This window comes from Pantherophis guttatus, chromosome 1, assembly GCF_059756535.1.
Source record: "Pantherophis guttatus breed Tessera chromosome 1, ASM5975653v1, whole genome shotgun sequence".
In the NCBI taxonomy this organism is placed as follows: Eukaryota; Metazoa; Chordata; class Lepidosauria; order Squamata; family Colubridae; genus Pantherophis; species Pantherophis guttatus.
In genome coordinates, this window is record NC_142063.1 from 108,447,901 (window position 1) to 108,519,989 (window position 72,089).

Below are 72,089 nucleotides of genomic sequence, written 5' to 3' on the forward strand. Positions count from 1 at the left end.
AGTTGTAGGTGCTTCATCCCTGGAGGTTTTTAAGAAGAGACTGGACAGCTACCTGCCTCAAATTGTATAGGGTCTCCTGCTTGAGCAGTGGGTTAGACTAGAAGACCTCCAAGGTCCCTTCCAGCTCTATTCTGCACAATTCTGATTGTGATTGTGTAATCATTGAACTTGGAAGAACTGCCCACTAAGCAGATGGCCAGTGATGGCAGCAATAATCCGCCCTGCAAGGCAAATCAAACTGACAAATGCTTTCAGCAAATGATAGCAGTAAATAAGTCATAAATAAGTGAATCAATAAACTGGGATGCAAAGGTTAAACTACTGTGTCAGTTCACAGTAATTTGCAACATTATTTCCTCCTTGAACAGTGAAAGGAAGATGCATCGCGACAACACATGAAGAAAACTGGATGGACTGTTTTCCCGTAATTCTTGGATTTGTCTCTTGTCTGCTTGATGGCTTTTCTCAGGCCGTTTTGTTCTTGTGTGCTCTTCCTCTTGCTATCAGTAACACAGGTTGAGACCCAGAATGCAAGTAAGTTGCTAGGGATGGGCAAAACTTTCTCTATAGGATCAGATGTTTAAATGTGGTGATTGGGAATTGCTTACGTTAAGTTATTCCAGCACACACATAAAATAATTGAGACTCTTAATGTACAAATCTGAATGTGATATATAACAAGCACAAACATATTCACACGTGCACACATCTGGATTTATTTAAAAGAAATGCTGATCATGTTCATAAGAGTTTACTGTCTTGAAAAATAGCATAAAGACAGTGCTTTGTCAAGGGAGATATATGTGTGTGTATATATGTGTGTATAAGTATATATATTATATATATATATAATTTCTAATATTGTAAATATTTTACCAGACATGTTAACTGGTTAGATTAATAGTTTAAACTTTAATAAAAGTTTTCAAGAGTCTAGACAAACATTTTAAAACAACACCTCAATTTCAAAGGTGACTATGTTTCATGTTTACTTAATGAGTTATATAAACAATTAATTTAAAATAATTACATGAAAAAGATGAAAGGATGTCCATACTGCTTATTTCCTTAGATTTAGATTGTCTACGTTGCAAGCTAGTAGATGATTTCAGAAGGAAGTTGACAAGCTAATTGTCCTCTGACACTACATAGGCTTTGACATGCATGTACTTGGATATCATGTTGGATAAAATGATTATTAGACAAGTATTTACCAACTTTCCCATTGCAGTGAGATTTGGCATAAACTCATCTCAAATGATATATATTGGAATGGAATAAAATTAGGGCTTCCAGAGCAAGGCTCTAAAATCCACTAGATATAACATTATTTTTGCTGCCATCTTCATCTAATAGCCCTAATAAAATAGAAGCTACATTCAAAGTGTGAATTCTTATGACTCTGTTTATATAAATTAATGCTTCTGCCTATATAATCTATTTTCTTCTGTTTTATCAGTATGTTCGGCAGACAACACTTTTGTGGACATAATGGAGAATAATAATCCAGGGTTGGTGGTGACTAACATTCATGCTGATCCTGGCATTATAGTCACAATTAAACCTTCTACAGAAGCAACTTCTCCCTCTGAATGGTTTGAAATAAAGGACTCACAACTCATCCTGAAAAAGTCTGTGGATTATGAGGTAATAGAATTGGGGGGGCTGAATGCCTTAAATCCAGCAGGAAATGGATGTCAGGGAAGCCTTTCCAACCTAGCCCTCCCCAGATGCACTGGATCTTTAATCCCCTTTTGGGAACTGTGGTCCAACTTTTATAGGGAATGCAAGCAGAGGTGGTATTCAGCAGGTTCTGACCAGTTCTGGAGAACCGGTAGTGGAAATTTTGAGTAGTTCGGAGAACCAGTAAATACCACCTGTGGCTGGCCCCATCTATTCTCTGCCTCCCGAGTCCCAGTTGACCGGAAGGAAATGGAGATTTTACAGTGTCTTTCCCCTGGAGTGGGGTGGGAATGAAGATTTTATAGTATCCTTCCCCTGCTATGCCCACCAAGCCAAGCCCACAGAACCAGTAGTAAAAAACTTTGAATCCCACCACTGAATGCAAGCTTGGGAAAGGTTGATCTATGATTGGTTGGTCAGTCAATCCCATGATGGTATTGGGGTGTATATGTATAAAGACTGTGTAAAATGCAAGTGAATTGACACAAGGGACACACAGTAAAACTCTTCAATAGTAAGACGTAATTAATACGTAGGTATTAGTAAGTACAGTATAGCACATGCTTTGTGCTTATCTGTTGTCCCAAAGTTATTTTTTCTAGCCCAAAGATTGTAGATAAGTGTCAATGCATCTTGGTAAAGTTAGTTGAAAACTCCCAGTGTTTCCTCCTCTCTGTACAGTAGGGGGGGGGTTCCTACTTACCTTTACTACCAGTTCGCAGCGGGGCCGTGCTTGTGTGCTTGTTTCTCTAGCGCACTCTTCTACACATGCGCAGAAGCGTTTTGATGACGTTGGGATTGGTGGGCGGAGCCTCCCACCAGCTTTACTACCGGTTCTATAGAACCGTTGTGAACCGGGGGCAACCCACCACTGCTGTACAGGTGTACAATCTACCAAGTTTAAAGAAAGTGGAGAGGCCCAAGGAAGAATTTAGCTCTTCTGGAAGGCATATGGCAGTACCAAGCCTCACCTGCCTATAATGTGAGGACGCCTCTGCCTTCCTAAATGACTCCAATGACTATCTGCAAGGAAATCCCTCCCAACTGAGGTGATTCCAATATTGTAAAGCAGGGGCAATGTGGATAACCTAATACCTTTAGCCAGGATGGTTAAAAATCTAGAGAGGCTCCATTTTTACAGCATGCTAAATTTGGTTAAGGTTAATTCTGGCTGAGCTTTTTGACTCCAACCCATCTATCACTTTTTGTGAGCTCAGAAGATGAATTAATTCAGTTAATGGTTTTAGTATGCTCTATGAACACAATCTATCAGTGGAAAGGATTCAATATGGGTAATCCTCCACTTACAACAACTCATTTAGTGACAGTTTGAAGTTTCAACGGCAGTAAAAAAAAAAGTGACTTATGACAATTTTTTACCCTTATGACTGTTGCAGCATCCCTATGGTCACATGATCAAAATTTAGATGCTTGGCAACTAAGTCATATTTATGACAGTTGCAGTGTCCAGGGATCATGTGATCCCCTTTTGTGACCTTCTGATAAACAAAGACAATGGGGAAGCCAGAATCCCTTAACAACCATGTTACTAATTTAACAACTGCAGTGATTCACTTAACAGCTGTAGGAAGAAAGGTCGCAAAATGGGGCAAATTCACTTAACAACTGTCTCACTTACTAACAGAAATTTTGGGCTCACTGGTGGCCATAAGTCGAGGATTGCCTGTTCTTCAAGTGGAAGATCTCAAAGGTGCTCAGTACCTCTCGTTCTTTTTGCTGTCTGAGTCCAATGAAAACGACTTTGCATACCAAGAGTGTCCCATGTGCTTTTTAGGTATATATAAGGCCACTGAATTTCCCTAGAAGTGTACTGTATGAAAATTTGAAACTAAGCGGCATGAAAGCTCTTTATCCTCTCTCAGAGTTAAACATTATCCACCCTTGATATTGTAAGTCTCGAGCCTGCTTATTTTTGTACTGAGCAGTGCCCCCAGTGTGCTGGGCGGTCCAAATGGAAATATTTTTCCCTTTCATCAATAGTCCCTGCTTTCCACTCTTGAAGGTTTCAAATAGAGGCACAGAATAGGAACAGAGATTCAGAGACCCGGAAACCTGGAGTAATTGCTAGATGGACTGCATTCTTCTATGAAAGAGTATAAATCTGTAAAGACCAGTACAGAAATAGAGAAACTTAAGATATTTTCCTCGCTGCGATACCATTAGAATGCATTCTTTTTTATTTCATTTACTGTTGAAAAGGGAATTCAAATTAAACTCAGAAAAAAGAAATAGGGAGAAAGAATAAAAAGTACAAAGAAAGAAAAAAAGAAAAAAGTAAGGCAAAGGAAAAGAAAAGAAATATGTAAAAATTGACTTCCAATCTTCATCATAACAAGTAAAAACACATTTGATAAGTCTTCACCCAACCCCCGATAAGACTGCAAACAAATATCTCTTCTTCCTATAACCCATCCTTTCTATATGCAAAATCATAAATCATCAACTTTTCAGTCCTGCTGTCAGCAAAAAGTCTATAAAGGACTACCAGAGTTTTATAAATCATGTTTTATTTTAACATTCAACTTTATATTCTTTTACTTCTGTCCATCTTGATTTTTAATAAATTCAGATGTTGTTGTAGGATTTGGCCTCTTTTCAATTTTTCTTTTTCCCATCACAGAACCTTCTTTAAAGTTTTAGCAAACCTCCTGTAAAAAATTATACAGATCATTGTCTTGGTTTATCATTTGTATTTTCACATTGATTTTCAAAGCTTTAACCAGCCTTTTTTAACTATCCAATAAAAAAATCCTTATCAGGGTCATTCTCTTAGCTTGCCATTTGTAATTCCACTTTAATTGCCTTCTCCAATGTGTAATTCACACTTTTTTTGTATTTCAACCTGGATTTTCAAAACTTTAACAAACTTATTTTGTGTATCCAGTAAAAGGTCCCTTATCAGAGTTATTCTCTTCATTTATTATTTGTAATTCCCCTTTAACTGCCTTCCCTATCTTCTTTCCAAATTATTTTATTAAACATGTTGGATAAAGCTATAAAAGATAATATAGACTAAAAAAGAGAACAAAAACAAATACAAAAAAAAAGAAATATATAAAGAAAATATCTATCCTCCCTCCTCCCCACAAGAAAAAGACTTCCTGTTTATTCTCTTCATGGCAGACTTACATAAATAAGTCTGTATTATCTTCACCTCCCCTTAGCTAACCAATATAAACTCTTCATTGCATAAATAACCATCTCTTAACAACAGGCAAATCAAATAAGTAACATTTTCTTCAATCCAGTAATCAGGAAAACGTCCAAACAGAGCTTTTAACATTAATTAATATGTATAAAACTCATCATTCCATATCTTGCCTCTTAACTATAACAAAATCCCATTTAAAAGTCCTGAAATGATGCTAATATCCTACTGTAAACAAAATTTTAAAAAATTCTTTAGCGCTTTAAATAGTCTCTCTTATAAATCCACCACAGGGAAATGATCCCCGTTATTCTTGGGGATTTTTTTCCCTTCTTAATTTTCAGAACCTCATCCAGTGTATCTGGTAACACATTTTTATTTAAAGTCTTGTTCATATCTTCCTGAAATAAATTTTGCTGCCTACCTCGTTTGGTAACATCTTCATTTTGGAACAAGTTGTTCTCTAGCAGACACAACTTAATTGTCATTTCTTGACACAAAACTCTACGCAATTCTTCAAAGATATCTCTAAAACATCATTATAGACTGCTTGTTTTATAATTCCAATTTCAAAAAGAATTTTTCTTTTCCACAAGCATAGTTTTTTAATATAGTTTCAAAATTTTAATATTTAAGGTCCAAAACTCTTAACATTTTCTGAGTCCTTAAAACTTTCTGTTGCCAAAACTTTGTTTACATTTTGCTGTCTGTTTTAAGTTAATATTTATTCTGAAAGTAGATCTTTATATTCTTATATTGAGGATTGAAGATTCACTCACCTGATGTTTCCAGCTTTGTTACTCTGCACTACTATTAATCTTCTCATCGTTCCTATCACTCATGTCCTCCCACTTATGACTGTATGACTGTAGCACAACTTAGTGTCCTTTGCAAGGTTCCATTTGCAGCTGAAGCAAAATGGCAAATTCCCCCATCTCTCAATCCCCCCCCCCCTTCACATACAGGAGATCACTGTCTTGCATTCACTTGTGAGAAAAAGGAACGTTCATCAGGAGAAAGGTGATGAGACCGCCTACTACCACCAATAGCCTCCCACCGGCCGGTACGCTCCCATAGAGAGGGGCTCCTCTGGGTGCCGTCGGCCAAACAATGCCGACTGGTGGCCCCCAGGGGGAGAGCCTTCTCTGTGGGGGCACCTACTATCTGGAACGAGCTCCCCCCAGAGATACGGAGGATCCCGGATCTGCGCACCTTCCGCCGCGCTTTAAAGACCTTATTATTTCACCAGGCGGGCCTGGCCTAATTTTCTCCCTCTTTTATAGAAGATTTTTAATTTTTAAATATCTTTTAGTATTTTATATATTCAATTTTAAAATTGGTTTTAAATAGTTTGGGGTTTTAAATTTGTCAGGGCCAAAATTATTTAATTTGATTTTATTCTACTTTTAAATTTTGTATGTATGTGTTTTATTGTTTGGCTGTGCACCGCCCTGAGTCCTTCGGGAGTAGGGCGGTATAGAAATCAAATAAAAGATAAAGATAAAGATAAAGATAAAGAAACAGTTTGTGCAATCTTGTGTCACTCTTTGATCCACAGATGGCAGCTCAGCTTGTTGGCAATGCTGTAGTCAATCTGCCATCTTTCCCATGAAGCCCTGCCTTCTCTAATCCATGCCTTTTTATTATCCAATATTTTCTAATTCTAGTATTTCTGCATCAGATTTAATATCTTCTGGACATACAGTAGTATATCCATAGAAGCAGACATCATTGCTGACAATTCTGATTCTGTAAATACTAATGTTTGGCCCCATTCTTCAAAATCTCTTCAAGTATTTCTAATGTTATAGGATCTTGTGTTATTTTGTAAATACCCACACTAATAAAAAAAAAATTGAAGGCATTTATGAGCATGAGCTGTGGTGACGCAGTGATTAGAATGCAGTATTGAAAGCTAACTCTGTCCATAGCCAGGAGTTTGATTCTGATCAGTTTGAGATTGACTCGGCCTTCCATCCTTCCAGGATCAGTAAAATTAGGACCCAGATTGTTGGTGGCAATACACTGACATTTGTAAAAAAATCTTTAAATTCTTAAACTTACAGTTAATTTTTCTTTTATTAAAGAAGGAAAGTAAACTCTCCAGATAGCTTTTCAAAACTGTTGTTCCAAAGATTTATAATAGAGTATTGAATAAAAAACTTTTGATTAGAAAGTGAGGTTAGTGGACTCAATGTCCTTTGAAGGGTTCTGCTGCGATTGAGAGCATAACTGGTCCCTTCATCTGGTTCTCAGACCCACAGCATCCTCATAAGAAGCAACTCTCCAGAGCACATGTGGGTGATATCCCATCCTCTTCTTTTTTTTCTTTTTTCTTTTGGATTTTTATTGAATAACATAATAGTACAATTCAATATTTTCGGTTTGGCTACGTTCAACCATGCTATATACTTATATAAATAGTATCTAATAGATTACATAAATATTTTAAGATTAAGATATGAATTACTTATAAGTTATTACTATGTAAATTATGATGTAGATTATTGCTTAAGATACATAGATTACATAAATGGTTTGATACTATCCCCCTTAGTTCAAATTAACATTTACATTTATTTTCCAACCACCTATACCACATTTCCCATACCGTGTAGAATTCCGAGTTCTCGTTCTCATTTAACACATGTGTTAGCCTGCACATTTCTGCGCATTCTAATATTTTACTGATTATCTGCTCTTCTGATGGGCGTCCTTTCTCTTTCCATTGCTTTGCATATATTAATCTAGCGGCTGTGATGATGTGCGTGATTAAATATTTCTTTTTCTTCCCATATACCCTTTTTGGTACTCCCAGGAGAAAAGTCTCTGGCGCCAAATTAATGTTTTCCTCTATTACTTCTTGAATCCATCTTTGTATTGTTCTCCAAAATTTTGTCGCTTCAGGACATGTCCACCACATATGGTAGAAGGTACCTTGACAGTGGCCACACTTCCAGCACTTTGGGCTTGCGTTCGGGTATATTTTTGCTATCCTGGATGGCGCTAAGAGCCACCTATACAGCATTTTATATTGGTTCTCCTTATATGTTACTGCTCTTGTCAATTTGAGGTTACTATTCCAGATTGCTTCCCAATCGTCTAAATTTATGTTATATCCGATATTTTTCCCCCAGGCAATCATCTGATCTTTAACTATTTCTCCTTCCCTATCATATTCAAGCAAATAAGAATATAGTTTGGCTAGTAATTTATTATCTACTCCCATCCATATCTTGTCAAATCCATTAATCCCCATTTCTAAACCACATTCCTCCTTATCCGTTTTGTATTGTGATTTAATTTGTAGATAGGGCCACCAGTCAATATAGACCCCTTGCTCCTTCAAGGCCTCATTCGTTTTAAGATTGCCACTATCATCTAAGATACCTTGATATCTAAACATTTTCTCCATGCCTAGCATATTCGGATAGATCATTGCCTCCATTGTGGAGGTCCATTTCGGAATTTTTGTGTAGTGTGCATGTCTAATTTCCTTTCAGGTCTGCATTAATACATCTCTGATTTTGTGCCTATGGAAGTACGTCCCTGCCCCTTTTTCTTTGTCATCCTCTTCTTATCCAGAGAGGTTCTGAAGAGTTAATCTATTTACAGCATTTTTTGCTGCAGTCATCATATTTCCTCTGTCAGAGATGTGTTTAAGTTCCCATATCTCTATTGGAAATCCACTTGTTTTCCATTACAGTAAGACTACAGTTAAAACAATTGATGCAAAATATAGTTTTTCAAAGCCTCAGCTAAAATGATTTATATTTTAACCAGCTAAAAGTCTAATTTTAAATATGGAAGGATTGCTGTTTGTTGATTCTTTAAAAATGGCTGAAGGTAGAGCAATTTAAGAGTAGAAGTTCTGTAGTGTATATCTCTCTCTTATATCCAGATCTTTGAATGGAGAATTATTGTTCTTCTCCCTTATTGCCTATCACACAGGAGTAACAGAGATCATGAACACAAATACATATACAAATGCCTGTAAAAATAATACTTGGTGAAGCTGCTAGTTTGAATGGAAGAGTAGAAATCGGCTTCTTACCCTTTAATCGCTTTAATCTCAAATGCTCAACTCAGGATCACCTGTGAATGGATCATCTCTTCCCTGAGATATCCAGATGCATGTTCAATTGTTAAGCAACCTCTCCACTTCTGTTGCACTGAAAAAACAACCAGTTTCTCCTAGGAGATAGCTTTTACTTATCTTCACAAAAACTAGGGGAGAGAGAGATTGAAACTGCTGGATCTTATGTATGTTTTACAAAACAGGGCGGGAGATATTTTCCCAAGATCAAGGACAGCAGTTTCTCATTGAAAGCTGTTTCGGGGGGGGGGGTGAGCAGATGACAGAAAGGTATTCAATGCTGAACAAAATGCATGGCATGTTGGCTCTCAGGGACCTCCATTTGACTTCAAGGGGACAATAGATTTTTGGAATACCAAGATGTGGTGCTCTTTAGAGTGCCAGGATGCTGGATATTAACAAGCATTTTCTCTCACTATGGCTATGCAGCTTTTATTTATTCTGAGCCCTGGTGAAATGGCTGTGTAGATGTAAAGAATAGTGATTCTATCACAAGGCCCAGGGAAACCAGCATTTGCAAGGAATTATATGTGTAAAAAATAGTTGTGCTACAAAGGGTTGCTTTAAATTAAAATATTTATTTTTAATGCAGACTATAACGTTACTTCAGCTGGAACTGATATGCTGGAAAGCAGATTTGCAAGTGAGTCATATTTCAAATTTCCCTTTGTATTATTAGTCCTGCCAAAATATAATATATTGGAGGAAACGTCTTTACATGGTTGATAGTGGTCCTATCGATAGAACAACCTTCTTCATCTTTCTTCCCGGTAGGCTGGACTTCATCTCCTCTAGTCCCTCAGCCAGGATGACTCACAGTTTCCAACAGTTATACTGGCTGAGAATTGTGGGAGTTGAAGTCTAGCACATACAAAAGACAAATTGAAGAAGGTTTTGTATCAAGAGTTACATATACAGCAAAACATATCTTACTGTGTCAAGAAGTTTATTATAAATTTATTTTCTCTTCTATGCTTTGTATTATTGGCATTGGATGGTAGAATTTTGTACAACATTAATGCTGCCCACAAAGAAAAGATCCTCCTCCAGTTTTCTGAAGAATTAGAAATGGTTCAAGAGCCAGAGCTGATATAGATGGACTAAGAGTTGGACTCACTTGGATCAATCCTGATTCCATCGAGTAACAGAAGTTTTCTGAGTTTCAAGCAGAGGTTTTTTTTTTAGCCCTAAATGGACAGTGAAATAAAGCATCTCTTCTACCACTAAAGCATAATCCTTTTTAATAGAATTGCTTGTTTCTTAGTCCCCTTTTTTTTAGAAAGGGGGGGGATGGATTGTGAGGAAACATAATATGCAAGAAGTGTAGATAAATGATAGTTTGGAGAAATAATGGGTGTTTGCCTTTGTGAGTTCCTTTCCCTAACACCTCTCTGCTGGAGTCTTTGTCAAAAAAAAAAAGTGAATATAGATGTTAAATCAGAATTCAGAGTGCAAAAAAGGGGGGGAAATAGAGTATATGATGATGAAATCATCATTTTCAAGCTTTTGAATGAAAAATGTATATTAGAATGTGACGCTGTGCCTCTTTTGGGTCACAAAATACCTTTTTCAGAGACACATCTGGCCAAAGTAATTTTGACCCAATTTAGAAGGAATAGATTCCAAAAGAGAGTTTCTTCTGACTGTGAAAGAGAAGGACGCAGGAATTCAGTCAAGACCTTAGCAGGGGCAGAGGCAAACTTTTGAAGAAGCAAAGGGGGGAGGGGGAAAGGCTAACCAGTCTGCTCTTGCTTTTCAGTGTTTTTGAGCTTGAAATCGACCGATAACCTTCTTCTACTTTATTTGCCCCTAGGTAAAAAGTATCATTGTTTTAATTTCAATTCAAAATGAAAATGATAATGAACCGGTGTTCAAGCAAACTAACATCACCGTTCACGTTCCTGAGGTAAACCATTGCATTCGTATGTCCCCTGAGGATGTAGTAATAAGGACATAATTATAGTTCCGATGAGCCAATGACATTGAGAGAATAATAATTTTGTACAAGCAATAAATACATGTATCTATGTATCTTTACTAATGTAAAGAAAGGTGCAAAATTACATTCACAAAATTACAGTCACCAAATGTATAAAGCTTTTTTTTCTGCCAAGAAAGATTATCGTATGTGCATTGCTACTAGGTGTTGCAGCATCACAGCAAATTAGAGCAATAATTTGGGGAAAAAACATTCAAGACACTATATACATTTATATCCCACATCTTCACCATCTAATTAGTTGTAACACAATTCAAATTTCTAGGCAGCTGTGATTCTTTCTAAGGATTTTATGCATCTCTTTATTTTAGTATGCCTACTTCCTTTTATTTAGCAGCATTTCCAAAAGAATAACATCACAACATTGTATGCTATTATTTGTAAAATATATATCTTTTGCTGATAAATTTTTGTCTCTGTAAAATATCAGGTTCCATCCCTTTAATATGTAATCCTCAAGTTATAATCATTCATTTAACAATGGTTCAAAATATTACAATGGCCTCAGCAAATGTGATTTATAGCTTTTTACCACCTAATCTTTTGCTCAGACCACTTCCTGGATATTTTGTTCTGAATTCATTGCTCTTTTTTATTTTTCTGGGCGGCATTTTTGGATTTGGAGCTCCTGGGTGTTTAGATAACATTGTGCATGTGTATGTGTATTTCTGTGGATCAATGAAATAAACCTCTAAAGATACATTTTCCCTTTTCAGGATACAAAAGTGAACACAACTGTCGTACCTCTGGCAAACGTAACTGCTTCTGATGCTGATCTTAATACAGTGTACTACAGCCTTGAAGGAAGTACATCAGTTAGTATATAGTTTAACTGAACTCTTGAGATGTAAAATATAAATTCAGTTAGATCAAAGGCTAAACTTCTTGACAATCAGTCTTCCAAAACAGGACACAAATGATTGCCTCTTTTTCTACTTAGACAGGAGAAGTGAGGGATCAGTACTGAAAAATTGTCTCATGCCAAATGGCTTAGTAATTCCATTATCAGATAGCACAGTACCACACGTGCGTGTTTCTTTTCTCCACGAAGTGGACGTGAAAAGAAGCATTTTTCAAATGGAAACAGGCTTAATCTACAGAAAGGTCATGTTAGATAAATCATGGAATGTATCAATAAGAGCATTCAGCCACGAAATAAGGTTTTGGGGTTTTTTTTGGAAGAGAGTAGGTTATTTTCCCCTGATAAATTAAGAAAAGTCCAACTGTAAAATGAATTTACATTGGGAGAGTTTCTCCCTCCAATATATTCCCTGCGCTGTATTATTTTGCTAATCAATATAATTAATACCTCTCAGCAGAAGAAATGTCCTAAAAAGATTTTAAAAATCCATCAATATATGGACAGTTATATTTATTCTGTAGAAGGGAAGAAAAACAGTATAGAATCTCTGTGATTCACTTTTAATGAGGTTGGAAATAAGACGACAAACATATACTTAGCTCAGAATTGTATGTGTCATGTATTATTTCCTGTAATACCTGGAATTAAACTTGGCATTCTCTCTTTCTTGTTAACTGATAGGAAGCAATGGACTATTTCAATATACAAGGAATTAACAACCCACAAATTTACTTGCGTAAAGCCCTGGATTATGAAGCAATTAATTTTATGAGATTTACTTTAAGGGCCATGGTGAGTTTTATTGTAAACAAAATATTTGCACGTTCTATCATCTGCTTAATTTTAATTCTGAAGCTGAAACTGCTAATCATGATATCTGCCAGTTCTGAGACGTTTAGCTTAAGTGTTGAAACAGGAAACATTTCCGCATTGAAAGATGGTTATTGCAGAATTGTGCATCCACACCATGGATCATATGAGGCTCTTCATCATTCAATGTTGGCTTTTACAGAATAGGGGATATAAACCATGCCATTTCTTGGATCATCATCTATCCAGACGGCTTTTGCAAATGCATTAGAAGGGATTGATCTAATTCTTCAAGATACTTTTTAGCCGATGAACCTTCTCCAATTTGTTCTCCTTTATTTTTCTGTTGTGTAGGATGGAAGTGCTGATGAGGCAGGGACACACACAGCCACAGCCACAATATCCATATGGATTGTACAATCTGATCTCAAACCTCCCTGGTTTCAGCCATGTACTGCCATTGGAGGCGGCAAAGTGTGTATCAGTCTTGGCTACACCAGCAAAGTCAATCTTTCAGAAGAAGTGGTATGTTAACAAGATGCTTAGACTGGTTGCCTACCTAAAGTTGCCTTGTTTAATATGGGTTTGTTTCTCCTTGGGCTTGTGTTGCTTTTTTCATTTAAGCTCCGAGGATTCAAGTTATAACAATGCTGTGTCTTGGACACAGGTACTCAGTCTGCTTGGTTGAACCCAGAGTCCAAAAAGGGCAACAGCCAGAAAGATATGTACTACCTTTAGTAAGAGAAGTATTTGATGTAGTTAAATTTTGTGAACACAGAATGTTTCCATGATTTACAATTCAACCATCTGAGTCCTGATTACTTTTGTTGTTGTTGTTCTCCTTCTTGCCAGATTAGTTCATCAGGAGACCAAGATGAATTTTTGCTTGGGTGCCCATAACTTCATTATGATTTGTTGTAGCATTCAAACCAGCAGGTTTAGGGCAGGGCACATATCTGATGATGTCCCTTTGACAAGTCAGAAAGCTAGAGGTGAATGGACTGGAAGGTGGCAGAGAAAGTTGACATGAAAGAACAGAGGCTGAACGTAGAATCCTCAAAGGCTATGTGTTCCTAAAGAGTCAAGAAATACAATCTCACTGTGAAATTATGAAATTGGGCTGTCTTATTTCATGAATCACTCTATGGGTTCCAATAGACCTGAGTTTGAGACCAAATCTATAATGCATCATTAAATCCCTTCCCCACCTGGTCAGGCAAGGAGGGTATTCTGAAGCATTTTAACTGGTGGGGTTCCAGGAAGAGAGTCTTCTCTACTGTTGCCCCTGTCCTTTGTAACATTCTCTCTCCAAAGGCAAGGCAGGGCCTCAGTCTCCTGGCCTTTCAGAAATATGTGGGTCTGCTCTCTTGCTTGGGGCTCACAGAGGAACACAACAGCCATGGGGCTGGTTAGCATCCTAAAGATTCTCCCTCTGCCTTTTAATTAAATTTTAACATTGGCTTTTAATCTCCTTTGCCTCCTCTATACATTTTATAAACAGTTTTGATGTTTTAATATTTTACTTGTATACTGTCTATGAAGAGAAGGGCAAGGACTAAATTTGATAAATAAATTTAAAAAATGAACAAATTACTGGAATTGTAAGGAAATTATTTACTTTTATTGTCATTGCAGAGTGGGCCACTGATCTTGGAGCCAGGACCCCTCTATGCTATTGATGGGGATAAAAGTTTGAATGAGAAAGTAATATATGAAATTGCTGCTGGTGAGTAGATTAAAATCCCCCCTTTTAATCTAAATTTAAAAGTAATTTAAAAATCAGGTACTGATTTTCTAGACTTGTTACTTTCAAATATAATCCAGATTCAGGGACAATGAAGAAATTATTTAATAATAGTGCCGTATTTCTACATATATTCTCCAGACAGCTAAACTATATGGAGTTTCTCAAGTATAAAATAGAGAAAATTTGTAATCCAACTTCTTGGAGTCAGACTATCCTCATGAAAACTCTTAAATCCTCTCCTCTAAATGTCTCCAAATCAAGCTGTTGAACTTTATTAACCAAATGACTGAATCCCACAGTGTGATTTCAGGATATTTTTAGAAGGATTTGGGCTTTAGAGATTGAAAATAAACCCCATTCCCACTCTTATTCTTAATCAACTGCTCCCCTTCCCAAACACCCAAACTGACAAATCCATTTTGGCACCCAGTTTCAGCAGTACCTTCTCTGCAGATGAAGTGAGGGGGGCAAGTGTGATCCATGGTTTGCCATACCCTGTAATATACCACATATTACACATATAGTTTGCACAATCCATGACGTATTTAACCTGGTTTGTTCTCACAACATGCTATTAATATCTCCTGTTTTTCAACTACAATGACTAGGGCCACACATATACTAAGACAAATCAAAAACATTACATTATAGCTGGGAGTGTGATGTTGGAAGTGAACCACATAGCTATGGATAGTTGTGTTTCATTTGGTTCAAGTATCTTCTACATTACATTTACTTCAATCTGTACTTGGAAGCAATTCAGCAAAAGATGTTGGAAATAATATTAATACATTGGATAATATCTCAAACCCAACAAAGCAACAAGTAAAGCAAGCATTTATTCAACTTCTAGATTTTAGGTACATCTAGGGTTTTTTTTCTTCCATTTGCATTTATTACTGAACAAACACCAGCAGAATGATACCAATGTGGATTTTCCTAGGACTTAAACACACAAAGACATAAAATGGCAGGCAGAATCTGTGTAATTATTTTTAGGGTCCATATATATAATTGGTGCCAGTTTGATGCCCTTGAAGTGATATCCCGGTGCCTGGAGGCCGTACGGATCTGGATGGGGAGGAACAGGCTCAGGCTCAACCCATCCAAGACCGAGTGGCTGTGGTTTCCGACGTCCCGATATAGTCAGTTGATGCCATCACTGACTATTGGGGGCGAATCATTGGCCCCCACGGAGAGGGCTCGCAACTTGGGCGTCCTCCTGGATTCACGGCTGTCTTTAGAAGAGCACTTGACGGCCGTGACCAGGAGGATTTTTCATCAGGTTCGCCTAATTCGCCAGTTGCGTCCCTTTCTGGATCGGGACTCGTTACGCACGGTCACTCATGCCCTCGTCACCTCCCGCCTGGACTATTGTAATGCTCTCTACATGGGGCTCCCCTTGAGGAGCACCCGGAGGCTCCAACTGGCGCAGAGTGCGGCCGCGCGGGTGGTAATGGGAGCGACATGGCGCTCCCATGTGACACCTCTCCTGCGCGAGCTGCACTGGCTCCCGGTGGTCTTCCGGGTGCGCTTCAAGGTTTTGGTTACCACCTTTAAAGCGCTCCATGGCTTAGGACCTGGTTATCTACGGGACCGCCTACTACCACCAATAGCCTCCCACCGGCCAGTACGCTCTCATAGAGAGGGACTCCTCCGGGTGCCGTCAGCCAAACAATGTCGGCTGGCGACCCCTAGGGGGACAGCCTTCTCTGTGGGGGCACCTACCATCTGGAATGAGCTCCCCCCAGAGATACGGAGGATCCCGGATCTGCGCACCTTCCGCCACGCTGTGAAGACCTTTTTATTCCATCAGGCGGGCTTGGCCTAATCTCTTCCCTTTTTAAACATGTAAATTTTAATCTGTTTTTAAATTATTGGGGTGTTTTAAATTTGTCTGGGCCAAAATGATTTAATTTGATTTTATCTGGTTTTTTAAATTTTTTGTATCTATGTTATTTTATTGTTTGGCTGTTCACCGCCCTGAGTCCTTCGGGAGTAGGGCGGTATACAAATCAAATAAAAGATAAAGAAAGATAAAGATGTAGTGATAAAGGCACCAGGCTAGAATGTGGGAACTGGTGAGTTCAAGGTCCACCTTAAGCACAGGTCACCATAGGTCTGCATTTGGGGGAAAGTAACAGTAGACTTACTTGCCCCTAAATGGAGCCATTGATGTGATAGCATCTGAGTCATCTCATTTTTAACAAGGCTGCCCCAATCATTTACAAAGAGAGAAATTAATGGTCCTGTTAAAAATATATCCTAGTAGAGTCACATATTTTTCCAAGCCAGGTTTCAGTAGAAGTAAGACAGGCTTTGAGAAAAAGAAATAAATGAAGGAATAAATAATTGGCCATTCTGTAATATTAGGTTCTTTGAGTACATCACAATAAAGATAAAACTAAAATACCTACCAAATAAAATATAAAACTAACATGAAAAACCAGGATTCTTTGCCTGTCTTGGAACTGCACTGGATTTAATGCTAACAAGCATGGGTATCTAATGTACAATTTCACAATCTTGTGCATGACACAGTTCAAGAAGCTTCATCCTACTCTTTTTGTACTAATCATGCATGCCAAATATTTTCTTTTTCCAATTGTGTTTAGGAAATGATAATAACACATTCAAAATAAACAGAGATTCTGGAAACATAACCATGACTCAGCCTGCAAACACCCTGAAGACATTCATGTTGTATATTGTGGTAAGTCTCCTGATAATGTTAGTATGTTGTTAATAAAATGTGACTCTTCAATATTTGTTTGCCAGGAGGACATACCGGTAATTAGGAAGGCCAGAATTCCCAATATGTTGCCACAGGTTTTCTTGGTTAGGAACAGAGACAGTTAAAATCCAACACATCTAGAGGGCACTTGATTGGGCAAGGCTAAGCTAGGTAGTGAGAAATAGATGTAATGCCTATTAACTATATCCAAGATAAATAAAATTTAGAACTTTCTGTTTCCTGAACATCTTGTCAGCTCTGAGTTCTTGCCATATCCTGCTATAACACACAATGAAACAAATTAATGATGATCTAATTAAGGCCAAAACCTACCCAGATATCTCTGATGGTTTTTATAATGGGCTAATTACCAATTAAATATTGTTGTTGTTGTTAATCATTGCACAGTCAGCCAGATGTTCAAACTGGGTCTGGCATTTTTGTCTATGTACAATATTGAGTCCTTACCAAGGACCTGGGATAAGCAGATTTGGATGGTGTTACAGATATCGTCATAGGATGGAAGCTGTTCCAAGTAAAGCCGCCTTCAAACAGCTTTATTATTATTATCTCTTTTATTCATTAAACATGAAACAGTCAACTGAGTTTTTTATTATTATTATTATTATTATTATTATTATTATTATTATTATTATTATTATTATTATTATTATTATTATTGAGAGTTCTGATGATATGATGAGTGGGCTCCTCTGGTTCTCTGAATTGGGGGTTCCTAAGAACTTCCTCACAGTCCCTTCTGCTGTTCCTTCCCTTTTGGGAGGATCCTTTTGATATGCTACCTTCACCCATCTTTGTTCCAGAGAACCTCTTCATTTACCTCACATTAAAATTTTACATTTTAGCCCTTAAGAAGATCTGAGTTCTCACTCTCTCTTTCTCCAGGCTTCCCAAGAAAACAATGCATTCAGATACTCTCAGACCACGGTGAAAATTGATGTTGTACGGAAAAATGATAATCGACCCTACTTTGAGGAAGCCGTTTATCTGGGAAGAATGTCTGAGGCCCAGCCTGCAAAGTCATTGATCATGAAAGCCAACACATCGTCAGAACCCCTGCAGATCTTTGCAGCAGATGATGACTTCTTGCCAGATGTTAGTCATTTCAGGATCTGTTGAATATCACAGGGAGCAAACGCTGTTAAGATAGCAGTTATGAAGTCAGTTTCTGTATGAGATTGATGTGAGAAACCTATATTGGGGTAGAGTGTTGTACCTATTTTCAGATCCCTTCCGATGCATTTTTGTTCTGGTACCTGTCAAACCTTCTTATCTCTACAGCAGTTTTCTGCTGCCTTTTGAATTTGTCACTTACAAAGAGGAAAAAGATAGGAAGGACATCCTGGTCAGAAATGTGGGCACAGGAAAAAAATGGCAGCAGTGGTCAGCCTCACTATTTTCTCACTGTTTTTGCTTTATGATGGGTGAGAGCAGGGGTGAAATCCAGTGGGTTCTGACAGGTTCTGGAGAACCGGTAGGGGACATTTTGAGCAGTTCAGAGAACTGGCAAATACCACCTCTGGCTGGCCTCAGAGTAGGGTGGGAATGGGGATTTTGCAGTATCCTTCCCCTGGAGTGGGGAGGGAATGGAGATTTTGCAGTATCTTCCCCTGTTATACACACCAAGCCATGCCCACCAAGCCAAGCCTACAGAACCGGTAGTAAAAAAATTTGGATTTCACCACTGGGTGAGAGAAAAAAATGAACCTTGCTAACTGAACCAGGGGAACACATATGTTGTTCCACCAAAATGTACTTCAAGAAGAGAGAGTTGGTGAAAAAGCACTAAGGCCCTTTCAAGAGAGATGGAAGAATTTTAGGAGCCAAAGGGTAGAACAAAGCAGACATTCCTACAATGTAAAATATATCCCCTGGAGCAGGAGCTGAGCTAATCATGAGTTAATCATCTCAGCTTCTCAAGCAAACTACACTACACTGATAGGGTCCCAGGAGCAAGTATTACTAATCATAGTTCCACTGGAACAGCCAGGGGTGGGCTCTATCTACCTTTACTACTGGTTTGCAGTGGGGCAGCGCGTAAGCGCAGAAGCATTTTGATGACGTTGGGGTCGGTGGGTGGAGCCTCCCGCTGGTTTTACTACCGGTTCTATAGAACCGGTGCGAACCGGGGGCAACCCACCACTGGGAACAGCCTTTTGTGAAAGGGGTAACATGATAGCAGTGTTCCAATATCTCAGGAGCTGCCACAAAGAAGAGGGAGTCAAGCTATTCTCCAAAGCACCCAAAGGCAGGACAAGAAGCAATGGTGGAAACTAATCAAGGAGAGAAGCAACCTAGAACTTAGGAGAAATTTTCTGACAGTTAGAACAATGAATTAGTGAAACGTCTTGCCTCCAGAAGTTGTAAATGCTCCAACACTGGAAGTTTTAAAGAAGAGATTGGACAACCATTTCTCTGAAATGGTGTAAGGTTTCTTGCCTGAGCAAGGGGTTGGACTAGAAAACCTCCAAGGTCCTTTACAATTCTGTTGCCCTGTTATTCAGTTGTCAGATAATCAAAAAGGTGGCAATTATCTAATCAAGCTGGTGAATGCTGCCTGGGGGATTATGGGAACCAAACTTCTTTACTACTGGGGAAACCAGGTTGCAGGAAAGTCAGAAAACTAATCCAGATCATATATAGGATATTACTTAGGATGCTCACTACATAATCAATTCTTTTAAACAGAATTTACTTAGTGAAGCCATTTGTTTGATTAAGTCCTGATGTAGATTTTTGTTCACCGCTTTTAGAAAATCAATCCTGATATCAAATACAGAATACAAAACAGTTCAGATTTCAGAGTTACTGCAGAAGGATTTATCCAAACCACTAAGATTCTGAATGTATCATCTCATATTAACCTTTGGGTAAGTAATTTTTCCTAAAATTATTGTACATTTCTGTTTAGTTTGAAGCTTCCACATGACACTGTTGTCTTGAGTTGCTGTCTTTACTGTCTCTCTCATTATCATCTGTCATTTCAAAATAATTGATTTAAAATAGAGGAAAGACTAACTTGACAGAGGAAAATAATTTGACAGCCGTTAACACAATGCACTAAATCAAAGCCAAACAAGCTACTTTAAAGTGTAGTGCAATTTATACACTAGGTAGTTTTATTTATTTTTCAACAATCTAATGATCTAACATTGATCAATGTAGATTTTCAGAGTGAAATTAAACTTTGACCACATTATGGGTAAATAATATGATTCTATTGTATGCAGATGTGTGCAAATATTTGAAATAACAAAGACTCTGCAGGAAACATTAATGTCTGTCATTATTCTATCATTGAGTTTTTTACTCCAATGTTAATCATTAGCTGTTAAAAGGTTTTTCAAAAATCCCTATATTATTGATTAAAAAACATACATGGTACAATTCTAAAGAATTCAGTAAGGATTTAAATGCTGTTAAGTAGTCAATTAAAACAAAACAGAGCACAAAAAGACTTTTATCAGATGTATTTCTAAGAACAATGAAACTATACTGGCAAAAACTGCAGTGAAGATTTCTATTTCTCATTTCATTTTGCAGAATACAATCAAGTTTTATTTTAGTTGCCTTGGCTTTATACCGCGTTTCCCCCAAAATAAGACCCTGTCTTATATTTTTTTGAACCCCGAAATAAGTGCTTGGCCTTATTTTGGGGGATGTCTTATTATTTTGGGGCACATGGAGCAAGACGGGGCTCCTCTTGCCGTCTTACCTGATTTCCAGCTCTGTCTCCCTAACCCTAAACAAAGGAAATGGCGGGGACCGGCTGGGCATGCGGTTAAATATTTTCGGGGAGGGCTTATTTTTGGGGAGGGCTTATTTTCCAGGGGGGGCTTATTTTAGCGCATGCACTCAAAAACCCAATTGGGCTTATTATCAGGGGATGTCTTATTTTAGGGGAAACAGGATAGTAAATAGGAAGGAAATTTGAATAATCTCTAATTCAATTTGACAATTCAGAAATCTATTTGATTTGATCTGACACTTCAGTCATATCAATTTAGTTTTCTGAACTAATTTGAAAGGAGAAGCACTGGTTTGTGTTCAGACTGAGGCTCCAAATTAAAGCTTTGCATTGTTCTAATAAATAGAGCCATTACCGAGTTCAAAGAACATTGTAAAAAATATGTCATTGTAAAAAAAAAAACCCCAGAACTATTTTTTCAACCTTTTATTGAACCACCTTTGGTTTTAAATATTTACCGTATCTTCTCCAGAGATTGAATCGTGAAATGAACATTATGGTACTCCCACTGCATGCAGTAGAATCACATCACTGCGTAGGTTGTGCAAAACAGAGATAAACAAGAGAAGCATTGGTCTCCATATTCATAAACATGATTTCAGCAAGTCTCCTTTGTAATGCCCAGGTCTTGCATATAAATGGGGTGGGGAAGGGGGCAGTATTACCACCATCTCTGCCAGATGTAACTAGATCCAAATGAATATGTTGCCTTTTTTAATGGACTGATAAAATTGGCACATGTGTGTGCAAGGCTAAAACCTCCTTTCCTGTTTGCACAGGCCATTGCTACCGACATCAGTACTCTGGAAGAAGCAAGCACCCTGATCTCAATAGATGTCACACCTTTGGCAAGTATGTTGGGAATGCTCTCTTTATGCAGATAAAATTTAGAGATGTAGGAACCACAGAGATTGCTGAAGCACATTAAACAAAAAGTCCACCCCTCTAACTTCAGCACAACCATGTGCTATGTCTTCAAGATATTTTCTCTCTCATATCCTAACTACACTTGAGGCAGCTGGTAGTTACATATAGCTATTCCCATTTCAAAGCGATATTTTCTCCCTGTTCCTAATATAATTTTTGCCATGGATGAGATCTACTAAGCTTCATTGAAACAATAATTGGAAACTAATCAAAGTGAGAAGCAACCTGGAATTAAGGAGAAACTTCCTAACAGTGAGGATGATTACAGTAACCAGTGGAACAGCTTGCCTTCAGAAATCATGGGCGCTCTATCACTGGAGGTTTTTAAGAAGAGACTAGACAGTCACTTATCTGAAATATTATAGGTTCTCCTGCTTCAGCACTGGACTAGAAGACCTCCGAGTTCTATTCTAATCTGTATCAATGCTTGGAGAGGCTCCGTTTCTATACTTTGAAGCATTATCACCAGCCCCCACCCCACCCGCAGGGGTGAAATCCATCAGGTTCTGACAGGTTCTGGAGAACCGGTAGCGGAAATTTTGAGTAGTTTGGAGAACCGGCAAATGCCACCTCTGGCTGGCCCCAGTGAGGTAACCACACCTACCAAGCCATGCCAACAGAACTGGTAGTAAAAAAAATTGGATTTCACCACTGCCCCCCACCATCCCTGTACATAAAGCATTTCCAAGGGTTAAGAGAAATTCTCTTTTCTATAGGAACAGGCCAGGCATGATTATTTCTCTTATTTTGTTGTTGTTGTTTGTTTGTTTATTTATTAATTAATAAATACAAAAGAAAATAGTAGGAAAGATAGGAGAGGAAAAAAGGAAGGGAAAGTGTAAGAAAAGAGGGGAGGGGGAGAAAAGGCATTTACTTCTGACTCCCTTTGGTGCAGTAGAATAATAACATCGAACCTTGACTTTTTACTTTTACAAAATATTATAAACTAGCCAGTTCTATAACAACAAATGTATTTAATTGGTAAAACCCAAAATCAAAATTTCAATTTTTCCCACCTTGAGCACAAAGTCCAGAAGAAGGCATAATTATTTCTCAAAGATAATCTAATATAGAAATGTGGTGGGGGAATTAAAGAGAGACTGGCTTCTAATTTTACTCAATTCATTGGTGGTTTGTTCACCAATTGTTCCACCAATTCATTGGTGGAAAGCAATCCAGCCCTTACACTAAATCGACTCCCTCTTTTGTCTTGGATTGACATTGTACAACCTGGGATAAAGATTCTGCTGACACAATTCAGTTTATGTAGGGCCTGTGTAGCGTCTTCCATTGTAAAACTCTTTCAGTGTTATTATTTCTGCATAATGATTGCCATGAGTAGGTCTTGGTGCCTTGAAAGCATGAAGGATTTGACTGTTAGATATAGAAGCATCAGATTAAACAGTCCCTTTTCCTATTGCATTTACAGCTCCAACTCCAGCTGTTCCACCTGTAACTACCACTGCCTTCACTGAAACCTCTCCTACCAGCCCAGGGAAAGGGAACACTAGTCAAAAGCCATCCACTTTGCCACCTGGAATAAGTAGTCCTAAACCTTCTGGATCCACAACGTCCATGTCACCTCTTTCAAGTACAACTGGGAAGGATAACCTTACAGAGATTACAAGAAATCCTGGGACTGTTTCTGTATCTGGTTCAGTCACTCAACCTTTTGTAACTACACTAAAACCTCCTGTCATCCCAGGTAATTCTACACAGTTTCTGACCACTAGTACTCTTGTAACAGAGAGAAGCCAATGGACAGAGGAATCCATCAAGAACTCAAGCCCCACCACCACTCAAGCACCTTCTCAGTCTGGAGCTCCCAAGCCTACCCCACCAAGTAATTTTATAACAAGTGGTGGGAGTGTCCAGTCATCAACTTCTTCCAAAATTGTAACCACGAAGACTCCCACTACAAGCTCAGTACCAGATGGTGATAGACAGTCTACTACTCCTTTACTTGGAACCATTAAACCTTCCACAACAGGCATTTCTACGACAAAAAGTAACTATGTTTCTTCTATTTCATTATCTTCCACAACTGCAACAAGCACACTTTTTGTAGCAAATACTTCTGCAACAAGCCGTATATCTAAGTCTAGTATATCAACTTCTAGTGCTTCGACTTCAACTTCTATGTTTTCTACAAAGCCCATTATCAAAGTTATAACAACTCCATCAGTAAATGAAGCTCATAATCCTGGCAGTTCTACAATTCCTTCCAAAACTAATCCAGAAGGTAGAGTCTATGTTATTAAGTTTGCATTGAGGGGTCATGGTAAATCATGCATAAAGGAATAAGAATACCCTTCACCTTCTCCTCCATAAATTGTGGTTACTGTCATATGATGTTGAATGCCAACCTAACAGTTTGAAAACATGCAAATGCAATTAGATAAATAGGTACCACTTCGGTGAGAAGGTAGCAGCATTCTGTGCGGTGCGCTTCAGCATATAGCTATGCTGGCCCCGTGACCATGAAAATGTCTTTGGACAATGCTGACTTCCTCAGCTAACAAATGGAGATGACGACTGCCCCCTAGAGTCCAACACAATTGGACAGGGGAAAACACTACCTTATTAAATGTTGAATGAAGCCAATTTCATTGAGTTGTTTGGTGAAGGGGGTTCACCATTTGTTAAAAGCAAAAGTTTCCTCTTTTTTTTAAGCTGTAGCTGTGCTGCAAGAAGAGAGGAGCAGTGCGGAAACTGAGGAGGATTTAGGCTTGCTCCCATCATAATATATAATAATTGTTCTCAATAGATAGAAGAGGGATGGATACGGGGAGAGAGAGGGAGGGAAGGAGGGAGGGAGGGAAAGAGATGATTCTTTAGTGGTGAGAGTTTATGCTTTCTCAGGAAATATGATTTCAGCTTAGAAAGTATTACTCTTAAGAAAGATCATGGTTTTTTTGCCATACATCCTTCTATATGACTATGCTTTATTTCAGATAAAATACATGTTTAATGTAAATTCCTATATGAAAGGCTTGGCTGTGGAGAGATTTAAAAGCTCCCTGCCTTCCTAAGAAACTGAAAAATGTTCAGACTTGCAAGCCACAGTTTACTATCAGATCAGATTACTCTCCTAATCAATGATGAATCGCAATGATGAAAGCTTAACAGATTGGATGGTTGGCCATACAATACAAGGTAATTCCAGCATTACCAGTTGCCAGATTTCCAAATCAGACTAGATCTTGGTAATCCGGTATAGCAATTTTATACATAGAGTTTCTGAATCAAGAAAGTTCACGGAGTTCAGTGGAATATGTGGCTAATCATTATTACAGGTGTGCATGCTTTGAAAATTATTCAGAAGAAATGCTTGAAAACATGTAGGAATGTTATTGAAATGCTTCTTTAATACAATTCTTTCTGAAAGGAAATGCAGCTGTTTTAGTGGCTGTTATGCCATCTTTTGTAGCCACATCACAGGTAGTGCTTCTTGGTCTGGTCACTGGTTCTGCTGTAATAGGAATAAGCCAATAAACAGTGGAACCATTTATAACAGCAGATGAAGAAAAATGCAGCTGCTTCAGTTGGCTGCATCAAAGATGCAGTTGCTTTAGTGCAAGGGTGTCAAATTCGCAGCATCACAGCAGCGTCACGTTACATATCGCAACTTTTTCCCCCTTCACTAAACCAGGCATGGGCGTGGCCATCTCATGACACATCAGGCCCACAAGCCGCGAGTTTGACAGCCCTGCTTTAGTGAGTCTGCTTCTAAGACTCTCCCTCAAAAGTTGAAAATGCTTTAAAGAAGAACTACACTAACAATTTCTAAAACATTTCTTCTCAATCATTTTGACATCTGTATAGTCCTAATCAGTCCTTCCTGAAACGCCATCCTTTTTAATGAAGTTTATTTCTATTACACAGGGTAAGGATGACTATATCCTTATAGCAGTGGTGGGATTCAAGTAATTAAACAACCGGTTCTCTGCCCTGATGATTTCTTCCAACAACCAGTTTGCCAAACTGCTCAGAAAGTTAATAACCGGTTCTCCCGAAGTGGTGCGAACTGGCTGAATCCCACCACTGAATCAGATAGGCTGAATCCCAGGCTATCTTTCCATAAAACTTACAGATAATCTATAAAAGCTAGGGCTTTATATACATTAAAAGACCTAGCTTTTAATATATAAATATCTACACACGAATACATTCATACAAGTTTATACAAGATTGCAACCGAGCAATGTTAGCATGCTTTCAAATTTACAGAAAGCTAGCATTAGGGAAATTTTAAATGTGAAAAAGGCACAAATTACTATGAGCGTTAAAACATTGAAATGGTTCTTGAGTAACATAAATGAACTGGTTCATTCATGCAAAACCTTTTGTATCTTTTAAGATGTTGTAATTATACACAGGTAGGTACTTTTCTATTATACAGCATGGTGTTAAAAATATAGGAAAAACTAGGATATTGTCTTAGTGATGCAAGTAGTACAGTGGACAGAATTTTTAGTGATTGGCACTCTAACAGAACCAAAGTCATGGTGATTATATATAATCTTCAGCTACATCATTTAGGATAACAAGGATTGCAAAGCGAAAAGGAGGCGAGGGGCCTGTCAACCAAACCAGTGGCATGATGGGGCTAAGAAATAGCACACGGTGTATCACCAAGGGGAGAGAGGCAGATGGCAAGAGAGGAGATTAGTGACAGCCAAAACAGGCCACAAACCATATTAGTCTGCTGAAAAAATACAGTCCACCCAGCTCTTCCTATATTCTTATGGCAATGTTCCTTAGCTGATTTACTAACAGATTTCAGCTACTGTACAATACAGATAGTCCTTGACTCATTTAGTGATCATTGGAAGTTACAACGATACTGAAAGAAATGACTTATGACTGTTTTTCAAACTTATGACCATTGCAGCATCTCCACGGTCACATGATCAAAATTCAGACCCTTGGCAATGGACTCATATTTATGACGGTTGCAGTGTCCTGGGGTCATGGGATCACCTTTTGCGACCTTCTGACAAGCAAAATTCATGGGGAAGCCAGATTCACTTAACAACCATGTTATTAAGTTAACAACTGCAGTAATTCACTTAATAACTATGGCAAGAAAGGTCATCAAACGGGGTAAAACTCATTTAACAACTGTCTCATTTAGCAACAGAAAATTTGGGCTCAGTTGTGGTTGTAAATCAAGGATGGACCTATACTTTGGAAAGCAAGTCAATGTAATAATTAATACAATATATCACATTTTTAATCCAATTGAGCTGTTATTTGTTGCTAATACTTCTGCAGCAGAGAATCGTTTTATGATACGATAGTAAAGATGTTATTTCTGGAATGAATATGACTCTATGAACTAATTATTTCAGCTCATGTTAATGATAAACTCTTAGGAGTAATTGAAACTTGCACTTATTTCAGAGTTCACTTTGCAAGGTATTATAGTCATATTGTTATTAATACCATAAAACTTTCAGGAAAATTGCTTTGTAATTATAGTGTAGAGATGTGAACTGTGATATCGGAAAGTACAAATCTCTCTTGAAAACAGCACTGACCTTTGCTTCCAGCAAGATGAAAACTCGGAGCGCAGCCATTTGGTGACGCGTTCAGCATTCAGGGTCTTAATTCAGCCTCCCAAAAAAGCGGTCTTAAGATGTGTTAGTATTTTAGCTTCCAAAATAGCTTGACAGTGTAACTATTGGCTGTGCTAATAGGGAATTATAATGGTTGTGGAAAGCTACCTTAATGCGAAGGCTTTTAGGCAGGGGTAAAATCCAGCAGGAACTGACAGGTTCTGGAGAATTGGTAGCGGAAATTTTGAGCAGTTCGGAGAACCAGCAACGGAACTTTTGAATAGTTTGGAGAACTGGCAAATACCACCTCTGGCTGGCCCCAGAGTGGGGTGGGAATGGAGATTTTGCAATATCCTTTCCCCCAGGAGTGGGGAGGGAATGGGGATTTTGCAGTATCTTTCCACTGCCACGCCCACCAAGCCATGCCCACCAAGCCACATCACACTCACCAAGCCACACCCAAGAACCGGTAGTAAAAATATTTGGATTTCACCACTACTTTTAGATTTATAATACGGACAAAATGACCACAGAAGCCAAAAGTAAATCTTCATGTGTTCATTTTCTGTAACATCTTTAACAGTAACCTGACAGAAAAATTAAGTATACATATTTTTTCCATATAGTTTTATCTCCCTGCCAGGAAAAATGTCACTCAGTTTATTCTTTAAATTTGTCATGCTGAAATTTAAGGGGCACAGGAAATTCTATCAAATCAAATCATGGCTCCATTGAGATTCATCTTTGACTGATAACAGGTAGTCCTCGAATTACAACCACAATTGAGCCCAAAGTTTTTGTTACTAAGTGAAACATTTGTTCAGTGAATTTTTTCTCATTTTACGTCCTTTTGTGCCACAGTTGTTAAGTGAATCACTGGAGTTGTTAAGCTAGTAACATGGTTATTAAGTAAATCTGGCTTCCCTATTGACTTTGCCCGTAAGAAGGTCATAAAAGGTGATCACATGACCCTGGGCCACTGCAACCGTCATAAATATGAGTCAGTTGCCAAGCATCCTAATTTTGATCACTTAACTATGGGGATACTGCAATGGTTGCAACAGTGAAAAACAATTGTAAGTCACTTTTTTCAGTGCTCTTGTAACTTTGAATGGTGATTAAATGAACTGTTGTAAGTCAACAACAACCTGTATGTGGCATCAAATTGGTGTCGACCATATAGATTTTCTTCATGATGTTCTGTCCCTAATCTAGTCCTTCGGATCTTCCAATGGTGCAGCCACCACCAGTGTAACTGAGTCCATTTACGTTATTGTTGATCATTCTTTTCTCTTTCCTTCCACCTTTCCACCTATAATTTTCCCCAGAGGACTCAGCCTTCACATAATGTGTCTGAGGTAGATTAATTTGAGCTGGTCACTTCTGCCTTGAGTGAGAACTCTGGGTTGCTTTGTTTGATGATCCATTAGTTTGTTTTCTTGGTTCTCCCTGGCATTCTCAGGAAGCATCTGCCATACCAACACTTAAAAGGGTCAATACTTTCCACCCTGCTTCTTCAAAGTCAAAGGATTCCTTTTTAGCTGTTGTGAAATAATCGTGTGAGGTGCTTGGGGATATAAGGAGATCTGTTTGTTTTTCTGACAGGACCCTTTAAAGTCAACAACATGGCTGCTCTGGGAGGCACCCTGGGAACCTTATTGGCGATTGCCCTAACCTTGCTTGCATTGATCTCCTACAAGTATTACAAATTAAAAAAAGAACTTGAAAAAGAGAATTCACAAGTAAGTTGGGCTTCTTCCTCTATTTCAGGAAGTGAATTTTTTTAAATTAAAAAAAAAACACAATGCTGTGGAATTTATAAGAACGTTTAGGTTGTTTCCAACTTGCAAGTTGTAATTATGGCAAATGAACATTGCCAATGAAGAAATTAGCTAGGAACTGCAGATAGTATGAATCCAATGTATCATGAAAGGGAAAGGGACACTGGCAATTCCCTTACCTCAGAAATAACCCAGCTATATAACTACGAAGGGAACAGATCTAATAAAGTAATTTCTAAGGCGATTAGTTGTCTTATCTGATCATCAGTTTCCCTTTACCTTTGCAGTATTGTAATTTTGTTGTATGGGTATACTATGTTTTGTTGTATGGGTATACTAAGTTATTATTGTACAGACATTTGTCTTTCTTTTGCAGCTTACAGAAAGCTTTTCTAATGCCAACTTCCAGGATGACGAGAACTCAGATGAAAATGATGATGAATCACCCACAAGCCTTATGTCCAAGAGTTATGCAAGGAAGGAACCAGAAAAAAAGAAAACACAGTCAGCTCATAAAACAATCCAGGAAGAAATTGATATACACAGTGAAAAGGAAGTGAGATCCATCCTGACAAAAGACAGGAAAACAGAAGACGATGGCTATAAGTCAGTGTGGTTTAAAGAAGACGTTACAGAAGTTAAGAGTGATGATGTGATGATTGACGAGGACAGTGACCTAGAACAGAACAGGCTTGGGAGTGACGATGTCAGTGGTGCTGAGAAGGATGACGACCACGATGATACCAATAGTGGCAGAGGGGACAGCGATGTAAATATGAGAGTAAGAAGAGGGCAGGTCTTTGATACTAGTCCTTCTACCAGCCGATCTCTTGATGAAGCAGAAGAACAAGACGATATTTTGTAAAAAGAAAGTGGCTTTTCAAAGACATTGTAAGAAGATCGGATTTGGAGAAGGATTTGCCAGGGAAGTAGGGTTCTATGCCCATTTGCTTAACAGAAGGATTATTGCAGGATCCAATCTGGAACTGTCACTGGGACCAGAGGTTTGGACTGGTCTGAGGAAGGGCTCCAGCATGAGTCCAAAAGTTCACAAGACTGAACCTCTGGTCCCAGTGACTGACCCAGTTTGGATCCTGCAACATCATCCTGGAACACATACATTTGCCTTTATTCAAAGCATTATTGTAAAGCAAAAGAAACTTAGTATTAGTTATGAGTTGGTACCTTTTTTTTTTGGCAGATGTTTATTTGCATTAGAACAGCCACTGGGGCACACAGAGTCTCCCAGACTGGGCTCTCATCTTCAGTCAGCACCAGGAAGCATGGCCAATGGGATCCAGTCTGAGAAAAATAAAGGATTTGTAAGTTTATGATTATAAGTGTGTTCATCTGGGGGGCAAAAACTGTCTAGGATTAAGATTTATTTTTGAACAGACAGAATTGCTGTAGAGTTGCTATTTAAATTAATGCTATTCTTTTTTCTTTTTGAATTCATGCATAATTTGTGTTGCTGTTGAACAGTTGCCTGTGAAAAAGTTATACAAAACCTTCCCAACTTTACAAAAAACCAAAGCCAGATCCTATTAACATCAACAGTTACACTAAATTGTTCTCAATTTCGACATTAAAAAAGCATAGTGAGAAAAAAAAGCATGTTACCACTTCATTTTAGGATAATACCTTTTCAAGGGTGACATGATGATATGCTGTGATACACCTATATGTATTAAACCAACAATGTTATTCATTTATTTATTTAGTACATGGCCACCAATAATAGTTAAATAATAATGTAAGTAAGAAATATAACAACAATTGGACTTCCAGTTGACGCTGCAGCACTATCGGACACAAAAAGCGGGACTCCGTGAATTCAGGCAGAATCCCTTCGTTGGAGGGTCCCATAAGGGGCTAAAGCCACCCTGTAGGGGTGACAAAGAGCAGATGGGTGCCCTGCAGGTTGTGGAGAGCAGTGGCTCTCCTGCTTGATTCCAGGGCTAATTCCCTCTCATCCAACGACAAAGATGAGAGGCAGCCATTATAGCTGCCATGAAGCTGGGGCAGCTGAAGAAATAAAGACTGTACTGGAGCGGTGCGTGAACAGTGACTGGAATTGGGTGAGATGACTTTTTTTTTCTATTTGAAACCTACCCTAAAGAAAATAAACTCTACAAAAGGGACTCTTTGAAGAGTTTGTTTAAGTGGCAAACAATTACAGAGAGAAAAATCATAGACCCGAAAGAAAAGAAAAGGGTATTAAGAAGAGAGCGCAAAACCTTTAAAAACACAGAAAGATTGGATCTTTAATTTTTATTGGCAATAAGAAAATGCTGGAATTACTTGTCAGAATTTTGAATATTTGTTTGAATAAATACAAATGGAACTTATTAGAATGTATGCATTGTTGAAGTTAAGCTGAAGGTGCCATCTACTGGTGAATGGAATACATTATATCCTTACAACCTTGAGAAAAATACTGGTAAGACAGAGAAGAAAGTGGAAATGACACCTGGAGGGCTGCTGTGCTATCTATTGCTTTAAACTCATCTATTCCATGACTACTGGATTGTCAGAACCTTTTTTTTTCCTTTTTAAAGCATTTTTTTTACTACTGGTTCACCCGAACCTATAGTATTTATCACTACTAGTTTGCCCAAACTGGAGCAAACCAGTAGCATTTCACCCCTGATTAAAGATTTAATTTTTAATTAAAGATTATAAGATTTAAATATCTATAAAAGATTTTAGATGCTGCTTATGGCATACAGTTCCTCTACTACTTGATGATGTCTTCTAATGAAACATAAACATCAGTCTAATTCTTGAAGTCTCATTCATTCATTCATTCATTCATTTATTCATTCATACATACCAGTGGTGGGTTCCTCCCGGTTCGGTCTGGTTCCGCCGAGCCGGTAGCGGTTATGATATGACGATATGACCCTCCACCCCCAGTCTCTGATTTGTGTTACATGGCAACAGAGAGAAAAATCCATTGACTGTTGTCAAACTCAGCAGAAGCACAGAAGTTTAAAGCAGTTTGAACTGGTAGTGCCCCTTATTATGAATGTCTTGAAATCTTCATCCCAACCCAATTGGCACACATGGGTGAGATAAATGGGAATAGCAGATGTTCCTTTTTTGACAGATGCTATTCAGGTAGTTCTTGAATTAGGACTACAATTGAGCCCAAAATTTCTGTTGTTAAGTGAGATATTTGTTAAGTGAGTTTTAACATACACAGATTCCATAAAACAGTACTATCCAGAAATATCATTAAGGCAGATAAAAGCTAAAGATTATGATTGTTCATTTCCATGGTACAATTAAGATATACTGTAGGCAGGAATCAAACAAATAGATCTTGATAGATCTGCACAGGCAGTGAGGAGAGAATTGCTGTCATTATTTGAAGAGATTGTAGCTGCATGAACAAAAAACCATCTCACAATCAGATGAAATTTTGGTTTGCATATTACAGAAGTTGCTGCTTGTCCAATTTTACATTTAGGTGTGAACATGCTGGTATTTCCATTTTCTGGAGGTACTATTAATCATGATTTTCTGGAGTTGCTATAAACTGTGACATTGTTATAAAATATTTCAATGCACCATATAATTCTCAAGCTGTGTAATGCATTGGGTCCCCCCCCCCATGTAACTGTTGGATTCCTTGTGGAGCATTTAGTGATTGCAAAAGAGTTCAAGTTTGAAACTTTGAATGCTTTACTTGCTCTCTTGTTAGTAACTTTCTATTATTCATTCCAAAGTGCACTGGACTGTCAGTAAACATCATGTAAGAGAAGGCAATTCCTGAAGATATTCTTTTCTTAGGAATAGACTGTCGCTCTCATTTACCTTAACCAATGTCAATCAATACCCCAGTTCCTAAGCAAAGGCAGAAAGCACACTAATTGGAAATTGATGAAGCTTGAAATATTACAGCGCAACAGAGAATATACATTTCTAGTGGGGTCATAAACACAACGGAACAGGTAGTTATGACAATAGTTCCAATGTTATTGCCTCTGTGAAAACATCAAGAGGTGCACATATGGGATCAAGAATAGCCATTTTAGCACTGTACACTGCCAACAGACCTTAGATGTCAGCAATATAAGAGTAATAAATACATGTAATACTAAATTATTCTTAGTGAGTTTACTTGATAGTTGACAATCATTTGGAATCTCTTGCTAAGGCAACGTTGGTAGTTAATGAATGTACTGTTGCTCTCATCCTGGGGAACTTATATGAAAATACATTACTGTTTGAATGCTGTCATAGTCTATAACTTTAATTCTGCCATAGATTGATTTGAGCTGGGAGTGGTGTGGTGGCCTAGAGATAGTGCTCTTGTCTCGCCTCACAATTAGGAGGCTGTGAGTTTGATCCTAGGTAGACGCAGATATTTCTCTCTCTGTCTCGGCACACTGAGCATATATCTGCTGAACAAACCTCCGCACTGGCGACAGGAAGGGCATCCGGCCATTAAAACACTCTGCTAGCTCCATTCAGTTGCCCAAACTCCACCCCACAAGGGATTATGGGGTCATTAAATGAAGATATGATCATGATAATTGATTTGAGCTGGTAATAACTGTCTCTCTCTCTCTCTCCCTCCCTCTCTCTCTCCCTCCCTCCCTCTCTCTCTCTCTCTCTCTCTCTCTCTCTCACACACACACACACACACACACACACACACACACACACAAAGTGGAGGGGAATAATTTGCTCCTAACTTTAAAGTTTGCAAGATACTCATCTGCAGAATGCTATGTGTAGCCTGATCCATCAGTAATAGTTAACTGTACATCCGGCATGGTTATAGAAAATGTGAATTTGGTTCTGTCCGAGAAACAGAACTCAAAACAATGAGAAGATGGATTTGAGGAAAATTGGTCTCCTTTTATTTCATTTTATTTCTAATAGGAAATGATTCTTATTCATTTTAGATCTTAGCTCCATTAAGATGACTTTTTAACATCTCAGCCAACACTTTGGAGGGTTTTTTCTTTTTCATTATTGGATGAAAAACTTTCAGAAATATTATATTTGCTTTGTGTGTTTGAATGTTTCTTTTTTCTGACAATAAATAATTTTATATCTTATTTTTTTAAATAACAAATTAATGGTTCACAAATGACTATTGGGGTTTTAATTTATTTATTTTTTAAACATGTATCAAACATTATGCTCTCAAGTTATATACGATAAACTACAGAGTAATTTTCTATCTAATTTACAAAAAGCTGAGTTGAAAGTTCACCCAAAGAATATTTCAACTGTATAAATAATTTTGACACTTAAGGAGAGGAGAGGCACCTGCTGGTTGAAAGAGGGATTTCCTTTTGCTGTAATAGTTGTATTAAATGGTAGTGTAGGACATATTTAAACCAGGTTTCTCTAATCTTCCAATACATCTGAAAGACACCATGGTGCAATTAAACCCAGCTGCCTTGAAACTACAGAATTGCAAGTGATCAGTGCTAATAGTCATATTCCTACAACTCAAAAGAGCAACATGAGGAAGGCTGCATATGCTGCGTTCAGAATTATATTTCCGAAGTACAGTTGAATTCTTAATTTTATACTCAGAACCACTAAAAACACTGCATCTTCTACTGTGGTACAGATTGAGCCAAATGTTCCTCTGTCTCGACTTTCTGTTTGAAAATAACAGGATAATTATCTGAGTTCACAAGTTAGACATGGGCAGATAAGCACATTGGTTTATAGGGTATTTATAGATCAGATAAGGACCAAAAACAGATGCCAAACCAACACCAGGAATAGATACACTCCAGTATGTAATGAAATACTGTATATGACTGCATCAGGAAAGTGGGATGGATAATCAGGCTCTATATAGAGTTACAGCAGTGATTTTTGTCTAGTTGTTAAAATTGTTAAGTTACACAAAATAACATTTATCCATTATCAGTTGAATATTTTTGTTTGTATCAAGCTGTTCTGACCTAGGCTTCCCTAAAAAGCATGAAGCAGAGTCTTGGTCCCGGCAAAACCCCTTTTATTTACATGACTGTGAATTCTTTTCATTCACAGTCAGGAAGGCCTGGCAAACAGTCTTTCAGAGGAATATTTATCAACACAGACCTTATCTCGCTTGGAAAGCTGCCATGTCAATAGTTTCCAAATGCAGTGCAAGGCAAAACCTGGCACAGAGTTTCTGGGATTCATGGACAGATCTTCCCATTCTTGAAACGACTGACCTAACTAATTGTTTCCTGCAAAAGCCCACTCCCCATTTGTTCCTCTTTTGTTTCCTATGGGAGGGGGCAATCACCTCCAAGGTGTGCCTTTACTCCCAAGTCGACCCTGCTTTCTTAGTTGTTCTTGTCTTCTGGCAGCTCTGCGCATGCGCACACTGGAAACAGACTCCAGCTGTTCCTCTGCCTCACTGCTGACTAGCTCCCTCTCTGCCTCTGATGCAAAGCCCTTGTCTGAGCTTTCCCCAGCCCATGTTCCTCCCCAACCTCCTCACTGTGCGACTCTGCTGCCAACTCTGCTGGCCACCGGCGGGCCACAACACAAGCTATATCTCTGTGAGTTGCAATTAAACAGAAGTGAAAACAGGAAACAGCCATTCTCAAAGAACAATTTCAATATTCAGTATATTTGTAATTCTATTTTACAGGAAATAAATATTGTGTTTCAAGGAAAATACTTCAATGGGATTTTTTAAAAATAATGCCACAAGTCATACACAAACCTGACATTCATCAAATCTTGAGAAAGTTAGTGTTACTACTTTGCATTAATAATTTAACTGCACTGACTCCACTCCTTATTGTTTGAATATTGGGCACGTTACTTTCGAGGATATTGCCAGTAGATGGTGCTGTTCAGTTGCCTGTCTCTTACAAAGGTTTAAATCCTAACTTCCTGGTTTGTAAACTTTAGAGTTGCAAAGAGAGAGCTCACAAAGGGGCTGAAGATAAAAGGCAAAGAGGTCATTTTCCATTCCTCCCACAGTATCCTTGTTCTGAGCTCAAAAGCCCATTCTTTTGAAGGACTGTGGCAGAGGTGGGTTTCAGCAGGTTCTGACCAGTTCTGGAGAACCAGTAGCAGAAATTTTGAGTAGTTCAGAGAACCGGTAAATACCACCTCTGACTGGCCCCGCCCCCATCAATTCTCTGCCTCCTGAATCCCAACAGATCGGGAGGAAATGGGGATTTTGCAGTAACCTTCCCCTGGAGTGGGGAGGGAATGGAGATTTTACAGTATCCTTCCCCTGCCATGCCCACCAAGCCATGCCACACCCACCAAGCCACGCCCACAGAGCCGGTAGTAAAAGAATTTGAAACTCACCACTGGACTGTGGACCATCCAGAAAAATATGCGAGGCATCATGGAACTGAGAAAGAGCAACTGATCCAAAAAGTTGATTTGTTCTCCCCTCCCCCTCCTCTCACCATGGCAAGACTCTGATTCATCCTGGGTTCTTTCACTAATGGAAGAAACTCTTGCATTGACAGAAAATCTCTGTTGGTGCCAACCCAATGTTTACAACACATTCTTCAAAGCAGTTAATACCAGTATATACATAATGATTGCAGATAATCCTTTGTGCTGCTGTTTCACCTCAAAGTAGCAAAGAATCTAGGAGCAAGGACCAACTCTGGACTTTCAATGTATTACATAAAGCTGATGATTGCCTAGACTTGTTGGATGAGAATAATTGGGATTTTGACTTTGTTTTTCAACTGCAAGTTGAATGCTTGTGAAAAACCTGCAGGTCCAGTTCTTACATCAGTGGCTATAACTGGGAATGTTATTTCTACTTCTGAAACATATGGGAAATCTGACAGTTTACAAGCTATTGGCTAGACAACGTTGACTCAATGGAGGAAGCTCCATATTGGGAATTTGGCATGTCATGTCTTCTGTGGTTAAGTAATCCTATACACACACCCAGTTTCCACACCATTCCTTTGCATTTCTGACTTTTCTATTAATATCATGCCACCACTGGCTCAAAATGCCATACTGTATACAATATACTATAATCAAAATAAGCATGTGCTTTGAAAAAGTGTTTTTCCGCTGAGACCGGTCAGTCAGGGCAGTCAGCCCAAATATGGGACGGAGCATACTGCTTCCGCTTTTGCCTTTCAGCCCCAACCCAGGAGCCTTCGCAGGCAGTCGCTTCCACGACATTGTGTTAAATTTGTCAGTAAATTTAAATTTAACACACATGCTTTTAATATCTTCCATTAAGTGAGTTTCCCTTGAGTTTATTTTTTTTTTAAGAATCCCTTTCACCCCTATGGGTAGAATGTGAATTCCTTAGCCTCGGATCCTCTCTCAGAGGCCTGGAATTTGGGGATTCTGTGCAGTATCTTAGTTGTTACTAGCATTGCACTCTTCTGGACAAAGTGCTCTGATGTTGTTCCTAGGATCTGTGGGAGCCACTCTCCCAGGTTAGGTGTTGCAGTTCTGAGTGCTCCTACCACAACAGACTACTTTGGCCTTTACTGTCCACATCCTCTCTAGTTCCTCCTTCAGGTCCTGGTATTTCTCCAGCTTCTCATACTCCTTTATAATGTTGCTCTAACTTAGCATCTATATCTTGATCACCACCGCTATTTTCTGGTCCTTGTCTACTACCACAATTTCTAATTCATTGGCCAGTACTCGCCTGTCTGTCTGAATCTGGAAGTCCCACAGGATCTTAGTTCCTCTTACGCTCCACAATCTTCTGTGGAATCTACCATCTGGACTTGGAAAAGTCTACCACATACACTGTGCGGATATTTCTGGACACAATGATAGCTATTTGATTGTGCTGTTTAGTGCATATTATTCATGTCTGGATATACCACCACTCTATTGTACGTTGGACTGTCTCTGAGGCCTCTCTGCCCAGACTGCATCCTGGGCTGCCACAAAGAGGAAGGGGTCAATTTATTTTCCAAAGCACCAGAGAGCAGGACAAGAAACAATGAATGGAAACTAATCAAGGAGAGAAGCAACATGGAATTAAGGAGAAACTTCCTAACAGTGAAGACAATTAACCAGCAGAACAGCTTGCCATCAGACGTTGTGGGTACTTCATCACTGGAGGTTTTTAAGAAGAGACTGGACAGCCACTTGTCTGAAATGTTATAGGGTCTCCTGCTTGAGCAGTGGGCTGGACTAGAAGACGTCCAAGGTCCCTTCCAGCTCTATTCTGATTGACCCAGCATCTATGGATCTGTCTAAGGATCTCATTGCCTGTTCTTGTGCTGGTTTGATCAGTGCCTTTAGATACCTAACAGTTGCCACTGGATGCTATCATCTTAAGGGAGAAAACACAACTTAAACATGGTCCGGGAATGAGATTAAACATGACATTGTGACATCATGGCAGAAAAACATATTTCATGATCATGTTTTTGTTGCATTAGGTACATTTGGGCAAATGTGACCCTTAAAACTAAATTCCATTATTTTGCCTCTGTATCAATTTCAGTGGGTTTTTTATCCTGGAAACTCCATGAAATATGCATCATAAGTAAAAAATGGCAATGAATATGGGAAATGTATAGACTACTTTGAGCATTATTTCTACAAATAATAGCAATAAATTGCAATCCTAGGGAATGGAACCTTACAATATGTGTGATTTCTATGATGCTTTCTGGACTTATTTTTCATCATGATCAAAGTCTATTTGTAAGACAGAAAGACCATGTTATCCTCCTGCTCATGTTTCCAAGTGAAGAGTATTCACATGCCTTCATTATTAGGGGTAAGATATAGCATTATGACTTGTAGTCACTGGCATTTTGAGCTTTACTCACGAAGCATTACCATCTTATGGTAGATGGAAGTTTTAATTATGCTCTGCACAGTGGTGGGTTGCTACCGCTTTGGCCCCGGTTCGTGCAAACCGGTAGTAGTGGTGGCAGGAGGCTCTGCCCACCCGCCCAGATGTCATCAAATATGATCTGTGCATGCACAAGCAAACCGGTAGCAAAGGTAAGTGAAACCCATCCCTGGCTCTGTATGAAGAAGTGCTTCCTTCTTGTTTCTCTTTCTTGTTATTTTTCATCTACAAAATAAAATTCAAGAAGATAATTGAAACTGGCATGGTGAAGAAGTTGCTTGCTTCTGCATTTTATTACAGAAGGAAAAGAGAAGCATTATATCAGACTATTATTTTAGAGCAACTTTATGCTTAGGTCAACAGGAAGCTGAGTTTGAAACAAATTTAACCTATCGTAAGGGAGAAGCAAAGCAGGGCCTTTCCATCAAGAGTCCCATTACGGAAACTTCGTGGGATGAAATCCACAATTGGAACATACAGCTAGAGAGATTTAAATTATTTAAAAGAAATAGACCAAATAAAAGAAGAGGTGGAGTTGCACTATATATAAGAAATAACTACATCTCTACAGTAATAGAGCACAACAATGATGAAAATTATCTTGAATGCATTTGGGTCAATATTAAAGGGGGGGGATGACATTGCTGTAGGTCTATAGGCTACCCAACCAAACAGAGGAAATAGATGAACTTTTTGCTAGACATTAACTAAGGTATGTAGGAAGCACATCACAATAGTAGTGGGGTTTTTTAACTATCCTGACATCAACTGGGAGACAAACTCTGCACCAAGTAGAAGATCCAACATGTTCCTAACAAACCTAACAGACAACTTTGTTTCCCAAAAAGTAGAGAAGGAAACAAGGGGATCAGCCATAATGGACTTAATTCTCACTAACAGAGATGAAATGATAGAAGGTGTCGAAGCTACAGGAACCTTGGGGGCAAGTGATCATTCAATATTGGAATTCAACATTATGCAAGCACAAGTAGTAGAAGAAAGTCAAACTAGAGTCTTGGACTTTAAGAGGGCTAATTTCAATAAATTTAGAAAGAGTTTGGGAAGGATTCCATGGATGAGAATCCTCAAGGGGAAAACAACTCAAGAAGCTTGGGAAATTTTGAAAAGTGAGATTATAAAAGTCAGTCTAGCACAATACCAACGAAGAAGAAAAATAACAACTCTCAAAAGAAACCAGCATGGCTACATAAAGAACTCTCTGACAAATTGAAAGACAAAAAGAACAAGTATAAAAAGTGAAAAGAGGGGCAAATAACTTAGGCAGAATATCAGCAAAAATAGCCCGAGCCTGTAAAGATGAAGTGAGGAAAGTTAAGGCTCACAATGAACAAAGGCTTGCGACAAAAGTAAACAATAACAAAAAAAGCTTCTTCCAACATGTTAAAAATAAGAAAAAAGTCAAGGAAACAATTGGTCCATTGCTGGGAGAAAGTAGCAAGAAGATGACAAGCAACAGGAAGAAAGCAGAACTACTTAACTCGTTTTTTGCATCTACTGTATCTTTACCCAAAGGGAAAAAACAGTCCAACCTATCAAAAACAGCACCACAAAAAAACAGATTAGGAACACAAGTTAAAATAGGGAAGAAAATGTTAAGTGAACACCTGTCTACCTAGATGAGTTAAATCACCAGGACCAGATGAATTACAACCCAAGGTTTTGAAGGAACTGGCAGATGAGATCTCAGAACCGCTGAACTATATCTTTTAAAAATCCTGGAGCACCGGGGAACTACCAGTGGACTGAAAAAGAGCTGATCCCATCTTCAAAAAAGGAAAAAAAATAGATCCAGAAACTACAGACCTATCAGCCTGACCTCAATACCAGGGAAGATTCTGGAAAAGATAATCAAGCAATGAATCAGCGAACACCTAGAAGCAAACAAAGTAATAACAAAAAGCCAACATGGGTTTTTCAAAAACAGATCATGCCTGACTAATCTCATTGCATTGTTTGACAAAGTGACAAAATTAGTGGACCAGAGGAATGCTGTCGATATAATTTACTTGGACTTCAGTAAGGCATTTGTCCATAACCTACTACTAGATAAAGTAGAAAAATGTGGGTTAGACAGCATCACCACCAGATGGATCTGTAAGTGGCTGACCAACCACACTCAATGTGTAGTCCTCAATGGAACTGCATCTACATGGAGGGAAGTATGCAGTGCAGTACCCCAGGGCTCTGTTTTAGGCCCAGTATTCTTCAACATCTTCATCAATGATTTGGACGAGGAAATAGATGGGGAATTCATCAAATTTGCAGATGACAGCAAGCTGGCAGGAATAGCCAACACTCCAGAAGATAGGCTCAAGATACAGCTGAGATGAAAAATCCAAAATTCTATTGGGTTGCAGTAAAGAAATACAGAAAGCTCTAACTCTGCTATCAGCTAGTGGTCATCTGGATTTTTGCAACCTTGAGATAACATACCTACCATAATTAAAAAATTACTTTTAATCTTGAACCTTTAAGGGTATGTATATTTAACACCAAGTTTGTTAATGCTCCTGACAGGACTTTGAAGCAATAATATATTGCTGGGTGTAGTGCAGTGGTGGGTTGCTCCCAGTTCGCACCGGCTCACAAGAACCGGTAATAAAAATTTCTAATAGTTCGGAGAACCGGTAATATCATTGGCTGGCCACACCTCTGAACTGGTCCCTGGCTTGGTCGCCGCTCGCTTACCCCGCCCACCTCATCAGAGACTTTTTTTTTTTACTTTTAAAAGCATTTTTTCTACAACCTCTTCGGCCGAAAAAATGCTTTTAAAAGTAAAAAAAAAAAGCCTCTGATGACCGCGCATCTCAGCTGGGATCGTCAGAGGCTTTTAAAAGCCTTTTTTCTACATTTTTTCTACAACCTCTTCAGCCGAAGAGGTTGTAGAAAAAAAAAAGCCTTTAAAAGCCTCTGGCGATTCCAGCTGAGTTGCCTGATTGTCAGAGGCTTCTAAAAGCATTTTTTTTCTGCAACCTCAAAAGGTTGTAGAAAAAATGCTTTTAAAGGTAAAAAAAAAAGTTGGCCACGCCCACCCAGTCACATTACCCCCACCAAGCCACGCCCACAAAATAAGCCATGCCCACAGAACCGGTAGTAAAAAAATTTAGAACCCACCCCTGGTGTAGTGCAGATAATTTTGCCACATCATTACCTGCTTCTGAAAAAAATGTTATTACAAAAACTGCATGGATTGATTTGAATGCATAAAATAAACCTGTCTGAAAACTTTGCCAGACAGCTAACTCTTTGTATAATGTATGAAGTAAAATTATTTTTTTAAAAAGCAATGCAAACTATACATCCAGAAACAAAGGCTGCAATTCACTACTCAGTTCACCGCTATACACCTTCAATTTGTTTAATTTAAACTGCTGTTAAAGGCACAGGGACAAAAGCTGAGAAGCCTTTGTTCAAAAGCAGTAAAAATATGAATATTGTATACACCTACTATGGAATAAAGGAAAATTAAAGCTACTTTGCATGTATATTAACATATTTATACTTTCAGTTTCTTTTTTACCCAAGTATTGGGATCTCAACAGAATAGAAATCTCCCCCCTGGAGTTTCCTCTCAGGGCAAAAGTAGTGGACTTTCATTAGGAAAACAAGTGGGAGGAAGAGTCAAACTCATATCGCTCTTTCTGTGTAGGTTAAGGCCACTGAAACTGCTTTAAAAGGATACATAAGTATGATTCTGTCTTTAACATACAATCTACTTTTACCCTAAATCCATATAACACAGGAGGCCAAAATTCTGAGCAAACATATAAAGGATTGTGTTTCTATTATCATTCCCCATATATGGCTAACAAATATCACATGAGCCCCTGTTTAGGGGTTGAAGCTAGCAAGGATGGAAAGAAGGAATCAGAGACCAGAACTGGACATTATCAATGTCCTGTGAAGGTGCCTTCATCAAACAAGATCAAGAAATATGTTGCCATTATAAGAGCAGAGAAATAGATAGATGATATGAATTCTAGGTCCCCTATAACTATGACTTGAAAGATCCTACAATAGTTTTTTCCTTAATTATTAGAGTTTCTAAGCTAATAACATATCTATCTAGGCAAGGTCCTTCATATGTAAATTTACGCTCCTAATCTACAGGAACCATGAATGAGCCTTGGTAGTACAGGGGTTTAAGGCACCCTGTTATTAAAGCTGGTTATTAAGACCAGCTGCCTGCAATTACTGCAGGGTTCGAATCTCGCCAAGGCTCAAGGTTGACTCAGCCTTCCATCCTTTCTAAGGTAGGTGAAATGAGGACCCAGTTTGTGGGGGCAATAAGCTGACTTTGTATAAATATACAAAAGGATGAAGGCTATTGCTGAGCACATTGTAAGCCGCCCTGAGTCTTCGGAAAAGGGCGGCATATAAATCAAATAATAATAAAAAAAAAAAACCATGCCCTGGGTGAAACTCTGATGCATCTCTGTGTAAAGAGTTTGATATCTTAGGCATGCCTCATACTTTTTAAATAAAAAAACCCAGAAGTTTTAATTGAGCTGAGGAAGTAAACTACAGGTTTTTTATTAGAATATATTTGGCAAAGGTACAATTTCAGGTAGGTTTCACTTCCTGACCAGGTAAGTTTCATTCTACTGGTAGAACATACTGGTACTTCATTTTCCAGTTTCACATCCAAGCTTGAAATATCTTCAGTGTGTTCCTCAATAGTTAATACTTCCATGTATGTTTGTAATCCTGTGTCTTTTGATAACAAAACTCAAAAGAAACAAATTATTAATTCATCAAGGGAGTGGAGACAAAATTTACATGTAACCATGTCAAAATGGTTCACATCAAGAGCAGGATCTCTAATAAAACAAAGGTACCATGCCTTAGGCACGGTTACATTTTAGATCTTTCTTGTCATCATCATTCATCATTGATGATGAATCCGCATACAGATGGGAGATTGAACAACTAGCCTCATGGTGTGACCGGAACAATCTGGAACTGAACACACTCAAAACCGTAGAAATGGTGGTAGACTTTAGGAAAAACCCTTCCATACTTCCACCTCTCACAATACTAGACAACACAGTATCAACAGTAGAGACCTTCAAATTTCTAAGTTCTACCATATCGCAAGATCTAAAATGGACAGCTAACATCAAAAACGTCATCAGAAAAGCAAAACAAAGAATGTTCTTTCTGCACCAACTTAGAAAGCTCAAACTGCCCAAGGAGCTGCTGATACAGTTATACAGAGGAATTAATGGTTTGTCATCTGCACCTCTATAACTGTCTGGTTTGGTTCTGCAACTCAACAAGACAGACACAGACTTCAGAGGATAATTAGAACTGCAGAAAAAACAATTGCTACCAACCTGCCTTTCATTGAGGACCTGTATACTGCACAAATCAAAAAGTGGGCTGTGAAAATATCCTCACATCCTGGACGTAAACTGTTTCAACTTCTACTTTCAAAATGACGCTATAGAGCACTGCACACCAGAACAACTAGACACAAGAACAGTTTTTCCCCAAATGCCATCATTCCGCTAAACAAAAAATTCCCACAACACTGTCAAACTATTTATGAAGTCTGCAGTACTATTAATCTTCTCATCGTTCCCACCACTCATCTCCTTCCACTTATGACTGTATGACTGTAACTTTGTTGCACCTTACAATTCTTGATGAACGTATCTTTTCTTTTATGTACGCTGAGAGTATATGCACCAAGACAAATTCCTTGTATGTCCAATCACACTTGGCCAATAAAACATTCTATTCTATTCTATTCTATTTCCCAGGTGGCTCACCTGATTTGGGGCTATAAAATCTATATATATTTAATTGCTAAAAATTGAGATTGATTTAATGGTATATAATCAATTAAAACAGCTAATTTCAAAAATATTCTCTTCATTCATATACACTGGCTAGATTTACACATTTCCTAAACCCTACAGTGATGGGACTAAGTTGGATTTTGTATATTACATAAATCCAGTTTTGATGATTTAGGAATCCCAATTTAGGACTAATACGATCTCAATCACATTTAAAGTAGCATCTGTGCAACATCAGCAAATGTTGAGGAAAACAGGATTATGTATATATCATTACTGCTTTTTAAGAAAGGAGAATTTTGCAATTTTGGTTTCTTTTCCTCAGAGGGCAAGTTGGGCCTGCCACAACTACTCCTTTTCTAGGTCACTATTAAACATTAAAAGCCTGCAATTTCTTTGAATCTGACCACAAAGCCAATTACAGAGATTTTTTTTAATGGTCATGGAGTGAACCAGCCCTGATGCATTCTGGGAGTCCTCTGCTCATTTTGCTGAATGACATCCTAGATTTCAGCCCCCAAATCACTTCCCAAAAGTTGTAAACAACCTCATATTTCCTATTATATCTGAATGACATATAGATTTGGCTATTGGCTAGTTGGGAATTGGCTAAATATGGGTTTTAATCAGCCTTCTCCAACCTGGTACTACCTAGATGTGTTACACTTCATATCCTACCATCCTCAACTCTTTGAGAATATAACCAAATGCATCAAGCGCATAGGATGGCAAGGCTAGTTAAAACTAAGCTGCAGTTGGAAACAGTGGGCAGATATACATTTCTGCTTAGCCTATCAATACTATGGGCCATTCACTATGTTCTGAGTACAGGAACAGATGATATCACCCTCACCTTCTCCTTTGCAAACATAGCCTCTGGCCATGATTTCCAGCTTCAATTAAAAACTGTGGTTTTCTAACCAAAGCTGTTTTAAGTCCTTCAGAGCAGATGGTCTCCAAAGCTTTGTCCCGCTCTAGCAGGACACTCCCCACCCACCCACCGCCCGGCACTGATTGGCTGCAGTGTAAAAGCAGGGGAAAAGCAGATCCTGGCTTTTAATCCATGTATTCACAACATTGTCAGACCATGGGCACCACCATTGATAAAGGAACTTTTAGGGCCGTTTTCAGGATATGCCTGCATTGTATTTTGCAAATTTGAGAAATCATGCAAGATTTTCTTTTTCTAGATTGGAGGTGTGGGACAACCTTTTCAACTGTCAGCTGTCATTAAAGTGTAATGAGCACCATAATTATACAACATAATTCCATTTCTCTATTTTGAAAGCAACCACATTTGTAAAAGTCCTCTTTTGAAAAAGGAGCAAATCTGAGAAAGGCATATTTGTCTGCTTAACAATAAGAAGGAATTCAATACTTATCAAAAAAAAACCTCTGAAGTTTTTCACGTATAAAAGGATCTGGAAGTTCATTCATCAAGTAATGTGGGGTCAGCCACAGCTAGTTTATTGCATCTCATTTCTGCATCTTCAGTGGCACTGCTTAATTCTTTAAACAAAGCAGAGACAGAGCGGCTTCTATGAACAAGAAACTTAGTGTAGGTGGTTATTGGTGAAGTTTTCAAAATTGTCAGACTATCATCTGATCTGACCACTAACCACAGAAAGGAAAGAGTGAAGCCAATACAGCAAACGGATGGATAGTCCCATTTATGTAAAAACGGAACTCATCCAAATCACAGAATAAATTGTTGCTTGGAACCTGAGAATGATCAAATGCCTTTTTAAAATGTTCTTGCAGTGACTTAACGGTTTCTTACTATGCAGACATAAAATAGGTGGAGATTTTCCCGGCCTGTAATAAATGGAAGCTTTAAGTCATAATGTGATGTGCTGATGAAAACCCATTGTTGCTTTTTTGTTAGCTTAACAGGATGTGTGACCCTAGCCACTGTCCTTGGTAACCCATGATGAATGTTTTAGTGCTGGGTTTCAACACACCAGCTATAATTTAATAGATTACCAACCCTAGCTAACAATACTAAATGAACCGAGGGTAGAGCCAAGGATTTTGTACAGTATCTGTATGACAAAATCACTCAGATTCAGGAAGACTTGGACTCTGACTGGGTAGATTCAGGGGGGATGGTGGAGGCAGGTCTTGAGAATGTTATCTGGGAAGAGTTTGACCCTGTGACTTCCAATGACGTGGACAGAATTCTGGGTAAACTGAATGCGGCCACATGTTTGTTGGACCCGTGTCCCTTCTGGTTGGTGCTGGCTTCTCGGGAGGTGACACGAGACTGGTTCCAGGGGATAATAAATGCTTCGTTGAGTGAGGGTGACTTTCCCGCCGCCTTGAAAGAGGCGGTGGTGAGGCCTCTCCTCAAGAAGCCTTCCCTGGACCCGGCAGGGGGGCACTGTGTTGCGGTGGTTCTCCTCCTTTCTCTCCAACCGGTCGCAGTCTGTGTTGGCAGGGGAGCAGAGGTCGACCCCGAGGCGCCTTATATGTGGGGTGCCACAGGGGTCGGTCCTCTCACCCCTTCTGTTCAACATTTATGTGAAGCCCCTGGGTGAGATCATCCGTGATTTCGGGGTGAAGTACCATCAGTACACTGATGACACTCAGCTGTACATCTCCACCCCGGACCACCCCAATGATGCCCTTGAAGTGATGTCCCGGTGCCTGGAGGCCGTGCGGATCTGAATGGGGAGAAACAGACTCAGGCTCAACCCATCCAAGACCAAGTGGCTGTGGTTTCCGGCGTCCCGATATAGTCAGTTGGTGCCATCAATGACTATTGGGGGCGAGTCGTTGGCCCCAACGGAGAGGGTTCGCAACTTGGGTGTCCTCCTGGATTCATGGCTGTCTTTAGAAGAGCATGTGATGGCTGTGGCCGGGAGGATTTTTTATCAGGTTTGCCTGATCCACCAGTTGCACCCCTTTCTAGATCGGGACTCCTTATGCACAGTCACTCATGCCCTCGTCACTTCCCGCCTGGACTACTGTAATGCTCTCTACATGGGGCTCCCCTTGAGGAGCACCCGGAGGCTCCAACTGGTGCAGAGTGCGGCCGCGCGGGTGGTTATGGAGCGATGTGGCATTCCCATGTAGCACCTCTCCTGCACGAGCTGCACTGGCTCCCAGTAGTCTTCCAGGTGCGCTCCAAGGTTTTGGTTACCACCTTTAGAGCGCTCCATGGCTTAGGACCTGGATACTTACGGGACCGCCTGCTGCCACCAGTAGCCTCTCACCGGCCAGTACACTCTCATAGAGAGGGGCTCCTCAGGGTGCTGTCGGCGAAACAGTGTCGACTGGTGGCCCCCAGGGGGAGAGCCTTCTCTGTGGGGGCACCTGCTATCTGGAATGAGCTCCCCCCTGAGATACGGAGGATCCCGGATCTACGCACCTTCCGCCGCACCCTCAAGACCTTTCTATTTCAACAGGCTGGCCTGGCCTAACTTTCCCTTTTTAAATTGTAAATTTTTAAATTTGTCTTAACCATTGGGGGTGTTTTTAATTTGTTCCAGGCCAAATTATTTAATGTGGTTTTATACTGTCTTTTAAATTTTGTAATCTCTGTGTTTTATTTTTTGGCTGTTCACTGCCCTGAGTCCTTCGGGAGTAGGGAGGTATATAAATCTAATAAAATAAAATAAATAAAAAATAATAATAAAAAAAAACCAAATTGCAGAAACAGAATCAACAAAAAAAAAAAAGAAAAGAAAAGAAAAAGAAAAGTTTTACATTTAGGCAAGAAAAATCAAAGGTATAAGTATAGATTAGGCCAGTGGTGGGTTGCTCCCCGTTCTGTCCGGTTCTTCCAAACCGGTAGTAAAAGAGGCAGGAGGCTCCGCCCACCCCAACGTCATAATGAGCGATCTGCGCATGCGCAGAAGTGCGTGCACCTGCGCAAGCCCATTGCAAACCGGTAGTAAAGGTAAGTAGAACCCACCACTGGATTAGGTGAGACCTGGCTCAAAAACAGTAACTGTGAGAAGGACATTGGAGTCTTAGTGGATGATCACTTGAATATGAGCCAGCAGTGTGCAGCAGCAGCCAAAAAAGCTAATACAATCCTGGGTTGTATAAACAGCAGCATAGAATCAAGATCACGTGAAGTATTACTACCGCTTTATAAAACCCTAGTAAAAACACATCTGGAATACTGCAAACGATTTTGGTCACCATACTACAAAAAGGAAGTTGAGATTTTGGAAAAAGTTCAGAGAAGAGCAACTAAGATGATCAAAGGCTTGGAGACTAAATCATATGAAAAACGGCTGCAGGATTTGGGCTTGACTAGTCTAAAGAAAAGAAGAATAAGGAGTGACATGATAGCAGTATTCCAGTATTTGAGGGGCTGCCAGAAAGAAGTGGGGGTCAAATTGTTCTCCAAAGCACCAGAGGGCAGGACAAGAAACAATGTGTGGAAACTAATCAAAAAGAGAAGCAACCTGGAATTAAGGAGAAACTTCTAACGGCGAGGACAATTAACCAGTGGAGCAGCTTGCCTCCATCACTGGATGTTTTTAAGAAGAGACTAGACAATCACTTATCTGAAATAGTATAGGTTCTCCTGCTTGAGCAGAGGGCTGGACTAAAAGACCTTCAAGTTCTGTTCTGTTCTATTCTATTCTATTCTATTCTATTCTATTCTATTCTATTCTATTCTATTCTATTCTATTCTATTCTATTCTTCTAGGATTTTGCAATAGTAGCCACTAGTTTTAACAACTGGATCCTTTCTGAAAGGCACCAGTTCCAATTGATGTTCTCAAATGCAGCTGGTCAGCTATTACGGGCTCTTCCACACTTGGCCCTAACCACAGCACAAAGACATCCACCAGAGTTGTGTGTGTCAAAATCAGCAAGATGATGGATCTTTGTCACACTGCAAGCCCGGCCCCTTTTATACATGTGCATACGTGCATACAAAGACGCATTGTTTCCACTATGATCCTGCCCTGCTACTTTGCTAGTTTTTGTTGTGGTCCGCCAGCAGCCTGCGGAGCTGCCATCGGAGTTGGACAGTGATGAGGCTGAGGAAGAACATGGGCCAGTCCTGGAGGCTGGGGAAAACCCGGATGAGGGCTCTGCGTCAGAGGCAGAGATGGGGCCAGGGCAGGGGTGAAATCTAAAATTTTTTGCTACCAGTTCTGTGGGCGTGGCTTAATTAGTGGGTGGGGTTTGGTGGTAAGATGACTGGGTGGGCGTGGCCAAGTCAATGTCACTTCTTTGCCCTTTTTTAACCTACAAAACACAACACAACACAACTGGCTCACCCACAATGTAAAAGCAGCTGTGCTAGACCCAAAATGGCCCCGCAACAAGCAGGAACCTCACCCAGCCACAAAAAGCCCAAAAAACCAACTTTCACACTTTACACACACAAAATTCCACATACAGCTTTGTGAGATTTTGTGTGTTTGTGTAGTTAGAGTGAAACAATACAGAAACACACTAAATCCCAGAAAGCTGCACAAATATTATTTTATTTTATTTTATTTTTATAAAAAAGCAGCTAAATTTAAAACTTCCTAAACTTTCAATGGCTAGGTCTAAAAAAAGAACAACTAAAAAAAACCCCAATTAACTATTTTTTTTAAAGCTCCCAAAGGGGGAAAAAAACTTACCCAATAGAACAGGGGTCTCCAACTTTGGCAACTTTAAGACTTGTGGACTTCAACTCCCAGAATTCCTCAGCCAGCTTTGCTGGGAATTGAAGTCCACAAGTCTAGGCAAGAAGGCAGGCAAGCAGAAAGAGCTGCTCACCGATGATTGCAGGCAGGGAGATTCAGTTGCTTGCTGATGCATGGATTGTGATCGTCATGCAATCAGCAGCTAAGGTAAGCAAGCTGGAGGCTGGGGGGGGGAGAAAAAAAGAAACTTTTTTTCTTTTACATGGCTCTGGCGATCCAAGCTGAGTTGCCTGATTAGCAGGCAACTCAGCTGGGATGTCAGAGCTTGGCTGGTCAGAGCCATTTAAAAGGAAAAAAAGGCTCTGATGATCGCGGGGCTCAGCTGGGCATGGGGGGCAGGGGCAGGGATTTTTGCTACCGGTTCTCCGAACTGCCCGCTGCTATCACTACCTACTCGCCCAAGCCGGTCCGAACCGGGAGCATTTCACCCCTGGGCCAGGGCCATTGGAGAGTGAGGTGCGGACTCCAGAGCCTCCATAGGAGTGAGACAAAAGAACAGGAGGAGCCTGTTCCTAATGCACGCATGAGAAGAGCTGCCAGAAGGCAAGAGCAGCTCAAGCAAAGAGGACAACTCGGGAGTAGGGCCAAGAGATGATTGCCCCCCCCCCCCCCCCGCATAAGGCTTAAAACAGACCAGCAACAGCGTTTGGGCTTTGCCGGAAAACAACGTTGGTAGCTTTGTCTTCTTCTTCGTCTACGTCTTGTATTTATTTTTGTATCTGTGCCTTCTGAATGTTTGCCAAGAAAGGCCTTTGGCAGTTTGCCTAATTGGACCAAGGTTTGCGATAGGACTGAGGAATTTGTGTTGGGAGGAATTTGTTTTAATTTAGTTGAACGACGCTGGGAATGAAGTAATTCTCAGCTGTTCAAATAAAGTTTGTTTTTTCACTGACTGATTTTCCTACTACTTACTTGGGCCTGGGTCACAACAGTTTTGATCCTTCTGTAGGTGCTTTGCTGTGGCATGAAGGTTCTCTGGGAACCATGTCTTGCTTAATCCTCATGGCACTATCTTCATTTCAATCCCAGCTCCCAACTGGTGTGACCTTAGTTCTAAAGGTGCTTTTTCAAGAGGCAATTGGACTTTCTGGTTTTTCTTTGAAGATGTTTTGCTTCTCATCCAAGAAGCTTCTTCAGCTTCGTCTTCAAAGTCCAGTTGCCTCTTGAAAAAGCATCTTTGGGACAACCATGTCCTTGATGACTGAGAATCTCCATAGACATCCATCTAGTTTTAAAGTAACCTGTTTCCTCTTCTCCTGACACAATTTTGATGTGGACATTATTGGGCAATAAATCATGGTACAGTCATCCATGTGTCAAGTTTCCGAAAGATGCCCTAATTAATTCATGAGCCATGATCCAAACTTCAAAGGAAATATAGTGATTTATTTGGAGCACCATTCCAGCAATACTCGGATGCAGTCAGGACTGACCCCACGTAGATTTACGTTCCCCTATTGTTGTGGAGATGTTGTGGAGATGAGAAAGTAAGAAACATCCCAATAGGGCAGACAGAATCAGTTTAATTATTTATTGCAATAAAGGATCAGATCCTGATATAGCTATCAAGTGTCTGAACGCCATATGATTACCTACTCAGAACTTTTATACAGTTTCAAACAAAGGACTCTGTGGAGTCAGCAATTCATATGGTCCTATACATTTATCATTTTTAATTGACATTTCCTAATTACTGAGTTTGCAGAACAGTTATAATAATTCTTCTAAAAAGTTACTGAAGCATATTTTTCAAATTATCTCTTGTTGAAACAACAATGTGGACATCTCTGTTACTCTAACCTTCAAGGTGTAAATCACGTAGACTGTTCTTATCTGTGACAACTGAGAGGCCTTGAAGTAAGCGTCCTCCCGGAAAGGAATGTCCCTGCTTGTGTTCTGAATATAATTGCAAGCAATTTCTCTCTTACAGTATTAAGAACAAAGAGGGCCCTTCAGTGACTATTTAGCTGGACCCGTGCTTATTATTTATTTTATTTTGTTACCTGTTCCACCATACTATGACCCTGTCTCTCCCCTCCCCCCTGGCCATGTCATAAATCACATTTTCCAATTAACCACTTTGGCTGGCTGTGAAACCCAACACCCTCCTTCTGATTGCGATCAGAAAAATGTATGGAATTCACTTCAGTTCTCCCTCCCTCCTGCTCATGGCAACTTGAAAGCTTTGCAAGTTGACACCATGGGTGTATTGTGCAAACATAGCAAATTAAAATTTAAATAACAGTATAAGCATAGATATGACCCAGCAAATATACCGTAATTGACTTCTAAAGCTAAGATTAAACTGCCACGTTTATGTATATAAAGAAGTGACCCTTAGCTGGTACGATTTCAAAAAGGTTTTGTTTTATGTATGACCTGTTTCTAACGCACTTAAACAATTCTTTTCCACATCCACAGGCCTGCTGCCTATTCTCTCAGTGTGCTGGCTGGGCTTCTCCCAGTGTGGTTTTTACAATTTTATTTGCGCGGGCTCCCCTGAAGTTGCACAAATACTTGTCACAAAGAGAACTCTGGTCCAGATGTTATTGTGTGTCTCTAACCTGACTCACTTCACTTCCTCCTTACTCTGAAAGGAAAGATTGGGGGTGGGTGGGAAACTCCTATTGCTTTTATTCCGTAATGTTGAGGCTATGTATGTGGTTTGAAATCGAGATCAAATCCTGTGATTCAGGTAACTCTCACCTGATTCTTTACGCTGATTTTGTTTCTTTCCTTCTGATATTCCAGAAAGGTGTTAGTGCAAGTCTTAACAAGATGATGTTCTAAAAATTACCAGTGGTGTCCTTTTATTGTCTTTAGTTTAGACCCATCCCAGTTGAAGGGGCGGGGAGGGGGGGAAAAAGAGGTAATAGAGCTGAAGCATTCTGTTTTGCAGTGGTTCTTTTGTGGCAGAGTCGATTCCATCAGGTAAATAGTAGTTGGTGAAAGTTTATGTACTAACTTTATCACAGTAAATTTTAAGATGCCATGAGACTTGTTTATAATTTTTACAGGTAGTCCTCAACTTATGACCACAATTGAGCTCAAAATTTGTGTTGCTAAGTGAGACATTTGTTGACTTTTTACAACTCTTTTTTTGCCATGGTTGTTAAATCAATCACTGCAGTTGTTAAATTAGTAACACAGTTGTTAAGTGAATCTGGCCTCCCCAGTGACTTTGCTAGTCAGGAAGTCGCAAAAGGTGATCACATGACTCCCAGGACACTGCAACCATCATAAATAGGAGTCAGTTGCCAAATGTCTGAATTTTGATCACATGACCATGGGGATACTGCAACGGTTGTGTGAAAAATGGTCATAAATCATTCTTTTTCAGTGCTGTTGTAACTTCCAACGGTCACTAAATGAACTATTGTAAGTCAAGGGCTACCTGTATTGCAGAAAACTTACTTGCATGAATAACTTCCTAAATCTTTAAACATGTTGGTTCTGCATATCATAAAAATATCACTTTATTTGCAAAACTGGCATCGGGTATTCATTGTCTTCATTCTTATCAAAGTACAATTCTATTTTTAAAAAATATTTTGCAGAAAACTCCTTCACTATCAGGAGAACACTCTCTCTCTTTCTCTCTCCCTCCCTCCCTCTCTCCAGTTTTTCCAGTCACTTGATTTTACAGTAAAATGGCGCACCACACAATCACTGCTACTTTTTTTTTAAGCACAAGGAAAAGTGGGGCCCAGGAAAAGTAATGAAATAGCAATTAAAAAATCCTTCTGCTGCTTGGCAAGAGTTGCCAAGAGACCTATAACAAAACATAGACATATTGAAAAGAAATACAACTATCATTAAGAAATAATTTTAAGCTGGTTATTTTGCCACAATTTATGTGCTTTTTTGATATTAATTTCACATAACTTTATATGTGTGTATATTTTATAAGTATATATGCAATGCACACTTGAACATGCATAACATCTACATATACAAAGGTATATATTTAAATATGTACTGAATCCCTTGTAAGTTGTTGCTGAACTGTCTTGACAGAATTTTCTTAACTACATCAGCACGAGCACAGAACAGGTGCATTTAAAATAGGAAGTGCTGAAAAAGTAGCTTTTGCGGGTCGGGGCATTTTAAAAAGTCAAGATGGAGGTTGCAACCATGCAAATCCAAGCTTCACACCTTTGTATATGCATATGATACTAACACGAGTGGGATAGGGATTTGCTTGCATGGTCTCAATTGCCATCTTAAGCTTTTTTGATGGCCCCTCCCCTCTAGGACATTGTTCTGCAGAGAAGCCTTCATCTGATTATAGAAAGCTAACATGGATGGAGTAAATTATCCTAAAGAAGAAATGCATGCTGAAATGGATTTGATTTGTTTTTATTTTTATTTATGGCCTAGACTTTTTTCAAATGAACAAATCTCTCAGACACGTCAAAGCTTGGCCTATTCAATAATGAACTTGACTAAATTTGAAATCCTTTCTGCATTAAATCCATAAGCATTCCAGTTTTCTACAGATCTTGATTGTCTCAACATAGTTCCTATCACTCTCTGGACATCCTGACTCAATACGATAGAGGTTGTACAGGTAGCCCACGACTTACGACCACCACTGAGCCCCAAATTTCTATTGTTAAGCAAGACATTTGTTAAGGGAGTTTTGCCCCATTTTACAATCTTTCTTACAATGGTTGTTAAGTGAATCACCGCAGTTGTTAGGAACAAGTTGTTAAGCGAATCTAGCTTCCCCATTGACTTTGCTTGTCAGTCTCAAAAAGGTAATCGTGTGACCCCAGGACACCGCAATCATCGTAAAGGTGAACCAGTTGTCAAGCATCTGAATGCTGATCATGTGACCATGGGGATGCTGTAAGGGATATAAGTGTGAAAAACGATCACAAGTCACTTTTTTTAGTGTCCTCACTTTGAACGGTCACTAAACGAACTGTTGTAAGTGGAAAGACGACCTGTAATCTAACACAGTTGCAGGGCACTGGTCTGGGGAAGGTCAAACACCTGGAAAGCCTCTAACTTTCTCTTCTTATGCACACAGTTTTAAAAAAAGCAATTCTAACTGCAGTTTCGCTTCCCGGAAAAAAAATATGCATATACTTCTTTTCCAGAGGAAACCCAGCTGGCGAATGAAAGCTTAGCTTCTTGGAAAGCCGAGGGCGATCATTTAGCGGGGTCACCCTAGACAGGGCGTGAGCACTCAAGATGGGAAAGGAAACTTAAAGTTTCACGGAGGTCACGTGGTTTACAGGAACACCACAGACCAGCGCCGAAGGCGAGCCCGACTTTCTCCTCGCGACTGCGCAGTGCCTCTTGGCAGCGATGGAGGCGAGCGAAAGACATGCTTCCCCCCGCCCTCGCCCGCCCGCCCGCCAGGAGACTGCCCATTCGGAGGTGGTTCTCGCTGATTGGCTGTCATTGGCCAATGAACTTGCCCTCCGATTCGTACTATAAACCTCATGCAGCGGGCTGGAGTTTGTTTGTTATTTCTGCATTCTCCTCTGTTGCGACATAGAAGATCTCCGCTAGTGGAAAGAAAGGTAATGATTTGTCCTTTTTATGCAGTGGCTTTAACTCGTAGAAGGGAGCGGATTAGCTGAGCCGTAGATGCTTCCACGCAGATGAGGAAGGAAAAAAAAAAACCCAAACCACTTTCTTCTTCTAGGCGGCTATTTTCACCTTTTCTGTGTCTTGCCGGAGCAAGAAGTTTTGCGGCTGCTTTTCTGATAACGGCGTCCAATTGTGACATTTTTTAAATTTTAATTTAAATTATTTATTTTTTTAAGTTTCCTGAAAATGCATTTACAAATATGAGCCGAAAAGAGTACAACGCGGAGGCAACATCTTTGTGCACCTGATCCAACACGCCCCCTTCCCCCCCCCCACACCATCCCCGGTCGCAGGTGTAGAGATTTGACCGGTCTGTAGTCAGGAAGTACTGGGTGCGATTTGCTCGTCGGTGGTTCCAGGAGCAATGGTTACTCAGTAGATTCATAATCATAATCATAAGTTTATTTGTCAAGCATATATAACAGGTAACAGTATAAACATAATTTGAATACATGAAAAGTGTAAGTAAAAAGGAATATTAGGACAGGGACGGTAGGCACGCTGCTGCACTTATGCACACCCCTTACAGACCTCTTAGGAATGGGGTGAGGTCAACAGTAGACAGTTTAAAGTTAAAGTTTTGGGGGTTTGGGAAAGAAACTACAGAATCAGGTAGTGCATTCCAGGCATTGACCACTCTGTTACTGAAGTCATATTTTCTGCAATCGAGTTTGGAACGGTTTACCTTGAGTTTGTATCTATTATTTGCTGGTGCATTGTTGTGGTTGAAGCTGAAGTAGTCATTTTCCCCTGTTTGCAGTTCCCTCAGCACCTGGGAAGAATTTAGATGCAAGTGGTGATAGCAAAGGACTATATGGTGAGAGAGATATCCTGCAGTATATTGCTTTATATAGTTCTGCAGATTGTATGCAACAAAAATTCTTGCTTGCTGGTAGGAGACCTGCTTAATGTTATCTCTTAATGTGCATATGAATGGGGTATTAAGCAAGTTAGCAACCAGTATAGGGGGGGAGACAGAATTTTGGAGCCTTTCTTTGCTGCTAAATTTATTTTCAGTAGCATTTGAGCTGATGGAAAGCTATCTCTGTGTGCTACTAAACACTTGTGTCTGTAACTTTCAATTGGTTGTTTCAATTGTTGCCATATGATGCACTGCAAGGGTGCATCATAGGGCAACAGTTTTTGAATTGACATACTTCAGATGGGCTAACTACAGATGGCGTAATTTACAGAATGCATCCAAAATCCAGGACCTATGACTACTGTGGGGTTAAAATTTGGCAGTTGTGGCCACTTCATTGCTGTTGCAGCCAGCTGTGATCATATGATTGTCATTTCCAATGCTCTCTACCAGGAAATCGGTGAGGAAGTTACTCCTGCTCTCACTGCTCTTTTGCTTGCCAGTAATCATTCTGTTTCTCTATTTAGGTAAGGAAATACTTTTGAAACGGTAATCCAACAGGGCACAGATTGTCTAGGAGCACGAGGTAAAATTTTCTGCTTTCATTGTCAACCTTTTATCTCTTTCTGTAGTTTTGGGTGTTGAGGGAAGGAGATGATGAAATATGATGACATCATGCAAATGAGGTTATGTATTATATGACTCTGTATGGTGGGTTGGGCTGAGGGAGAATGTGATGGGCCCAAAGTCACCCAGCCAGTTTTGTATGTTCAGGGATGGACTAGGACTCACAGTCCCCTGGCTTCAAGCACCGTGTGTGTTTTGGCATCATTATAATATAGAATAGAATTAATTGAATTGAATTGAATTCTTTATTGGCCAAGTGTGATTGGACACACAAGGAATTTGTCTTTGGTGCATATGCTCTCAGTGTACATAAAAAGACAAGATACTTATGCTGGAGATGATGTCTGTATTCACTGTTTTGACAAGTGTAGCACAGATTGATAAAAAAAAAAAAAGATCGGTGGTTTCCTAATTTTATTTTTCTCCCCTTCCCCTAAACATCAGCAGTTGGAAGATGATCACTCTCCTTAGCAGATAACAGCATAGGAAGGGAGAGAGGAATAAGCAGATTGTGACAGATGGATAGACCTGTAGCTGCAAAACCTGTTCCCAACTTTATACAAGTATTTTGTATGGCTAAGTTCAAAGGAGCCCAACTAGCTGCTGACCACTTCTGTGGGGTACACAGTGCAAACCTCTGCTGACTTCCTGGTCAGCTTAGCTTTTGATCCCCACCAAGTCACAGGTGAGTGATACAACAACTCTGATCTGGACTAGAAGGGGTGGCAGGTGAAGCAGAACTGTTTGTTCTTCAAAATTTCTTTCAGATTTTCTGTAACACACAATTAAGGTTTTTCAAAAGTGTACCCCTTGTATATCACACCTGTGATGGTGAAGTTTCCTTAACTAACTGTGACAGCCCTTAAGTGCCACACAATTGTCTTAGTGCAAAAGACCTGCTGTTGTCATTTTCAAGTGCACAATATAACCAGCTGAACATTAGTGCACACATTTGTTGTGGAATACAGTAAAATGATAAAGTAGGTGTGGGTAATGATTTAGAAATATTGTGAGGAGTTGCAAAATCTTTTTATTAATAGCTCTTGTGGGTCTGTTACATAAAGATTAAAAACATCTTTTCACTATGGGCTTCTATCATACCAAACAGGAATTTTCATCTGAGGCAAGTTTTGTTCATTCATTGCTTTCAATATTTATATTCTTCCCTCCTGCAGTTCCTTTGAAATCAACTTTCAGTTTGAGAAAATCAAACTTGCAATATAATCAAAACAGTCAACATCTAAAAATAGTGTGAAATTGTCCTAATTAACATTTCACAGTTTAAAGGGCAGAGATTTTTTTGATGAGATGTTTGAATCCTTATCACGTACTATCCCCACCTCCCCACCTCAGAAAATCTGAAAGAGAACACCCAGCAACTATTATTTTGGTGGTCAGGCAGATCTATTCAACTAAAGGGACACATGTTTTGGCTGATGTGCCCTTAAGTACAGCAAAATATCTCAGTTTTTGAAAAGTATTTGAAGCATGTATTGATATACATTGTGTGGGGTGGGAATATTTGGGCTCAGGGATGATAATCATTTGAGGTTTAAAGGATGGAATATGTTAGACTCAAAATGGCAGAATGGTTGGAGAAGGTAGGAATTGTCACCACTACTGGCAAGGACGGCGAGTTTAATTTCCCTATTCCATCTGGAGCAGGTGCATAGTGACTTTTCTTCAGGGAGTGTGGCCCAAGCTATGGTGTACTTGTTGAAATTGAGCACTTTCTGGGAGGAATGTGATAACTGAAGGAGTTCAATCTGCCATAGTAATAAGTTCACTGAGCTAACTATTACAGTATGATATATGCCTGGTTTTATTTATCTATCCAATGAATATGGCTGCCGTATCTCCATTCTGGGCACTCTGGGCAGTGAACAAAATGAAAACAGAAATTCATTAAAAGCCAAAACCCAATTAAAGGTGCATCAGGGTGCATCAAGGCTCGATAAAAGCACAAAACCACCACAGGAGGATTATTATATAGTGGTATCAGGAGCTATCTCATGACAATTTATTTCACGTACATGTGCACCAATGGGGAGAATGCTTAGAGTGCTCTATTTACATGAGATTAGAGGGATGTAAACCCAGAAACAATCTTTCTCTGGGAAAAGCCCAATTTTGTAGCATCTTGCCTTTACAGCTAAACATTGCAATCTCTTCTTGGTATTTCATATTGCTTAGTTATTAATTAATCGTTATTGCTAATTAATCGATTGATTTTGCAGTTTTGTTGGCTTATTTTGAATGGGTTACCATCCTAGGGATGTGGTGGCTCAGTTGCTAAGATGCTGAGCTTGTCGATCAAAAGGTCGGCAGTTCAGCGGTTCGAATCCCTAGTGCCGCATAACAGGGTAAGCTCCCGTTACTTGTCCCAGCCTCTGCCAACCTAGCAGTTTGAAAGCACGTAAAAAATGCAAGTAGAAAAATAGGGAGCACCATTGGTGGGAAGGTAACAGTGTTCTGTGCGCCTTTGGCATTTAGTCATGCCAGCCACATGACCCTGGAGACATCTTCGGACAGCACTGGCTCTTCAGCTTTGAAACAGAGATGAGCACCACCCCCCAGAGTCGGGAACGACTAGCACATATGTGTGAGAGAAACTTTACCTTTACCTACCATGATAATATGACAAACATTTATTGCTGAATTCTGGTCTGAAATGATTGACTTCTGTATTTCTAAAACTGCCAAGAATATTATAAAAGTTTAGAACGTGATATGGGAGCTGAATTTGAAGCCTACTTGGCTATGAAGACATGTAATAAAAGTTCATAAGCCTGTAATTAACATGGGTTACATCATCTGGTTGTTGTTTTGGAACAGGTTCTCCTTGGAGGGTTCTTCCATTAATCCATAAGTTATTCAGTATAAGAAATAGAAACTTATTTCATATTACACGTGACAGCTACACAATGGCAACACCAGCAAATAAGGGGTGAGTGCTTCTGAGCTAAAATTGTAAAACAACAATAATAAAAATGTATGTGTCTGCAGAGGAAAAGTAGGCTTGGGTATCCTTTTATTCATACACTTTGCTTTTCAGCTAGTGAATAGTATGATAAATCTGATAATGAAGCCAAGTGCTTCTCTTTTCTGCAAATAAGAGCTTTTGACCTAAATTACATTGAGAGGGAGGGGGGGAAAGCAGCAAAGGAAGAAGAGATTGGGACTTCTTTATTCAAGCATTTGGAAGTAAATTCAATAGCATTTTCTTCCCTGTAAATCTGCTTAGAATTCCAATGTTGCACATCAAGCCCTATAAATAAAATAACAAAAAACAAAATAATAGTTTTTACAATTCTATGCTGACTTTACGATGCTGGCAGAAAATGAACACAATATACCATAAACTTGTGACCCAGCTTAATACTTCAGCATAGCATCTAATACACTCTGATATTTTGCATTTACACTCCTGGGTTGGTTGCAACTCACATTACTTGTGCTGGGATGTATATTTAATATTTTGCCCTCCCCCTACAGATACAGTTGATTGTGTCTGTTCTATTTTAGATGAATTGGAGAGTCATACACATTATTACAACCTTGGCTAACCCAGTACTTTCCATTTATATTCGACTACAGTTTCCACTGACTTCCCACTGAAATAATGGTGTTACTTTTCTGTCAGGTAGTTAGTGGGTGTTGCAATCTAGTAATGACACTAGATTGGGGAAGACTGTATAATTGCAAGTAGCTTGTGTCACTACAATCTCCATACAGCACCTTGTGCTTCTGTGTAGCAGCTGGAAATGTTGGGTTTCAGATCAAAAAGAGGACTAAACAAAGAATTATACTGTAAAGGGCGGGGGATTTACAACAGCCATAATTCTGCACTGATGTAATAGTGTAGTATAAGTTACTTATTAATCATTAGTGTAGTAAAGTTACTTACTAATCATTAGGAAGACACTGAGTTACTGCCCGTGTTATTTCTGAAGGAGTTACTCATATAAAAATAATTATTTTCCATCTATCTAAATCTCATTTCATTGCTGGGTATGTATTATAGCTCTATAGCTATTTGGCTTTGAAGGGGAGAAAGTGATTATATATAATGGATACAACACCCCCTTAAATCAAATATATCTCTCCTTAGGATAGTAGAGTATCAGCCAGACTACCTCAGGAAAAAACACAGGTTCTTCCTAATTGTTGACAGTTGCTCAGCGAACATCCCTCTCACAATTGCACAACTCTATTGTGTCAAATTAATTATTTATTGTTCTTTTGTCTGCAAATTCACTCTCTTACTGCAGTCAAGCAATAGTTAAATGTTCCAGAACAGGCAAATTAACGTCCACAAGGTAAACAAGTTCAAGTACAAGTTCAAAATAAGCACAACATATAAAAACTATTGCCTGCCATGTTTCTCTGTTGACAGTTTTTAACCTCGGATTAAGGATCAAGTGAAGGTAGCAGAACTCAGCTGATCCTGAAAAAGTTTAACAAAAGTAGGCCTGTTTAGTACTGTATGTGAATGGGAAAACACCAGGAAAGTCCAGACTAGATAAGGAAGTTGAAAAACATTCCAGAGTAGTGACAAACCATATTTGAATTGTTACCAAGAGAAGAAGGGATGTTGTCTGTTGCATCATCACATGTTGATTTGAGGGAGAAAAAGTACTAAATTAGACACAGTTACTATACTGTGTATTATGACTCAGATTCACCTAAAATGGAAAGGAATGATCCAATCAGGCTATACCATAAAAAAAAATGCATTTTTGTAAAGTTCAGGGAAGAAAGATTTGATTCTGGCTTCTTTATTTGAAAATTCTATTATGAAAACTGCACTTCTTTTTCTTAATCAGAGGTTTTATTATTTTGTCTGAAGTCTGCAATGAGAGATTTTGGAGATAATCCTGCCTGTGGACTTAGTCATTTTTCTTGTGGTTGAGTCTGGGCTATAATTTTCAATGATTAAAGTTCTTCTATTTGTTCACTCAGGAATCCGAAAAAAGTTGGGTTTTTTGATTGGTTGATTGAACAGATCAACAGTGGAAGATACAAGGGTTTGTTGGACTGGACAGACGAGAACCATACAACTTTTCGTATCCGTTGGAAGCATAATTCAAAGAAGAATCTTGTGGCACATGATAATGAGATTTTCAGGGTATGAACATTTTCTGTTCAAAATGATTATATGTATGTGTTTGCCCTGCCAAACGACGTATTATTTTCTGTAACCATTGCAAGCTTCTAATATTTTAAGTAGATCATGATGTAAGCTTTCGCAGATTAGGCCTACTCCTTGATGCTGAAACAAACTAACAGCAGTTTTTCTGAAAGCTTGAAGAATCCATTTTACTCCATATCCCTAGAATGGGTAGCAACTCATGGTTCTATTTATGTGACAGATTACTTTAAAAACTTTTAGATGCATGTAGATAATGTTATGGATTCCAAAGGTTTTTTTGTGAGAAACCTGACCTGGAAATTAAGGGAAATTTCTGTTGGAAGCTAGAATAAAAAGGGAGCTTTTTATTACACAATTTTAAGATTGTGGGCAGGGATGAAATGCTCCCGGATCGGGCTGGATTGCCCAGTCCGGTAGCAATCTTGGCCAGTGGTTCAGCGATCCGGTAGCGATGGTGGAGCAAGGCTCCGCCCACCCGCCCAGGTGTCATTACTTCCTGGTTTTAACCAGGAAGTAATGTGTTTTTTTACCTTCTGCACACGCGCAAAACCACCTGCGCGTGATGTGCGCACACGAGCAAAGCGAGCACGTGCACAGCGTGTGCACTTCCGAACCAGTAAGGAAGGTAAGTAGATTTCACCCTTGGTTATAGGGGATCCTAAAGTGACACTTCCATTGTAGGTCGCTCTTCCAGATTTTCCATTGTTGCTGCATATTTCTTCCTTTTTATTTTTGATAAAGAAGAAAGGGTAGTAATAGTAATATCTGATAGTTTAATGAAAACCATCTCTGAGTAAAAAAGTATTTTAATCTTTGTTTTCATTGTAATTATATTCAGAAACTGCCCATAAGGAAACACCTTATTTATAATGGGTGGAGATCGGCATTAGTGGAAACTTTGCTCCCATTCTGAGTAGCAGATATCTCTCTCAGTGTATGTGATTACTTTTATTTAAATGAAGTTTTATTAAGGTTATTATAACATAAAATACAGTGCAAATAAAGATTAAAAACTAGAGAGTGCCGGATAAAAAAGAAAAGAGAGCCTGATTTCCATTTCTTTTCAACACAGTAAAATATTAATACATTAATAAACCTCAACTTTTTACATTACCTATAATTATTACAAGCCAGTTCTATAACTACAGTTATTAAATGTTCAAACCAAGTTCTAATTTCAGGTTTTCTTGTTTCAAACATAAAAATCAGAATTAAGAGCCCAATAAAAACGAACCAAATAAAAATTTCCTCCTCACCCATTTTTCCTCTGTTGTAAGATATGATATATATTTCTGTTTATGGTGGATTTGATTTAAATCAAGTCAATTTAAATCATGATTTAAATCACTAGTAAAAATCACTTGGTTTAAATCAACTCGATTTAAATCATAATTTTTAAAGAGCAACTATCATCTCTGTCCCACAGCGGCTCCTCCTCTGACCCTCTGTTGACTCACCAACAGTCCCAATATTGCAGAATATATAGTCTCATGCTATATAACTAAACTTCATTTCATGCTGAATAAACTAAATTGTTAATGTATCTTAAATAGAAAACTATCTTTAGATAGATTTTTACTCCAAAAGCATTTTATTAAAATAAATTTGATAAAAATAAAAAATCAAATTTAAATTTAAAAAAATCAAATTTAAATAAACCCAATTTTTTTAAAAAAATTAAATCCGATTTTTTTTTTTTAATCATCAATTTTTATCCATCCTGCATGAAAAACTACACAATGAAATATCTCTCGTTGCCTGTTCAGTACACCTTTACATTTTATCAAGTTTTGGGGTATTTGCTTTTTTATTAGATTCTGATTACCCTATTCCTGATTAATTGGATCAGGAATTGGACACAGTGGGGTCTGACTTTTTATTGAATGGAGAAGTATCTTTTGTGTTTACATTTCAATCTCTTTATGTTTTGTGTTTTCATATGAAAAGGCATGGGCTATCTATAGCAAGAAATATAATGAAGATAAATCAGCTCCTAGTAAATGGAAAATCAACTTCCGCTGTGCCATGAACAGTACAAAGAGATTTGAGGAACTGGTGTCAAATGAACCTGACTTTCACAAATACAGAATCATCCCCCTAAAACCAAAAACTGAATCAACAGCTAATCCCTCTTCTGGTACAAGTAAGAGTTCTTGTTTTATATTTTTAGCCTAGAGATAGAGAGGGATGTAATTTCCTATGAATAAGAAATAATGAGAAAAGTCTGAAGTTTTGAAAGGATATCATTTAAAAATAAATGGCGTATATCCATTCAGGTAATCCTCGACTTACGACAATAATTGAGCATACCCATTTCGGTTGTAAGGTGGGAGGACGTTAATTGAAACTCGTTAAGTGAAAGAGCCCTCGTCTGGATCACCCCAATGCACATGTTAAATAATATAGGGGTGGATGCAGGGGTTGTTAAATACGCATGGGTGCCTCGGATGCTTGCCCAGGGCCTCCCCCACCTCCTGAGATACCCCCATGCTCTGCTTCCTTTCCTTGGGGTTCCCACAGCCATCTCCACCCCTCACAATCCCTTGCTTACCTTCCAGAGATCTGGAGAATTCAGTATTTTTTTTTTGAAATTTTTATTTTATTTTATACATAAACAAACATTTAATACATCAGTCATTCCTTCCATGTGACATCTTGGTGTTTTCTCCATGACTTTGTCTTTTTGTTGTTTCTTCTGTCTTCATTTTCTTCATTAATCTATTACAACATTTCTCCAAAAATACCATATTCTAATTATGCCATTTTCTTACATAACTATTATTTTGCTCATCTATATCTCCGTGGTGAAATGCTCCCATTCGGACCGGATCGCCCGATCCGGTAGTGATGGCGGTGGGTGGTTCAGAGCAAAAATCCCTGCGGGCCCCCCCATGCCCAGCTGAGCCGTGCAATCATCAGAGGCTGGTTTTTTTACTTTTAAAAGCATTTTTTCTACAATCTCTTCGGCCGAAAAAATGCTTTTAAAAGTAAAAAAAAAAAAAAAGCCTCTGATGATCGCGCGGCTCAGCTGGAATTGTCAGAGGCTTTTAAAAGCATTTTTTCTGAAGAGGCTGAAGAAGTTGTAGAAAAAAAAATGCCTTTAAAAGCCTCTGGCGATCCCAGCTGAGTTGCCTGATTGTCAGAGGCTTCTAAAAGCATTTTTTTCTGCAACCTCTTAAGATTGTAGAAAAAATGCTTTTAAAAGTTAAAAAAAAACAAACTTGGCCACGCCCACCCAGTCACATTACCACCACCACCACCACCACCAAGCCATGCCCACAGAACCGGTAGTAACAAATTTTAGATTTCACCCCTGCTATATCTCTTTTCTAATCAATGGTAAAATTGATCCCATATCTTAAAATATTCTGAATCCTCTCTTTAATTATCAAAGTTAATCTATTCATTTCTGTACAGTCTAAATTTTTTTTAATTACTTCTCCTTCCAGAGGTATTTTCTCTGCTTTCCAGTTTTGTGCAAACACAATTGCAGCTGTTATTACATGTATAACCAAATAAATATTTTCTTTACTAATTTTCTCTGGGAGGATACCCAATAGGAACAGCTCCGGTTTTAAATCAATATGTTGTTGTGTCATTTCTTCTAACCATGTCTTAATTTTATTCCAATAGTTTTTAGCTTCTGGGCATGTCCACCACATATAATAATAAGATCCTGGTAACTGGTGACATTTCCAACATTTAGTTAATTTATCTTTAAACATTTTTGCCAGTTTTTCAGGAGGCATATGCCATCTATAAAACATTTTATATTGATTTTCTTTATATGCAGTGGACATTATTAATTTGTAGTTCCTTTCCCATAACTGTTGCCACTTATCTAGATCAATTGAATATCCAAAATCCTTTGCCCAAGCTATCATTGTTTCCTTTACTTGTTATTCCTCTAGCTCAATGCCAAGCAAAAAATTATAATTTTTTAAAAAATTTTTTACTTTGTCCTCTGTTCCTATGAGTATCCTATCCAACTCTTGTCTTTTCTAAATAAAAACCATATAGTTTAGCATCTTTTTCATATCTTGTTTACATATACATATACCAATCCATCTCAATCCCCTGTTCTTCCAGTTCTCGTTTCCCCTTCAATTCCCCCTTATCTGTTAATAACACCTTGTATCTAACAATATTTCTGAAATTAAAAATATTTGGATGTATTAAAGCTTCCATTGTTGATAAACATATTGGTATTTTCACATAATATTTGTCTCTAACCTTCTCCCATATCAATAGCAATGTGTTTCTTATATAATGTCTATGAAAGTATGTATGTATCTTACTTCTACCATACCATAAAAATGCATGCCATCCCAATTGTAAATCATGTCCTTCCGAAGTTAATAATCTTATATTTCTTAATTCAACCTATTCCTTCATCCAAGTCAATGCTGCTGCCTGGTAATATAATTCCCAATTCGGCAGTCCAAATCCTCCACGTAGTCTCGTATCTTGTAACATTTATATGCTTATTCTTGCTTTTTTCCCTTGCCATATAAATTTCCTTATTATCTTATTAAGATGTTGAAAATATGTCTTTTCAATTTTTATCGGTACTGTCTGAAATAAAAATAATAGTCTTGGCAATACGTTCATCTTTGTTATTACAATCTTTCCCATAAATGACAGTTGAAGGTTTTTCCATTTCTCCAAGTCTTTCTCAATTTGTTCTTTTAATTTATAATAGTTATCCTCTTTTATCGCTGCACATCTCGACGTTAAGTATACTCCTAAATATTTAACTTTTTTCGCAACTTGTATATCTAATTTCTCTTTTATCTCTCTTCTTTGTTTTTCTGTAATATTTTTCACCAATATTTTCATTTTTTCTTTGTTTATTTTTAGGCCAGACAACTTTCCATAACTCTCTATTTGTTCTAATAATGTGGGGCCCGTTATTTCAGGTTCTTCTAAAATGAATACTAAGTCATCGGCAAAAGCTTACAATTTATACTCTTCTTTTTTCATTTTCATCCCTTTTATCTCTTCATTTCGCCTAATATTTCTAGTTAAAACTTCTAAAGAATTCAGGATTATGGTCCATTCTTACTGGGCCTGTAGAGCAGATGTTTGCAAACTGACCTTGGCAAAGCAGCATTTCCCCCACCTTCTGCCTTTCTGCATGTCCTCTTTAACTCAAAATAGGATAATGAGCCACAGTTTGTGCTTCACAGTTTCTGTATTTCCTGGTGAAAAAAGTTAAAAGGAAGGGGGAGAAACAGGAGCATGGTACAGGGAGATGGTGAACAAGGAAGGGTTAAGTGTTAAAAGGGCAATGCAGAGGGAGGGAGAAGAGCAGCTTTGCCTTCCAGGTCAGGTTTCAAAGATGGGCCCAGTAAGAATTATTTTTTATTTTATTTTATTTATTTGTTGAGTAGGTATTAGATAATATACATAAGTATAAGTACGAATTGAATACATAAAATGAATACAATTAAAGGGACATTAGGACAGAGACGGTAGGCATACTGGTGCTCTTATGCACGCCCCTTATAGACCTCTTAGGAATGGGGTGAGGTCAACAGTAGCCAGTCTAAGGTTAAAATTTTGGGGGTTTGGGGATGAAACCACAGAGTCAGGTAGTGCATTCCAGGCATTGACCACTCTGTTGCTGAAGTCGTATTTCCTGCAATCAAGTTTGGAGCGGTTCACTTTAAGTTTGTATCTATTGTGTGCTTGTGTATTGTGGTTTAAGCTGAAGTAGTCATTGACAGATAGGACATTGTAGCAGATGATTTTATGAGCTATGCTTAGGTCATACCGAAAGCAGAGTAGTTCTAAATTTTCTAAGCCCAAAATTTCAAGTCTGGTAGCATAAGGTATTTTGTTGCGAGCAGAGGAGTGGAGGACTCTTCTTGTGAAATATTTTAATAATAATAATTAATTGTCCATAATACTGAATTCTGAAGATCTCTGGAAGGTAAACGTGTGAGGGGGTGTAACCGGGGGGTGGGGGGCACGGGGAAGCAGGCCCAATGCCTTTGGGACTCAGCAAGGCAAGGATGGGGGAGGAGAGGTAGGTGAGCATGCTGCAGTGTCTCTACAAAATTAGAAGCCACCCAGTCATTCGTAAGTGCTAACGATCTGATAATTTTTGTAAAATTCTTATTTTCGAATCATGGTCGTACATGGCTTTTGGGGGGTTTATTGTAACTTTGAATAGTCACTAAATGATCTGTTGTACCTTGAGGATTACCTGTATTATTCCAAGCTAACTTTGCCAAGCCTTATCTTTGGGAATTTAGTTGTGATAATAATGTCTGTATACATCACAGACCAGCAACTGCATCTTAAAGTACTTTGAATTTCTAGAACCCTTTCATATATGAAAATTTGCAGTGGTACAGCATTGGATTTTTGAACAAGGATTCCCAATTAGGCAATGTGCAATAAGTACATTTCCGTTTAGTAAATGTGAATTAAGATGGTATGATAGGGACTGGAATGAAGCAAGAGAGTAAACCAACTTCATAGCTTGCTTTTCTTTGTCACACAAAGATTCCTCTTGCCCCAGTGATGGGAGCTGTGATGTGTCAGGATTGTGGAACTCAAATAAATGAGCTTGGAGGTGATCCTCCTGAGGGGGAGTATGGCGTTTTCAAATATGCATAGTAATGTGCAATTTGGATATCAGCTTTTAAAAACCAAGCTTAAACAATTAGCATATTGGCAGAATAGTTCTGCTGATGTGAATCCAACTGCAGGAGAGAAATTACAATTGTACAACATGCTTTCTTGACTCAAAAAACAGTAACAAATTACCCAAACTGAATAAAAGTCAGAGATAGAAGCCCAATCTATTACTAGTACATAGACTGCTAGGTGGTATTACTCGTGACTCAGTATAGCTTATGCTGGAGAAGCAAGTATTTGAATTTAATTCTTAACAAGTAAAACAAATTTCTAAATATCTCAATAACAATATTTTTGCTGTTATCCCCCTTTTAAGGTAATGGGAGTGACAATGAAGCTGAAGCATTGCATTTCAGTCCATACAGTGAAGAATGTCCAGCTCTGCACCAATCTACACAGCTACACCAGGTACAGATCTATAGCACTTGCTGCAATAACTGGACTTGAAAAGGCAAAGGAGTCACTGAAAACACTGAAAAGTTTTGGAATTAGTCAACACTGATAGTGAATTATATGGAAAAATCACTGAATGAATTCATAACTGTCAGAGTGTGCACAGCGTGACTGCTATTTTGAGACAACCCAGGAGCAAAATACAGGATACAGAGGTTTCACAAACAGTGGTTTATCTGCAGGTTATATACAGTATGCATACATATGCTAAGCAAGGCCAGGCAATCAATCAATCTTCAACTATAACAGGAAGCATACATGGAGAGAAAATACATGGAGATAGAACATGAGGAGAGAGATACACGAGGAGTATGATACATGAGGAGAGAGAATGACGCCCTCTAATGGCCTCCCTTATATAGGCAGCTTCTTAAAAGGCAATAACCCTACTGACTCATCCTCAGTCTTAAAGGGTCTGTTCAGCTTTAAATCTTCATTTTCAAGGAGGACCTATACTGCTTTTGCTCTCCCTTTTACTTTGTTCATGGGAGAAAATACATAGCCGTTTCCTGCCTAGTAGAAGTGAACGATCTGATTCATATAGATTTAAATGGGAGATATGAACTACATACTTTTAAGTCTGTGGCTTTTACAGCAATGACTCTTGGATCCTTCCTGCATAATATGCATATAAGACATTTGGAAGGCCTGAGGTAGCTTTTGTGCTGCTTTAAATTGAGAGTGAATGGATTACTGAAAAATGTGCCAATGTCATGGGGTAAGCTTTAAGTAGTACTATTAAGAATATAATCAACATATAATTGATCAGCATATAATGAACATTTTCACATGGTATTTTTCAGTATTCACAACAAAACATTTCATCTGGTTCACAGCTGGAAATTGATGCTGCTTTTCAAACTTTGACACTGGAAAATGGAATGCTAGGTAAAGTTGTTGGTGCTCATTTATTGCTATAAAAGTTGGTTGGGGTAGAGGCTTAGATTGTCTTACTAGGCTGGGATGAAACATGTTTGATAATGACAAGTATAAATGTGCCTGTTTTCACTACCATGCTTCAACTGGAACCACAGTTGCAGGTGACTTTATGCCTATGAAATGGTAAAACCATATCCCATTTTTTTAATTATTAAAACTTAGAGCAGTTTTTAAAATTAGGAATTTGGGCTGCCAATTGTGTCTAATAATGCCTATTGCTGCATGACTGAATTATTGGTGTGTAAATGAAAGGGAGAGTGGAATTTGTAGTATACTTTTTAGGTTTAATCTATTGTCATACTGAACACTATTTGGCCAAGATGAGAACCTGATTAATGTACTTTATTCATAACTCCAGAAGAGGCTATATCGGTCCAGCTACATTGGATCATTTGTTAGCAAAAGTTTTTGAGAAAGGGTATAGATGCAGCTGCAAAGTAATCTTGGACAGAACAAATTTAGATAAAATCCCCTTTTGGGTCAGATTTCAGATTCAGGGTTGTAGGACTGAAGCTGCACTGATCACTCTGGTGGTTGATTTTTATTTGCACCTGGATGGCCCGAATGCATCCCTCCTAGTCCCATTTAGTTTCTTAGAAGCATTCATTACCATGAATTATGGTGTTCTTTTGAGCCCCCTGCAATGTGTGGGAATTGAGGGCATTATTCTGCACCAGTGTTACTTCCTACCCAGTTTCAGGTTTAATCAGCTGTAAGGGGGGTGATCAATTGAGTTCCTGGATGCTTGTCCACAGGGGATCCATAGGATTCACATATCTCCCTTATATTTTTTAAAATATGTACATGAAACACCTGGCTAAGGTCCTTTTATTTGGAGTAAGCAGATATTATGCTGATAATATCCCGTTATGTATCTCCACCCAGGGCCAGGCAGGAGATACAGGAGATCTCCTACCCAATGTCTAGAGACAATCAGGGACTGATTGGGATGAAGTGCTCTGACCCTGGGCTTCTTCTACCCAAATGCATAATTGATCATGCTTATTTTCCATTGGCTTCCCCTTTGTTAATGCCCACATGCACATAGTTAACAACTATTGCAATTCAATGGTGTAGATTGCAGAGATTCTCTGAGAAACTGAATAATGGATGTTGAATTTTACATTTAATGTTGATCAAGTCAGGAGGCTAAGTGAGTTTATCCCATACATGCCATTGAAAAAATCTTGTTAAGGATGGATAATAATGTGTGTATAGGTTCTGCAGTGCCAAATGAGAATGCAGCAGGCAGTTTTTGCCAGACCAATGATGATACACTCCAGTGGATTATTCAGCAGTCCCAACTGAATCTGACTGAAATGCAGCATGTCTCATGGGCCCCAACAGTACCTACAGATTCCAGTAATCATATTGGTAAGTCTAAA

The 72,089-nt window shown here is 38.9% G+C and overlaps 2 protein-coding genes across 14 annotated transcripts in view; both read left to right on the forward strand.

The window, feature by feature from the left end:
• The first annotated feature begins 426 nt into the window (after window positions 1-426).
• On the forward strand, window positions 427-30,469 carry CDHR5 (cadherin related family member 5). 2 transcript variants are annotated; one of them, XM_034418610.3, is made up of 15 exons: window positions 427-534; window positions 1,460-1,647; window positions 9,541-9,591; window positions 10,762-10,854; window positions 11,664-11,762; window positions 12,491-12,601; window positions 12,974-13,144; window positions 14,255-14,345; window positions 16,982-17,079; window positions 18,007-18,216; window positions 19,875-19,991; window positions 21,649-21,721; window positions 23,226-24,038; window positions 28,963-29,099; window positions 29,515-30,469. In XM_034418610.3, exons 1-15 carry the CDS (start codon window positions 456-458, stop codon window positions 30,001-30,003), a joined length of 2,820 nt encoding a protein of 939 aa, XP_034274501.2. In that variant the 5' UTR covers window positions 427-455; the 3' UTR covers window positions 30,004-30,469. The 2 variants fall into 2 exon arrangements, with proteins under 2 accessions (XP_034274501.2, XP_034274502.2); XM_034418611.3 differs by having other exon boundaries at window positions 23,226-23,804.
• Window positions 30,470-55,840: 25,371 nt separating this feature from the next.
• IRF7 (interferon regulatory factor 7) overlaps window positions 55,841-72,089 on the forward strand; it is a 23,438-nt gene continuing 7,189 nt past the window's right edge. For 4 of the 12 annotated variants that reach the window (XR_015730328.1, XR_015730334.1, XM_034416795.3 and 1 more), the window contains exons 1-9: window positions 55,859-55,953; window positions 57,413-57,471; window positions 57,957-58,197; window positions 60,348-60,459; window positions 62,475-62,640; window positions 64,612-64,807; window positions 69,629-69,720; window positions 70,569-70,653; window positions 71,923-72,078. Coding sequence is in view for 8 of the 12 variants with exons in the window: in XM_034416795.3 (XP_034272686.2) it covers window positions 60,437-60,459; window positions 62,475-62,640; window positions 64,612-64,807; window positions 69,629-69,720; window positions 70,569-70,653; window positions 71,923-72,078 (718 nt within the window). In the remaining 4 variants the exon portion in view is untranslated. Of the gene's footprint in view, window positions 55,954-56,783; window positions 56,841-57,412; window positions 57,472-57,956; window positions 58,198-60,347; window positions 60,460-62,474; window positions 62,641-64,611; window positions 64,808-69,628; window positions 69,721-70,568; window positions 70,654-71,922; window positions 72,079-72,089 lie in introns of all 12 variants that reach the window. The other 8 variants (XR_009621463.2, XM_060687749.2, XM_060687751.2 and 5 more) reach the window with 5 other exon arrangements.

What these genes read in the sequence shown, in the direction of transcription:
- CDHR5 (XM_034418610.3), top strand. Translation starts at nt 456, where the DNA reads ATGGCTTTTCTCAGGCCGTTTTGTTCTTGTGTGCTCTTCCTCTTGCTA. An exon ending in TCACCGTTCACGTTCCTGAG is followed by an intron (nt 10,855 to 11,663) that starts GTAAACCATTGC and finishes TTCCCTTTTCAG; the next exon opens with GATACAAAAGTGAACACAAC. An exon ending in ATGATGACTTCTTGCCAGAT is followed by an intron (nt 18,217 to 19,874) that starts GTTAGTCATTTC and finishes CACCGCTTTTAG; the next exon opens with AAAATCAATCCTGATATCAA.